Source organism: Diadema antillarum, unplaced genomic scaffold (assembly GCF_040938485.1).
Source record: "Diadema antillarum isolate AM-2024a unplaced genomic scaffold, OU_Dant_1.0 seq00001626_RagTag, whole genome shotgun sequence".
Taxonomy (NCBI): Eukaryota; Metazoa; Echinodermata; class Echinoidea; order Diadematoida; family Diadematidae; genus Diadema; species Diadema antillarum.
In genome coordinates this window covers 83,100-144,047 of record NW_027272335.1, presented here as the reverse complement: position 1 = coordinate 144,047, position 60,948 = coordinate 83,100, and the positions used below count along the sequence as shown (strand labels likewise).

The 60,948-nt window shown below is 37.5% G+C and overlaps 1 protein-coding gene across 1 annotated transcript; it reads right to left on the bottom strand.

The window, feature by feature from the left end:
- Positions 1 to 1,375: 1,375 nt before the first annotated feature.
- Positions 1,376 to 53,843, bottom strand: LOC139711210 (squamous cell carcinoma antigen recognized by T-cells 3-like). Its single transcript, XM_071623129.1, has 22 exons — positions 53,718 to 53,843; positions 48,985 to 49,111; positions 43,293 to 43,397; positions 42,270 to 42,454; positions 40,904 to 41,009; positions 40,176 to 40,309; positions 37,552 to 37,707; positions 36,871 to 37,009; positions 32,785 to 32,892; positions 31,246 to 31,311; positions 30,445 to 30,503; positions 28,149 to 28,258; positions 26,198 to 26,387; positions 25,182 to 25,325; positions 23,170 to 23,365; positions 21,171 to 21,355; positions 17,983 to 18,066; positions 16,998 to 17,108; positions 15,531 to 15,620; positions 4,101 to 4,184; positions 3,790 to 3,935; positions 1,376 to 1,662 (listed from the first exon to the last, which is right to left on the bottom strand). The coding sequence occupies exons 1-22, from the start codon at positions 53,802 to 53,804 to the stop codon at positions 1,458 to 1,460; spliced, it is 2,817 nt and encodes a 938-aa protein (XP_071479230.1). The 5' UTR covers positions 53,805 to 53,843; the 3' UTR covers positions 1,376 to 1,457.
- Positions 53,844 to 60,948: the final 7,105 nt, after the last annotated feature.

The following is a 60,948-nucleotide window of genomic DNA, read 5'->3' as shown; positions in this document are numbered from 1 at the left end:
ATTTGTTGTGACAACTTGTGGTCTGAAGAGGTAACAGTGATTACAAAAACTAAATGTGTTTTCAGAAAAAAAGACATAATAGCATACTTAACATGCAAATTTAAAAATGTTCACATGGTAACCATTTGACATACACAATGTTTCTATATATAAGTCATGTTTCTTTGTGGTTTCATTGTCATTGAAGTGTACCTGTGGTTCAGTATCATTACACACAAAAACAACCATCTATCTTTCTATCTATCTATCTATCTATCTATCTATCTATCTATCTATCTTTCTTTCTATCTATCTGTCTGTCTGTCGGTCTGTCTGTCTATCTGTCTATCTTTCTATGTGTATCTATCTCTCTTTCAACTACATTTGTACTTCAATGTATGACATTTAACAAAAATCTTCTATACAGTTTTATGCTGCTCATTGGTCAGCAATAAATTACTTAACTCAAAACTTTCTTTTTTCCCATTTTTTAGCTACAAACAAAAGCTAAAATTCCAGAAATACAAATAAAGCTCATAGACTGTAGTCACATCAAAACTTTTAGACTGCCTGTAATTCATAACATGTAATACAAGCAAGCTGCTAAGTGAAGGGGCCGTGGAGGAACAGTTTATCCTGAACAAATTGTCAAGAAGACAGTCAGACTTGTGTTTGCTGCTGAGGACATGTGTGCATGTTTATGTGTGTATTACTCTGTCTGTCTTTTTTTTTTTTTTTTTTTTTTTTTTTACTACTACTTAGGGAAATTCGTTGTTTTTTTTTTTTGTATTTATATTTTTTTTCCATGAGGGGACTGCATTCTACAAGCTCTGCTTTTAAGTTAAGCAGTCCCCTCCATTTCCAGCAATATTGTTTAATATGCATTTACCACAGTGACGTAATAGTTATTTGTATCTCTGTTGATAATTTACCTGTATCTCTTTTACAATGTTATTCTGTTCATCGCATTGTGGTACTGATTTCCTGAATGTCTGTGTATACGAGCATTTCATTGTATTTCTAATTATTTGTTTTTTGGAAGTGAAATAAATCAACTTGAACTTGAACTTGACATGATGACCATCCTTAGGCCGTCCTCTTGGCTGTCCCCTTGGCAGTCCTTTTGACAGGAACTTTGGCAGTCCCTTTGACAGGAACTTTGGCAGTCCATTGTTCCTGGGCAGACCTTATGTCCGGTATTTTTCATTACAAACATATCATACAATCCTGCCTATTCACCCTTACACTCATGCAAGCTGAATGAACTAAAACACAGCTTTAAAAGACTTAGTTAGGTATTGAATGATACAAGAATGTGTCATAATTAACAAGAAACTTGTCATAAAAATGACAAGAAGAAACAGCAAAGTTCTTTTAAATACAAACTGTACAATGTCTGCTCTGATCTTCACTCTACATTCTGCAGAGTGTTATGCAGACAGAAAAGTAGACACTGACACACAAGTGGATTACTACGGTCACTTCAAGAACAAGTTGGAAAAGTCAGCATTGGTGAGTTTGGTAGGACGGGCTTCATCTTTACTTCCCTTGTCTCCATTCTGGTTTGTTTCTTTGACACTTCCTTGATGTGTAGGCTTAGGTTTTGGAGTGGTGTGACGCTGGAGAGATCTGGGCACGAGTGACACTTGTGTTCTTCCTTTTCCTCTTGGGCCAATAACACCTCTGGAGGAGTAATCAGCATACATTTTAGGTAAAATACATACTGGATGTGTGGCTACATTGTGTGGCATATCACATTCTCGGCATTAACATGTTACACAGTACTGACAAGACTTAAAAAGAGGTGGAATGATGGTATTAGATATGATCAGAACTCCACTTTTTTCTGTTGTATGATCTGTATTGATGTCTTCACATAAAATACAACAATCACACTGGCATTTAGGTATTATCTAGAGCAGTACAATGTACATATTTTTTCCTTCATACATGTTTCCCGCTTACAACATGTCAGTCTTGACATATACTACTACTACTACTACTACTACTACTACTACTACTACTACTACTACAGTAACTACTACTACTACTACTACTACTACTACTACTACTACTACTACTACTACTATTACTACTACTACTACTACTACTACTACTACTACTACTACTACTGTAACTACTACTACTACTACTACTACTACTACTACTACTGTAACTACTACTACTACTACTACTACTACTACTACTACTGTAACTACTACTACTACTACTACTACTACTACTACTACTACTACTACTACTACTATTACTACTATTACTACATGTCTTATATACCCAGGGTACTAGCCTCTTCAGTGTTGCCACTGCTCTATCAGAGGGCCCTGCTATTATTATTACCCTAGTGTTGCCAGGTAGCCATTTATACACCTGGGTTGAGAGAGACATGGTGGGTAAAAACATCTTGTCCAAGGACGTAAGAGCTGGGCATCTATGACCACTTATATCACATGCAGTTGACTAGTAATTGGAAAGTCAAGAACTAAAACTGAATATGACAACTAAGCCAAGGATAATCATACTTTCTCTTGCTAGGGAAACTCCCAGTCTGAATCTTTTTGGCATCAGGCCTACATACTATACCATAACAAGCATTTAAAAAAAAATGTTGTACATATATTGAGGAAGTGTGACAAGATGTTAGAGTAGTTCATTCCTCACAGAAAGGGAGAATTATGACTGGATTGGCACTTTATGAAATCTAGGCTGGGATTAGAAGCTGAGAGTTAAAGATAATAAAAAGTTTTGGTACCTCAAAAGCTTCCCTGAATTTCCTTGTCTTGGTTTGTGTTTCAGGTTAAAGTACGTTGTCTGTGAGAATTACTCGCCCCAAAGTGCTCTCATGTCTTAGTAATCATGCAATAATGGTTTCGTACCAGAGCCGACGCTGACCAGCGTCGATAAATATTGTACGAAACCACTGAATGCGACCAGCAGCGTGCAGCCCATTGTACGCATAGCTAACTGCGACCAGCAGCCCCATACGCATAGCGTAATGGGGCTTCGCATTGTAGCATTCAGGATCATGACAGAATTAGTATCGCGGGTAAATGTCAACTTCAAATCCAAAAATTTCTTCGATTTGAAGACTTACCAATTAACTTGAAGTATTGAAAACAGGCTTCGAACAACGTTTGTTTCTGCCAATAGTCCCTTTCTGTTCGAATTGATGACTGAATGTGACTCGGTCGAGAGGACCTTGGGAGAGCTACATACACTGGATACCATGGCCAGCGCATGCGCACACAAACATCTTATCCGTTCATGGATTTGAAATTTGTGTGCACAGATGTGTTCGCATGCACTGGCTGTAGTATTCAGTGTACTGTATGTAGCTCTCCTAAGGTCCTGTCGACCAAGTCACATTCAGTCATCAATTCGAACAGAAAGGGACTATAGGCAGAACCAAACGTTGCCCGAAGCCTGTTTTCAATACTTCAAGTTAATTGGTAAGTCTTCAAATTGAAGAATTTATGGGATTTCAAGTTGACATTTACCCTGCGATACTAAATCTGTCATGATCCTGAATGCTACAATGCGAAGCTCGATTACGCTATGCGTATGGGGCTGCTGATCGCAGTTAATTGCATGATTACTAAGACATGAGAGCACTTTGGGGCGAGTAAGTCTCACAGTGTTAGTTATATGAAAGGTACTTTAACCTGAAACACAAACTAAGACAAGGAAATTCAAGGACACTTTTGAGGTACCAAAACTTTTTATTATCTTTAACTCAAGTCAAGGTGTGTAGACTGTAATGTATGAACTGTTGAGTCTTTGCAGTTGACTTACTTTGCACCAAGAGGTTTATCCTCCATCTTAGTCTGAGTGTCCTTCTGTGGAGTCTTGCGGACTGGTGGGTTACTGATTGCCACACTCATGGTGTGTTCTCCTATCCTTGTATTATCTTCTGCCATAACTGCCTTTGAAGCACATGCCTATTACAAAGGAATAACAACTTTGCTTTACTATTGTGATGAAACATGTACACAAAGCAGGATTCACATGGGTTTCCTTAAAAGTTGGACAGTTAAACAGCAGCAATATTAATACAACCTTTACAACACTCTCTAACAGCAAATTTTGCAATGGTGTGTTCTCACCTCATCCTCGTATTCCACGTAGGCAAGCCCTTTGGGGGTTCCACTCCGGAAAGTCACTAGCCTCACGCCTTTTAGCTTGCCATACTATGCAGAAAAATTAAAAGGCCAATTCATGTCATGGTTAAAGGTATTTATTTTCTCAAAAAGAAAATGACCATGTGACAATTTGACAATTCAAATATGATTTTGGATTAGCAGCAGTGAGAAAAATAGAAACATTTGACACAGATCCTGAAACATTACAGGATAAACTTTCTCCTACACCTGCAACAAACGCAAAGACCAACAAGGAAAAGTAGAAATTACGCGGTGCGTAATATATGTCCCCGCCGGAAGTAGCATTTTGCAGCAAAATGTACAATACAGGTCAAAAATCAAGGTCAAAGGTCAAAATTCTGTGTACAAGTTTTGAAGCCCTCACCTAGTGCCATCACATAAAGCAAACGGAATCGAAATCGGGTTAGAAATGGCGGAGTAGCATTTTGTAGCCATGCAATGTACAATATAGGTCAAAAATCAAGGTCAAAGGTCAAAGAAGTCAAAGGTCAAAATTCTGTGTAGAAGTTTTGAAGCCCTCACCTAGTGCCATCACATAAAGCAAACGGAATCGAAATCGGGTTAGAAATGGCGAAGGAGTAGCATTTTGTAGCAAAATGTACAATACAGGTCAAAAATCAAGGTCAAAGGTCAAAGAAGTCAAAGGTCAAAGGTCAAAGAAGTCAAAGGTCAAAATTCTGTGTACAAGTTTTGAAGCCCTCACCTAGTGCCATCACATAAAGCAAACGGAATTGAAATCGGGTTAGAAATGGCGAAGGAGTAGCATTTTGTAGCCATGCAACGTACAATATAGGTCAAAAATCAAGGTCAAAGGTCAAAGAAGTCACAGGTCAAAATTCTGTGAAGAAGTTTTGAAGCCCTCACCTAGTGCCATCACATAAAGCAAACAGAATCGAAATCGGGTTAGAAATGGCGAAGGAGTAGCATTTTGTAGCTAATGTACAATATAGGTCAAAAATCAAGGTCAGGGGTCAAAGAAGTCAACGGTCAAAATTCTGTGTAGAAGTTTTGAAGCCCTCACCTAGTGCCATCACATAATGCAAACGGAATCGAAATCGGGTTAGAAATGGTGAAGGAGTAGCATTTTGTAGCAAAATGTACCTTACAGGTCAAAAAATCAAGGTCAAAGGTCAAAGAAGTCAGAGGTCAAAATTCTGTGTAAAATTATTGAAGCCCTCAACTAGTGCCATCACATAAAGCAAACGGAATCGAAATCGGGTTAGAAATGGCGAAGGAGTAGCATTTTGTAGCAAAATGTACAATATAGGTCAAAGGTCAAGGTCAAAGGTCACAACTGAAATTCTGTGTAGAAGTTTCAAAGCTCCCATGTAGTGCTCTCATATAAAGCAAACAGAATCAAAATCGGCTCATAAATGACAGAGAAGTAGCAAATTGAACATTTTGATCACACACGGACGCACACACGGACACACGGACACACAGACGGACACACGGACGGACACACGGACACACACACATACGGAGCCCGTTTCATAGTCCCCTGCTCGAACTCGTTCGGCGGGGACAATTACACAAATCCTGAAACACTACAGGATAAACTTTCTCCTATACCTGTGACAAACGCAAAGACCAACTAGAAATGTCGCTACAGCGACTGGTTATACCCCCGCCAAACAACATTTCATAAGCTTTGGTCAAAAAACTGAGGAAGTAGTTAAATCCGCAAGATCTTTCCTTGATCTTCTGCCATTAATATGCCGTTACCATGGCAATGTACTTTCGGGTACTGTCGAAAAATGCGTCTTGCACATCTACAACCAAAGGCACACATCTGTACCAAGTTTCATGGAAATTGGGCAAAAACTGAGGAAGTAGTTTGCAACACAAAATTTTCCATCATTTTGGCTCATAATATGTGAGCTGTTACCATGGCAACATACTTTTTGTCACTGTCAAGAAATGTGTCATGCTGACTTATATCCTAAGACAAACATTCAATATGAATTCCATGGGAATTGGAAGAACACTGATGAAGCAGTTTTGCCATGAAGCATTTTGCCCTATATTTTACCAATAACATGCCGTTACCATGGCAACGCACTTTTTGCCACTGCGGAAATATGTGTCTTGCACATTAACATATTCAGATGAACATCTGTACCTAATTTCATAAAAATTGATCAAAAACTGTGGGAGGAGTTCGCGACGCAAGATTTTTACCCATTTTTGCCCATAATATGCCGTTACCATGGCAACGTACTTTTGGGTACTGTCAAAAAATACGTCTTGCACATCTACAACCCAAGGCACACATCTGTGCCAAGTTTTATGGGAATCGGTTGAAAACTGAGGAAGTAGTTCGCGACGCAAGATTTGCAACGGACTGACCGCCCGACTGCCCGACCGACCGCCCGACCGCCCGCCCGCCCGCCCGACCGCCCGACCATCCGCTGATTCCTATATACCCCCTTCAAACTTCGTTTGGCGGGGGTATAATTACACAAATCCTGAAACACTACAGGATAAACTTTCTCCTACACCTGTAACAAAGGCAAAGACCAATTTTACTCCACTGATACACAGACACAGACACACACTCACACAGACACAGACACACACATTAGTGCATAATTTAGAGGTGATACACTCATCTATCACCTAAGTAAAAGTGTAGTCATGAAAAGGACTTCTGCGGAAGAAGGAAAGTGGGAGAGAAGACAAAGAAAAAACTTAATCCTGAATGGGGAGAGAAAAGAACTGAGAAATTTGTCAATGTAACACTGTAAAGTGATAAAAGTGATTCTGAAAAAGGAAGGTTGGGATGTAGGGAAAGTAGGAAATAGAAAGAGGAAGAAAAGAGGTAAGTCAAGGAGAAATCAGACTACAGGATAAGAGAAAGAATTGGAGAGTTGTGAAAGAGACTGAGCAAAAGCTCTAGAGATTTAGCATGAAGAATATTAAGTAGGATATTATGTGGGGACATTCAAAGTAACACAGGGAAATTCTGGGCAATTAACAAAATGGTACAATGTACGAGCTGATGTATAAATCGTCGCTGGGGTGACAAGACCTTGTATCTACAAGACGCCAAATGTTCAGGAGAGCAAAAAAACAAAAAGACAAAACCAAAAACAAACAAACAAACAAACAAACAAACAAGCATAGTGGCCAAAGCACTATAGTGAATGGGAAAGCCTCTCCTTTGACATGTCGTGGTGGCTTCACTTTTTGAGTAAAACAGTTGGGATTTGGCCAAGACATCACTTCACCTATTATTATGTATTTGACCATTAATCCAAAAAAGTCGTTTTCCACAAAATTTCAGATACAAGGTCTTGTCAACCCAGCGACAATATATACCTATATTTTTTCTCCTTTACAAATGAGAAAAGTAAAATCTGGTCATTTTAAGCTGTCAAAATACAGTTAGTCTTGATATCTAGATTACTGTTGTGATACTGCATGTTAACACACAATGGGAGAGTATTCATTGCACATCATATGCAGTGCTGTTCCATAAAAGTCCATAATTATTTGACCGCCAAGTTAAAAAATCTAGATAAGTCAGATTAGGATTCTTTCCTCTACCTACACATAATGTCAAAATTTGGCGGCTTACAACAAAGTTGAAATTGAGATATTTGCGGTATTTTGAGGACCATTTTTGTTTTCCATTGATACTTCTGCACAGCATGCCTGAGTGACCAAAATGTTTGCATCTTCTTTTCTCCGTCATCTATGAAACTGCATCTCTTAAAGAGAAAATCCATCCCAAATAAAGTCCAAAAGAAATAGAGAACAAAAATTCCCTACAGAACAGTGCAGAACAACGAAAATAAGATTTAAAAAAAAAGGAATACATGTATATGACATTTTGAAATGACACATTTTTTTTTCTTAAAAACAGTTCTTGACGAGTTCTGATGAATATTCAAACGAGTGAGTAAATGATGTCATACCCTCACAATTTTCCATGTACAATCAGCACACAAAAAAGTAAACACTTTTTCAAGTTAATATTTCTCATAGAATATATGACTAAAAGTTAATGTATGTATCATATATCATATGAAAGGTAATTTAATTGCCTATTAAACCTACTAGGTTAATAAAAAGGGAAAATTTATGCATGAGTAAGATTTTTAAGATTTTATTGACTCTATCGATCCCCTCTCGGGGTATGAGAGTACAAACATATTTACAATATATGAATACAAAAATATAAGTGATAATGTACAAATGTACATGTACATGTGAAAATAACAGATATAAATAAATATGCTTACAAAACAAGGCGTAAAGGACGTTTAACTACTCTACCACTACGAGTACAAACATTCACATCTACTTTACTTTCTACAAAACTACTGTCTTTCTTCTTTGGTATTGAAGAGAACTGAAACAAAATAATTCTGACAAAAATGGCTAGTTTTTTCAAATGGCAAGCATTAGTTGAACTGAATAATTTGGCCATATGTAATGCACTTGGTCTACTGGCCATCACGCTACTTGGTAAATACAATAGTCTCTCTTTGTTGAAAAAGGGACAAACAAAAATATATTGAATGAACACCTTTGTTTTTCTCTTCAAAGGCACAAAAGTAAAAATTGCAAAAATGAACAACACGTCATTCATACGTAAGTGCTCTTCCATGTACCAATATGAACAAAACACAATTTTACTAATACAATAAAAAATGACTTAAGTTGCAGCAATATAAATCTATAAACTCAAAGATATCTTTGAAGCCTAAAAGATCAACAAAGGCTAGAATAATTGAGGAACCTGGAGAATTTTCTGTTAAATCAAAATCTAAATGAAATGAGAGAAGAGGCAATATAAACATAAATGGTAGGAATTTCAAATGATTTCTTAAATTAGGAAAATTGCAAATGATATTTGGGTCTTAGATTTGTCACATGAATTCTTAAATTACCAAATCAAAAGAATGAAACTTATACAGATATTCTGTTCATTTAATCATCTTTATGCACTTACTCCCCATGTCATTTGACGTTTGAGTTGACAGATAAGTTCTTCCCTCTTTAGTTTCCCACTTTGATTTTGTTTGAGGTTATAAAGAGATAAAGAGAATGAAAACACATTTTCTACTTCATTCATGTTTCTCATTGTGTTAAACTGGTCTTTTGTTACCTTTGTTTATCTTGGAGGGCATTTCCAATTGAAAGAAAAAATGTCAATTTTTGCACTTTTTACTTTTGTACCATGGAGGACAAAAATGAACGTGTTCACTCGTAAAACTTCGTAATTTTTAAATTCATAAATTTTTGTTTGTTTTGACCCACTAGGTTAATAGCCAATTAAATTATGTTTAATATGGCATATAATACATTGATTTTCATCAAAATCTTCTATGAAAAATATGAACTTGACAAAGTGTTTACTTTCTTTTTTTTACTGAGGGTATGTTATGCCAAATTCAGAATTCATTTCTCCTGTACTGCCTTTGCTAAATTCTTACAATGTCTTTAGTGAACACACATCTACCAAACATCCCTTGCCCTTTATGCAGTATATGGTATGCCGGCCAGACTTCAACCATAATTATTTAATTCTATTGAGCTGAAATATTTCAACAAAGCAAAAGTTGAATTGCTGAATACCAACTTTTGCAGGTCTTGTTTTTTTTTTTTTCATGAAATGCGCAAATTCCAACACATTCAATATAAAGAGACTGATCTGGAGCTATGTGAAAGCAAGGTGCACAGTATGAATTTCTTTTAAGGTAATTTGAATGTATTTTTAGAAAGCAGCCCACATTGTACCAGAGGGAACAGGCAAACGAAAATCTAATGCATAAAAATTATGAATTTCCTACCACTGCTGTACAAAATGCAGCATGAGAATGGCTGGGAATAGACCTCCTGATAAGCTATCCTGGAGGTTTCTATGATCAATTTACACCATTGCCTTGTGCATAGCTTTTATTGTGCTTGTTGTCATGACAACAGCACACTGGTGCACTACTCTCTGGAGTTAATTGCCATCAAATATTCATCATTTGGGAAGGCTTCCACCATGTGTACACACAGGGTTTGAAATAAATTCTAGCTTGCTGCCATGGCGCACAATTTTGTACACATACAGCATGCATAATTATGGCTTTATGTTTCATGGTGCAATACATCACATGTAGTGTACGCATACCCATGGTGTTCTGTACAGTGGCATTATTTACTATTTCTTTCAAAAGAGCAATTTGACAAGCTGAACGGCACAATAAATCATCTATTTCCTGCCCTACACTTTCACTTTCTGCAATATGCTGTGTGTGGCTTTCAAAGGCAACAAGTTAACAAGGCAAAAGTTAAATTTCATCATAGCAGGCAGAACTATGATATTATGTATAACTTCCCATCCCCCATTTTTCATACATTTGGTATATGGAATTCAATGCCCAAAATAACAGATTATCAATACAGCTGAATGAAACAAGTAGATCTCAAAATTGCAACATCAAGAAAAAGTTTGTGACATCATTATGACATCAATATTTTTTTTTAAAAATGAATAATTTTACTGAAAGTTTCTAGGCAATTGTGCCAAAAGTCAACTAAAACACACACTCTCTCACACACATACACAAACACACACAAAATGCACACCAATGCAAGTTTTCCCACTCAGCATAAAGCTTGCTTTGACATTTTGCAATGAGACTGCTTAAACACACACACACAAAAGACAAAAAAATTAAAAAGAGACTTTTATCGCATTATTTCATAGTAAATGTTAAGATCCCTCCCTAGAGAGGCAGCTAGCTGCAAGAGCCATCATTCACAGTGGTTGAAACCAACGATACTTTAAACATCACAATTTTTATTGCAGTATGATGGAAAGAAACATTCTTTAAGGTAGCACTATTTCCCAATGAGAACAGACTTTTAATGACACAGATACTAGCAGAGACTGGATGGGTAATAATAATTGATATGATTTATATAGCGCCAAATCCACTCTGCAGAGTGCTCTAGACGCGGAAGGAAGAGAAAGTGAAGGAGATAAAAGACATACAAATATCAAATACATGTAATGAGTAATCAAATTGAGGCTTTAAACAAGTGAGTTTTTAGACTGCTTTTAAAGGAGTCTGATGAAGAACAATTTTTTATGGCTGAAGGTAAGTTATTCCATAAGGTGGGAGCAGCATGGCCAAAGGCACGTGTGCCCCATATTGTAGTGAATCTTGGAAGTATAAGAGAACCGGAGTTGGATGAGCGTAGAGATCTAGCAGGGATGTAATTATGGAGTAAGTCAATGTTATACTGAGGAGCAGCACCTTTTTTAATAGAAAGTCTAACACAAGACATGAGGAATACTATGCACTGCAGGTACCCTATATCCCTCCCTTTTTAAGACATGAAAAACTCCTTCATTTCTATTTGACATTATTTTCCCACAATCACTAGTTCATGTCAATTCCAATGTCTATTTGACATTAAATACTTGAATGCAGAACAAATTGTCTAGTGGCTCCAGTCATGGTGCATGAATAGTGGAACAGCCTAAAACGTCTTGACTTTGAATCATGATTGCAGTAATATTGATGTTTGGGGCACTCCACTGATTTTAGGTTCAACTGTGTAAGTGAGCATTTCTACTACAATCTTATAATATTGACATAAATTAGGCAAGTTCTGTGGAGAATTAAATAATAAGAGAACACTTACAGCTATTCTCCTTTCACCATTGTTACACTGTAATACACACAACCTCTAAACAAAACAGAAATACAATTTGTACATGCCTCCACTCATATAATAAGATGCTGCAAATTATCAGGAAAGGAAATGAAAAGTAAAATATTTGTTGTCCAAATACTTTAAAGAGAATAAAATTGTGTGACATGTTTATCATAGATCACAACTTTGTATCAACTACAAGTATATTTCAAAGCCTCAATCAAAGACCAAAGCTGAAAATTACAATGCAGGTTAGTATAAAGTTTTGTATTCAGGGACCTGTAAATGCACACTATTCTGTTATAAAATAAAATATGGCAATTTAGCTTTTGATAAAAGTAGGCATGTTCATGGGCAAGGAGTATTACAAGCATAACTTGTGTGTGCCTGTGTGTGGCTCAGTATGAGAGACAGTGATATAATTAAATGTTTACACCAATTACATTATACCATGGATTGTTTGGGTGGAAAAAGAGGAGTTTTTTAAAGAAAAGAAAGATCAATGACGCTACATTTGCTCTTGCCACAATTGCTCCGCTTTTATATTCTCCAAGGACTTAGGATTAAGGATAGGGCTGTTATAGGGGTTTAGCTTTACGATTATAGTTAGGGTTACCTGTAGGTATGTTTGTGTGTGAGTTTTTTTTTTATTGTTGTTTGGATTAGCAAGCAGATATTTCATGAGAAAAATGTCGCAGTCTGAGCAAATGTCATGGAACCACAAAGATCAGAGAAAATTAGGGAAGTACGAAGACAGCGAAGCAAGAAATAAGTAAAAAGTAGAAGACAGCTAGACAGACAACAAGAGACTTCTCTCTAGATGCTTCATCTCTTCCACTACCATTCTTTTTAGGTCTCCTCAATGTGCCATGTCTTCACTGTTTACCTCTCAGTTTCTAGCATTTTTCAATAATTTCCTATCATCTATTCCTTTTGCCTTTCTTCTACCTAGTAGTATACAATCCTCAGCAGGGTGCATAACCTGGTGAATTGTGATGTGGTCTATCCCAAACACTCACAATTGGACCCCATTGACGACAGGCTAGTGCTGCTGAATACGGGCTTTCCAACCATCTTATCAGATGGAAAATGAGAACAAAAAACAAACAGGTTTACCTACAATTCTTCAGGGACTTTTTCCAGAAAGAATACTTCCTTCATTGCCTCCATCCTCTCTCTCTTATTTCTCTTATCTTTTTATTACCATTTTCACCTTCTTACTCTTTCTTCTTCTCTCCCAAAAGAGACCTTTTCTGGTCTACACAGATGGTGAACCATAAGCTCTACACCTTTGCATTCATTCCACCATGCAAACTACCTCCTTCGAGAAACAGCATAAATGTTGGTAAGTGAATAGATTTACAAACTAAACACAGCTAGCTGCGTTCGCCTTTTACTTTAAACACAAAGAGTCTTGATACATACAATGTAGCAGACTGTGGAGGGGGAAGAAGGGCTACTGCCTCGGTGCCTCCATACTCCAAACTTGTTCAACCCCCCCCCGGAAAAAAAAAAATCATACATATGCCCAAGCAATACGGTGTTGTAAGGTCAAACAAATAATACACGAAAAACCTCAACTAATAAAAGTAACATTCCATTTAGATAAGGAGAAGAAGAATAAAAAAGTTCCTGAAGAACATCAAGTTGTAAAAAAGAATCACAATCTGATACTCCTTCACTTTCTGCTAGTTATGAGTGTATGTTGCAATCACTGTTTGGTCACTAGAAAGCACTAGAAAACAATTATCAAATGCAGAGAGTGGGTTCAAACTTTAACTTTGTATTTCCATTCAATATTACCCACAAGGTGTCAATGAGAGCGCAATTGGTAGTAAAAGCACAATGTAAGAAGAAAATAATATGAAACAAAAACAAAACTAGATATATCGCTACGGCGACTGATATGCCTCCGCCATAATGCATGGTTCTCCTAATAGGTCTATACTACAATGTCTTGACAATGTGTGATGACAGTTTCACACAATTGGCAAAATATTAAAATGACAGGTTTAACACAAATGTGCTGAATGTTCACTTCCTAGAACTAGGTTCAATTGGATGAATTATTAAAATGTCAGAGTGCAGGTATTTGGGGAACTGATGATTTTTACTTGACTTTTGACCCTTTTATAAGTTTATGCATTGAGTAATTTTCAAGGTATTGAGAAAAAGTATAATTTCAGTATTAAATGGGAAAATAGCATTATCTAAACCTGGCCTTTGACCTTTGACCTCACAGTTCCAAAGAGAATCACTGTTAGGTTGAACATGCGTAAAGTAGTGATATTTTGAGGAGTTGACCTTGACCTTTGACCCCCTGACCTTTGAACCATGACCCCCAACTTCCCTAGATAATCACTGCCCATTGGAACAAGCATATATACAAAGTTCCATGAAGATAACTTGAACCATTTGCGAGATATGGAGAAAAACATGAATTTTCAACTTTTTTTCACAAAATAACCTGTGACCTTTGACCTTTGACCCCATGACCCTAAAATCCAAATAAAGTATTATCCCCCCAGGATATACCCTCATACTAAGTTTGATGTAAAACCTCCACACAGTTCTTGAGATATCGACAAAAACAAAACGGGACGGACGTACGTACGGACGCACGGACGGTAGGACGACCCGAAAACATAATGCCTCCGGCCACTTAGTTGGCGGAGGCATAAAAAACCAACAAGAAAGAAAAAGCAAGAGAAGAGGTTGCAATGATTTCAGTGTTAGGACATACAGCCCCACAACATCGTCAGAATTATGAGACCATAAAGTGTTTGCTTTACTATGCTTCATTTGTGATAATGCACTATGTGCTCTCAAGGAGAAACTGAGCAGACTTAAAATTTCATTAACTACAAAACAAATAAACAAACAAACAAAACACAACATAAAAAAACCAAGAAACACTCCACTATTATCACAATCTCACTCTACAAACACACTTCAAGCTTCAAACAATAATATGTCATACTACTGTACATGATTTCCTCATATTGAATGAGTCATAACTTTGCTCATACAGGTTATGCACAAACTTGGACTGATCCTTTACTTCTCTCCCTCACTGTATACGCTGTTCTTTTCATGTGCAGATATTTTCGCGAATGACGTGGTTATTGATATATTTGTGAGATGTTGTTTCCGCGAATCGATGCTGACGCTTATGTTAATGCTCTATTAACAAAGCGCATTGAGACATTTTCGTGTGTTGTCAAATTCGCGATCCAACTGTGATTCTTAAAATTCACGAGAATAACAGCTTAGACAGTATTCTAATCCTCCTTTTTATTTACACTATATATCTTCTTAAGTCTATGAGTGCAATGTTTGCATGCATGGCTAATTAACGGCTTGCCAACTTGTACAATCGCGCAAAATCCAATTGATAAATTTCATACTCCACAGTACAGTGAAAGGGTCATAGGAATCTAGCTTTGTCATATGGTTTACATCACAGCACAGCTAGCAATTTTCTCTGCAACTTCGCTGTCCTGCATTTCTAGTAGAAACACACTACAAAGTTACATGGCTTTAAAAGACAGGATGCTTTCCACAAGGTACTAGTACTCATGCATTTTGGTATTTCGGTAAAATATGGCACACAGGGGGTTTATACACTGTATACATTGTAACTTTCCCCACACTGTATTTTTCCCCCACGGCAAACTATGTAAAATAAAAGACTGAGAGTGTGATTACCTGAGAGAATCTTTTTTCCAGTTCTTCCTCGGAAAGAGATCTTGGCAAGCCAGACAAGAAGAGTTTATTTTTCTCCATTTTGTTCTCGTACTGAAATGGGAAATAATCATTTCAATTACTAATAAAACATTGGACACTTAGGTGTTTTTTGAGTGTGTGTGTGTGTGTGTGTGTCTAATTTCACCAGAGTGCTCTAGTCTCCTAACATGCTTCTGAGAGCCATTCTAATTCCCCACTAGAGAAAAGAAGTCAAATGCATCAGTCTGTCTCAAGTACATTTGCTGTAATCACACAAGTGATTTTTTTTTTCCAAACAAGACTTTTGTACCTAAACGTTACATTTTTTATACACTTTGCATAAAACTGACTTTATCAAGGCTTTGAGTATCATAAACTAAAAGAGCAATTTGACAGTCATTTCAAGAGTTTTCTTTGTCGTACAGTTCTCATACCCAGAACATAATTCAGGTGCTACTTTCCACTGCTTAACCATTTATGAAATGTTCTTGCAATCACATGTTGTCATCATCTAGGAGATCCCTGTGTAATAATTAAATATGATTTACTAGAGTTTTGTGTGTGAGAATGATTCAATAAGCCCCCTGCCACTGCTCATCAGCACTGTTGGGGAGTGGGGCCTTTCTTAAACCTACCATGTAAGATGCTAACATTGACCAGGCTTGCTGAAGTGCGGAAAAGTAGCATTGTACGGTTACACAGATTACACTTTAATCTAAAAGAAGACAGCATGCAAATGTATTGATCATTTGTTTAAGGTAATTACTATCTTGAACAATGCCTTTAATTTCATATTTGAGACCACCCAGTTGAAAAATTGAGTGTATAATTGCCGTTTCCTTGAACAAGTTTAATTTGCATTTAGCATTTTGGCTTTGCTCCATATGTCATTGTACTACATATTTCTCCAAACCAATTACAGTTCGACCTCGATTATCCGGCCATGTCGGGACTGGCGCTTATCTGGATAAGCGAATTGGCTGGATACGGGAGACACAATGTTAATGTATATAGCTGCCGTCCAAGCTGCCGTCCCAGTGAACTTGCAGCTAGGCAGGTAGCGTACCCTGCAACGGTGGTGTAATCTATGCTAGCCTGCGCAAAATTGTAGTCCCTTCTTCACAAAATAAAGTATATCTTTATGTGAAAATCATACATGCTTCACCCCATTAGATATTGAGAAACCTATCATGCATATCTTATGAAATTAGTGAAATAGATCCATGAAAAGATGTTAAAGTCACTGTTTTTTTCTCAATTTTTGGATGAATAAAAAAGTCCTTCACTGCGTGAACGCGTCCGGATAATAGAGATTTCTGGATAAAAGGAGGCCAGATAATCGAGGTCAAACTGTACTAAAATCCCAGTGGAGGTTAGACCAAAGTCTAGGCCTCCTTAGAGCTACAAGAATACAAAATAATGATTTTATACATATGACTAAACTGTTACCTTGAATTTATTGTCTCCAGGCACCTTTGCTGTATCTCTGGAGGGATCAACATACATTGGTCTGTTCCCAAGTAACTCCCTGTCCATCTTGAGAGCTTTCTGGGCACCTTCCTACAAGGAATAGTAAAATTAATCAGTCTCTGAAGAGAAATACATGACCAACAGGAGTCTAGATTTGATCAACATTCACTTAAAAAAACAAAACAAAAAACAATTACAACAATATTTGTCACAAAAACCTGAATGGTGCACACAAAACACCTGCCAAAATATGACATCTGACCAAACAAGAGGTGGGGGCAGCATAAACAAAACCACTACAGGTCAAGATTTGAACAACAATCAATGCAATACATTCATTACTGAGATGAAGGTGAGAGAAAGTGATTGTGATTATAAATATCTGTCATGCAATGGATAATTATCTACCATATCAATAGTTACAAGATGATATCAAAAGCCCTTTGACACTGAGATAAGTCCCATTGGAACAGCTTTACACATGTACAGAGTACAGTAACACGTTAAACATATGGTTCGAGTTTGGTTATAATTTGGCAATTGCATTGAATCGTTTGGGACAAAGCAATATATGTTTATCAAAGTGGATGGCCAAGGTATCATGGACACTAACACAGATTGAAGGAAATCACAGCCATACCATGTATGTTCACACAATGAACCAATTATACAGGTGTGTAGTGCAGTCGCAAATGTCACAGTACTGAAGAATTATGGACAAGGCAAGTGTAAGAGGGCAGACATTCATAGAGCAGAGAGAAGACATAAACTTGAATGTGTGACTTTATCTACATAATCTATACATAATGCTTTTGTAGGAAGGGCTCATCAGATCGACAGCATAACACTAAAGGGAGTCATCATCTGGTCTCAGACTGTGTATTTTGCAAGAAGGGAAAGTTTCCATGTTTATTCTGAAATGCACACTGAAGTGCCTTGTCTTCTCCTGTCTTGGATTGATTACCTTTTCCTGGAACTCTATGTAGCAATAACCTTTGAACTTCTTCTGATAGTTGGTCACCATTCGTATCTCTGTGATTGAGCCACACTGCAAGTCAACAGAGAATCAGCATTATAGGTCTCAAGCTGAGCAGTCCTCATTGACACTGGTCACAAAATAGCAGCAAATATGCAGATACATGTTTTCTTTCACTTTTATGTAGCAGATGACACATCACAGGTTGTGTGTTCAAATATGGTTGAGGCTTTGAAATTTATCAAATACACACTGTAGAACACAATTACAGGCATAATATTTTTCCTAGTATTAATATAGGAACGATAATAAAATCTGGGCATGATTTCACCGACTGGTATCATCTGGGTACTTAAAGCTAATATAAAGTTTTGGTACCTCAAAAGTTTCCCTGAATTTCCTTGTCTTAGTTTGTGTTTCAGGTTAAAGTACCTTTCATATACCTAACACTGTGAGACTTACTCGCCCCAAAGTGCTCTCATGTCTTAGTATACTTGTATATTGTAATCATGCAATTAACTGCAACCAGCAGCCCCATACGCATAGTGACCAGCAGCCCCATACGCATAGCGTAATGGGGCTTCGCATTGTAGCATTCAGGATCATGACAGATTTAGTATCGTGGGTAAATATCAACTGAAAATCCAAAAATTTCTTCAATTTGAAGACTTACCAATTAAGTTGAAGTATTGAAAACAGGCTTTCGGCAACGTTTGGTTCTGCCAATAGTCCCTTCCTGTTTGAATTGATGACTGAATGTGACTTGGTCGAGAGGACCTTGGGAGAGCTACATACACTGAATACTACGGCCAGCGCATGCGCACAAATTTCAAATCCATGAACGGATAAGATGTTTGTGTGCGCATGCGCTGGCCGTCAATTCAGTGTAGCTCTCCCAAGGTCCTCTTGACCGAGTCACATTCAGTCATCAATTCGAACAGAAAGGGACTATTGGCAAAACCAAACATTGCCCGAAGCCTGTTTTCAATACTTCAACTTAACTGGTAAGTCTTCAAATTGAAGAAATGTTTGGATTTTAAGCTGATATTTACCCGCAATACTAAATCTGTCATGATGCTAAATGCTACAATGCGAAGCCCCATTTAGCTATGCGTATGGGGCTGCTGGTCGCAGTTAGCTATGCGTATGGGGCTGCAAGCTGCCGGTTGCAGTTATCATGCAATAATGGTTTCGTACTATACGTGTACTACCTCGCCGCCATACGGCGGCGGCTCTGGTACGAAACCATTATTGCATGATTACTAAGACATGAGAGCACTTTGGGGCGAGCAAGTCTCACAGTGTTAGTTATATGAAAGGTACTTTAACATGAAACACAAACTAAGACAAGGAAATTCAGGGAAACTTTTGAGGTACCAAAACTTTATATTATCTTTTAAATGACTCTTCTTCATCAATGTCAACATGTCGTTCCCAACCATGAATCGTCTTGGTACAAGTCGATTTGAAGTCAGTGCTCCCAACCATTCAGGACTCGCATCCTTTCAATGTATTTCTTGCTGTCTTTCAGCAATTTCATGTCTTGAACAAGATATTATAGAAATGCAACAATTATACAAAGAAAAAAAAAACATACTAACTGAAAGAATACATATTATCAATAGTTTTTTTTTTTTAAATTTCACCAAAGCAAAGAAGATGATTAAAAAACAAACACATACATCAACAGTAGAATACAATTACAAATATATCAGTCAAACAGTATAAAAAGAAATGCTATGGTAGGCAGCAGCCGCAAAGAAAATGTCCCTTATTTTCGGCTGACCGAAAAATATTTATTAAATTTGTTACCAATGCGTTCGAAGCAAGAACTAGAAATGTCGCTATGGCGACTGGTATGCCTCCGCCATAATGCAAGGTTCTCCGAATAGGTCTATAGCAAAATGTCTTGACAATGTTTGATGACAGTTTCACAAAATGGGCAAAATATCAAAATGACAGGTTTGTCACAACTGCACTGAATGTTCACTTTCCTTGAACTAGGTTTATTTGGATGAATGGCTATACTGTCTAAGAGTGCAGGTATTTGGGGATTTGAGGATCTGCACCCAACTTTTGACCCTTTAATAAGTTTAAAGAATAAGTGAAATTTAGCACTTTCACTTGACTTTTGACCTTTTGACCTTTGGGCAAGAAACTTCCAAGAGAATCTGTATTGGGTAATACATGCACTCACTAAGTTTCAAGAGAAAATCCTGCAGGCATTGCATAAGAGGGAAATAATGACATTTTGATGAGTTGACCTTGACCTTTGACCCCTGACCTTTGACCCATGACCCCAACCCTACATGATCACTGCCAGTCAGTACATGCATATATACTATTGTTCCATGAATATACCTTGAAATATTTGTGAGATATGGAGAAAAAAGTGAAATTTTAACATTTTCACTTGACATTTGACCCTTGACATCCTGACCCAAAACTCTCTCTAGGAAATCTATATTTGATAATTCGTGTATACAGCAAGTTTCAAGAAAATACCTCCAAGCATTGAATAGATATTGGGGAAATAGTGAAATTTTGAGCATTTGACCATGACCTTTTGACCTTAAGCATGTGCGCTCAAAAGTTGATAGGCACAACTTCGCCCACTCATATATATACATGCCAAGTTTCATTAGGACACCTCTCACGTTTTTTTAGATACGCTGTCCACAAAACTGATTATGGACGGAAGGACGGACGAGGACGGATAGAAGGACAGGCGGAAGGACGGACGAACGGATGGGCGGACGGACGGACGGACAAACAACCCGAAAAGATAATGCCTCCGGCGACGCTTCATGGCGGAGGCATGAAAACATAAGAACAGGACAAGACAAAGACAAATAAATCAAAACATACAATGGCAAATATCAAAATACATGATCTCTCGTAACATGAGACATCATGTTTTGTTTTGTTTTTACATAAAAAGACCCCTGTGATGCAAACCTATTTGAGCTTCATGATAATATCATCAGATCGTAAGCAATTTCTTTGCAGTATCAGTAAAATGAATGTTACTTGTGCTGATCAAATTATACCCTTTCCAAGTTTTAAAGTCTCAAGGAATAATTCCAGACTTGATATTGAGTGGGAAAACGATGAAATACAGGTAAAGGAAACATAAAATGACCACAATTTTCTCTCATGACTTGTCAAAAACATACCTCTGAGAATTTTTCCCGAATGGTCTCTTCAGTCAAATTGTAGTCCAGGTTTTTGACAAAGACAGTTTGAGGATCTTTGCTATGCACATGGTCAGTCTTGTTAGTTTTAGTTTGCTTTTTCTGCTCCTCCATCTCGTGTGTTGTATTGGTTTGAGACATACTCTGATCTCCTTCACTGCTTTCAGCTGTCATAATGGAAACAAAACATGTCACAACCTTTTCAGCGAGATGTCACAAGCTAGTCACATCATATCATAGGAAAAAAAGTTGTCAATCTTCACACATGCTGTGATGCTAATCATACATTACTCTTTTCTAAATCAAGAGTCACATCTCATTTCGACGCTTTCATAAATTTTGCATGGAATATAGCACCGCAAATATAACTCTTTGCACACATATAAAATTCACACTGAACAATAAAACTAAGAATAAACTGGAAATATCACTATGGTCACTGGTACCCTATGCCTCCATCATATCACATTATATATTCTCCAATAGGTCTGTTGTACATTGTACATCTTGACAGTGTGAGACAATGGTTTCACATGATTGTTAAAAAACTGAAATAACATGTTTGAAAGTTTGATGGCACAAGCACAATAATTCTGCAACACAAGAAGACCTCATGACAAGGCTTCTTGGCTTTTTTCTTTGAAGTCTTGCGCAACTTTTGAGACCAACTTTGGAATGTCTGTGTGTACTGTTATGAATCACGTCCATTTTTATAGCAGCATGTCACCCCAAATGTGCACAATTTTGTGATTCTGTGTACATCTCCTATGGAAAACAACTGGTACTCTGTCCTGCAACTCATAAACACCTCACTATTTTTATGATTCATCACTTTGATTGATTGATTTTATGATAATTATGGTAGATACATGGTCCATGACAATTTTGATCGAAAAAAAGAAGAAAAAAACAAAAATAAAAAATGAATCTAAAAAACAATTTGAACAAATTGTAATGACTTTAGGCAGCTTTTATGATGTACAATTGTTGAATATGTTTAACCGAAAAAAAAAAAAAAAATAGACCCTCAATGCTTTGAATTAGTGTTTTAACAGGCTAAAATTAGACGTTTGACTTAATTCGGGGGGGGGGGGGGGGGGGGGGAAGTGGGCTGGGCGGATTCAGCGTCCCTCCCCCCCCCCCCCAAAAAAAAAAAAAAAAAAAACAAAACAAAACAAAACACAAAAAAACAAAAAAACACACAAAAAAAAACACACACAAAAAAAACTTTTTCCTAGAGAATTGTTACCTTACACTACGTTTCATGAAAATACATTGTACCTTCAGGCATTGCAGAGATATGGGGGAAAAAACTTAAATTTTAAGAAATTGACGTTGATCTTCGATCTTGAGTGTGTGTGAGCGCCCAAAAGTTAATAGGCAAAACTTTGTCCACTCATACATACATTTGGAAACATCAAATGTCAGTATTTAGTGCTAAGTGTTATTTATTATGACTATTATTATTGTTATTATTATTCTTAAATTAAGCTGCCCACAAAATTGTCTATGGACCGACAGACAGACAACCCACAAATATAATGCCTCCGCTGACGCTTTCTGGATTTCACCAATATCTTTAGATAATGCGTTATGTTTCGATATTCTGTAGAGAAAACGTGCAAAAAAATAATCACAGCAGTAGTCCGTATTTATCATGTTAGCATATCTCATACCTGCCAACATTTCAAGATGAAATATCTTCCTCGTGGATTGCAAAAATCTTATTTTATATGCAAACTGAAGTTAAAAATCTTACTTTCAGTCAAATCTTCAGAAAATACACATGGAAGGTATATCTAATTTTTTTTAAAAAAATCTTATTTCTCTGACAGAAAATCTTATTTTGCTATATTAAATGTAAAAAATCTTACTGAATCTGATAAAATCTTATTAGTTGGCAAGTATGATATCTTCTCTGCCATCCTTTTAATCAATTGTAATCAGACCAGTCTGAAAAACCCTGAGACATGTAACTCACCTTGTATGGCAGTGTCTGATGACGCTATACGAGGTACAGGAACGTGGGGTACTTTAAACACGGATGATGATGATGATGGAGATGTTATTGTTGATACAGTAGATGATTGGGATGATGAGGGTGGAGTCAAAGAAGATGAAGACGGTTTGGTAGATGTGCCCACATTGCCTCTGATCACCGTTTCTGAACTTGTCCTCTGTTTGGCAAGACAGAAGGCAAAAAGTATGTTTGAGACTCACACTACTATCTCAAGTAATTGTGTTCATTTTGTTTATTCTTAAAACAATCTACATTAAAATGCACATTTGACACCTATTCCTGCAAGTAACTGAACATGGAACTCCATTCTGTGTTCAAGTTGACTCTGGCAAATAAAGGGAAATCAACTAAAAAAGTCAAAGTTTCACTGTAATTAACCAAAAAAAAAAAAAAACAACACACAAACAAACACAAACAACCCCCCAAAAACACAACATCATCATATTCTAGAGTTTTGTGGGGATTGACTTTGGTTGCAAGCACATTTAGTAGGTAAATAAGTCTTGGTTACAGACTGTCTCTCATATCTCTCACTGGCTTGTTCTAAAAAGTATTTCAAAAGTAATCTTTTGGGTAATGACGCCTCCCCCTCCACAGTCATCTCTGCAAGCTCTCTTATATCCTCTGAAGAACAATTCGATGTGCAGGAAGAAAAGTCTTCTCACTGGTTCATGAGACATCCAGTGAAGATTTGAGTGAAGGTAAATGGGAGATATGGTATCATTGCCATGAGACTGGTATCACTGCTGTACAAACTACAGGGAACTTTCAAACTTCAAATGTGACCTGCTACAACAAAAGGATCCTAAAGTCGCTGACGGGTGAGCCGAGAAAATCGAGTTTGAAGTCAGATCACCAAAATCTGTCAAAACGTTTGGATTTCTGTTTTTAACATAAGTTTGTAGTCTAATGTATCTTCTATCATCTGCCGAAATTTCGAAGCTAAATGATCAAAGGAAAGGCCTGAAAATAGCATTTTTCTGGGCCATGCTTGGCTCGCCCGTCAGCGACTTTAGGATACTTTTGTTGTAGAGGGTCACAAATTAGTCTTTGATGTGATTGCAGTGAAACCTTTACAAAGGGAAATCTGGATTTTTTTGAATGGTGCTAACAAGTGCTACACTGACTTCTCTTAGGATAACACTCCACACTGTGTGTGGACAGGAGTGATAACATTAATGGACAATAATCAACACATTCTTTTTTTTTTCTGAATGGCTTTCTGGAATGTGTAGGCCTAAGATTCCACTTGTAAATGGCGTATGGCAAAGGGTGGGTCAGGTGTGTATGAATAAATCTTTGCTCACTGTCAGTAGTAATCAGAGGAGTAAAGAGACTATTACTGTCTGTCACATCTGTATGATATCATGACAGAGTATTAGAGCAGCATGCACACTACTGAGTGAACAAATAAAATGGGGAAAAATGATATTTTCAAATGGCAGTACAAATGATTAATTCTGCTTCTGTGTGTTGCAAGAAAGACATTGGCCACTTTGTTTACATAACTTACAACAAAAGCAGCTTGTCTACTACAGCAACAATAAGTGGAAATGTCCAACAAAAATCTATCCAGCTCTAACTGAGGGCAACTATTGTGTTAAATGTAAAAGCTCATCCTCAAGCCAGTCTTTCACATAAGGCTGCATTCCTTCATGGTACATTGTGTGACTTTCATTACTATGTTTTTCTTGCCTTAGCACTACAGTGCACTCCCGTTTTATATCAAATAAGGTTAGATACCTATAATGAAAATTTGTTACAATCAAGTAAAAATTCAGGTCCCCAAATTATCATCTACTGGTATACACATGTATATCTTCAAACACCTTGTTTAGCTATAACAAAACTTTGATGTAATGTACAAAGAAACTGCTGGTCAAGACAACTTTGTCATAATGGGAATCTCCTGTATATCTATGAATGTTTTTTGAAGCCTGTCAATGTCTGTAATGTAAACTAGCCAGTCTTGCCTGTTTCTTTGCAATCTGTTTGCTAGATCCTGCCTCATCATAAAGCCTCTTGCCTCCACCTTTCCTTTCACTTCTTGGTCTGTTTCTAGCATCAGGTCTCCTCTCCTCCACCTGCCGACTCCATGCTGCCTCATCTTCAGCAGCCTGCATCAGAAAAGTCATTGTTTAATTGTGACAATAACATACAACAGTGAGACTTTTTCGTTGATAATCATACATGACATGCAAGACATTGAATGTTAAAGAATGATACAGTTCTAGTTGAGATGGGGTATTTCAAACTTTATTTCTATTTTTACTTTTTTTGTTGTTGAGATAATGAGAAACCTCATACGAAATATGAAAGAACATAATAATTCTGAGAGAAATTCAAAGTTTATTTAAAGAAAATTGGTTTTGAAACGACTAAGACAGCCAAAACAAAGCAATCCTAATAAAAACTGGAACCCATCTTTTATCAGGATCGCTTTGTTCTACTTTGTTTTTGGATATCTCAGCCATTTCAAAACTGATATTCATCAAGTAACAAACTTTGAATTCCTCTTAGAATTGTATGTTCTTTAACATTTTAGATGGTGCTTTCTTAGTATCTTGCAAAAAGTTAAAATCAAAATTCTCATCTCAACCAATAGTATACAATCCCTGTACCTTCAACCATTTGAGCACTCCGCAATATCACTTTACATACCCGCTTCATCACTTTGCCGCACTTGGCAATATTAGTGAACATACCCGCTTCATCTCTCTCTCCCAGCTCCCTCTCCCTCTTAGTTCCCTCTTACTTTTAGCTCACACCAGTTACCTCACACCCTCTTTATCCTCAGATAGCTCTCTCCTGGGCCCTCACCAACTGCTCCCTCTCACTCTCTTCCTCTAGCTCCCTCTTATGACTAATGCTTGCTAGCAACCTCCCACCCTCTCCCACTGTCTTGTCCTGCTTCATCCCTTCCCAGTTCACCTTCAAGTGTTTGAAAGTTTACCCTGCGTACCCTTCACAAGCCCAAAGGTTCACTCACCCGTTTCCTCTGTTCTGTAACCCTCTTCATCTGAGTCTCCACTCTCTTGACAGCTGAACACCAGGTATCCAAAGTTCCTTCTTCACGTTCAAAGTTGAGAAAAGCCTCAAAGACAGTCTCTGGCCAATCATTTACTGAGTGGATGGCTCGATGGAACACCTTTCTCACATGTTTGCTGTCCCCGTAACACCTGAGTTTGGAAGTTACAAAGAAATTGTTTACTTTTTTAATATTGACAATATGTATCAGCCCTAAAAGGGCAGGGGCACAGAATCTCCTCTATCATTATGCTAAAAAGTGAAAATATGTTGATTTTTAAGAATGTGTTCTTTATAACAGTATTTACCTCATCAAAAGAGTACCTAAATTCAAACTGTAGATATGGAAAAAGATCTTGCTTAATTCTGCATATTTTGGAGCTTTTTGGGTCCCACCTTTGGGCACCCATGGTGGCCAAATAAACAACTGCAGCATCTTCCAATACATGGATCACTGTCAAGTTTGGGGGAAAAAAAAAACATATTTCAAAGAAAAAGATGAAAAGGTTGATTACACATTTATCCCTTGGAACCAGTCTAGGGCAATAACCCCCTGGGCAATTACCCCTGACCCTTCCCCAGGCCCTAATCCTAATTCTAATCCTGAACCTAATCCTCACCCTCACCCAAACTCCTAACCCTAAACCTAACCCTAATCTTTACTCCAACCTCATTACCACTAACCAGAAATGAAGAAATTCAAAATTCACCTGGTTTTGGGCCTTCTTGTGGCACTGACACACATAATGATAATAATAATAATAATAATAATAATAATAATAATAATAAAAATAATAATAATAACAATAACAGCAAGTTCTTATATTGCGTATCTCAGATTTGAACAGAATTTCAATGCCCTTTACAAACAAACTACAACATAATACAAAACATACATGTACCAAGAAAAACTGCAATACCAAGTACTTCACAGTGTATTACTTTGGAATGATTATTTTACATACAATATGTACATAAGAGGTCAAGGTTGCCGATACATCTGACATAGTTACATTGATGAGTTAAAATTTAAAAAACATATTTACTGAATTTAACAAACACATGCTATTTTGTACAAATACATTTTGAGTTTTTGTTTTAAACTGTCATTTGGCATCTTACTTCTCAGTGGGTTTGGTAAAGAATTCCAGATTGTTGTTGCAGCATAAGAAAAAGGCCTTTCCCAATTAAGACTGTACGGATGGAAGGTATGACAAGTAAGTTTTGAGCAGAGGATTGGAGATATCTAGAAGGCTTGAATGGGTTTATTAATTCTGTGATGTAGTGTGGGGCTGTTCCATGTAGTGCTTTGGAAGTGATGAGGAGGATCTTGTTTTGCATGCGATACCTTATAGGAAGCCAGTGCAGATCTTGAAGGACTGGGGTTATGTGTTCACATTTCTTTAATAGCAAGAGTAACAAGGAGGGCAGTGGAATTTTGACTTTGTGAAGCTTGGAGAGACCTGCTTGTCTGGGAGAGCCTAACCAGCCAATGATTAAAGTACAAAACTACTCATTCTGTCATCTGAGTCTACAAAGGTGGGGTAAATTGGCAAATACGTAAACCTCATATAAGTTCACATACATATGCAAGATAGGAAAAAATTTGTTAAAATGTTAACTTCTCAAAACAGTAAAATAAATCATATGCAAAGGTAGTATGAGTTAAAATGTTAACTTCTCAAAACAGTAAAATAACTGATATGTAAGATTAGAAAAAAAATCTGTTAAAATGTCAACTTTTCAAAACAGTAAAATAAGTAACATGCAAGATTGGAAAAAAATCAGTTAAAATGTCGACTTTTCAAAACAGTAAAATAAGTCATATTGACACAGTGTACTGATACCAATCATCTGTAGGAAGATCAATTCTATTGTCTGCTTGTTAATGAAATTATTTCATATAGTCTCACCTCTCCAAGTTAACATACAGCAGCCACACCCGAGCCTGACTCCCATGACCCACTGACATGATGTCATTCCACAGCTCACGCATTCTTTCCACATTCTTGCAGTACTTGGCCTTATTGGGTTCAATACAACAAGAAATTTGATAAACAGACATCATGTAGACAATTATGACATGAACAATGAAAGGAAACACATACAACCAAACATCCCTCATTTAACAATACATCCCATAATTCCTCACCATTTTTTATCAGGGACCTTTACATTTGCAACCTGGAAATTAAAGACTACGATTGCATTGGCCGTTCTCCCCCCTGCATCATGTTAGAAAGTAGCTTTAGATTACATGAGGATGGAACCTATAAAAAGTAAAATGGTGCCACCATATGTGACCCTGCACCTCAAAATAAACAAAAAGTCGCCAGACATGAATTTTTAGTTAAGACCATATTCTGAAAGAGCAGACTTTAAGCTTTAAAATGATGTATAACTCAAATCAAATGGACTCTCCTAACCTATCTAAATATTGGAAAGAAAGCACAAACTCAGGAAAAGTGTGAACTGAGAAAAGAGGCTCTGAAGTACAGTGTCTATTCAAGCGCTTAATCTTTACCAAACCGTACTGGCTGTGCGGCGAATGGGACAAAAAACAGGTAGTAAACCACCAGAGTAACAACAATGAAGGGATTATCAGATTAAACTGAAATTAAGCATGCCTCATTAACACATTCTGTCCATAATTGATGCCAACTTTCAAAGCAGTAGCACTATCCTTTTTAAAAGTTATTAAAGTTGAAAGTGAAGAGTGTGGACAGGGTTTTTCAGAAATGAAAAAAAAAAAAAGATTCTAAAGACACACCTAATCACACTATTCTACCAAAAATGTTCGAGATAAACTGCTAAAAAAACACACTTTCCTGCCCGTTTTATGATACCAAATTTTAGCATAATGTAAAAAAAGACCCGCTCTTTCAGAAAATATGAAAAAGTCAAGTTCGGCTAGGTTGACCCATTTCATTTATTTTCAGTCCTCACGCAAAATCAGTGTGTGCGACTTTATGTTCGTTTTGAGGTGCACAGTCACATATGATCAGTGCATCAGGTAGCTCTCTGAGTCGTAAAATGAACAGATGCAAAAATAGCCCAGAACGCAAAGTGAAAATTCTGAGGACAGGAGTTTTTTTTCCCCTCTGTACATCCATGCCTCCCTATTGTATCATTTTGAGGATAACAGCTGTAATGCAACACCAAAGAATGTCCAGTCATCAAAATAAGCATGTCATCTGAAAAGTGTAGTTTCACTAAGAATATTAATTGATGCTAGCAGTTCTAAAGTCTTGAAGGAAAATTATGTTTCATCTTGAGTTCTATACATTACAGTTGTACTTTTTGCCATGTGTTTACAAGCCAGGAAAGTTACAGAGGGTAACTTTTGTAAAATGATACCATACTCTCAATGTGACTGTCATACACCTGTATATCACAGAATTTACATGCTTACCTGGGAAAATAAAGACTTATGGGGTGTAACAGAAAAAAAAAGGTCCCCCCCCCCCAAAAAAAAAAAAAAATAATAATAATAATTTAAAATAAAATGAAATAAGCAAGAAAAAAAAAACAGAGTAGAAGAAAAGCAGTGTCTAATGGAACAACACTCAAACAGCAGCACAGAAAATTAATGATAAAAAAGGAGAAACTCTATGATTACAACTAAACATATTCCACAGCAGCAGATGACTCCAACTGATGTCAATAGCTACAATGTAAAGACACTGTGCTCCCCCCTCCCCCCTTCCCCCCCCAAAAGGTTTCCTGTATAGCAAGCTAAAATCATGAATAACAATACTGCTAGTACAGTCAGCAGTGAATACTGAACAAATGGATGGACCATCATCAACAACTACAAACCTACATGCACTCACACACACAAACACACAATCACTATAAACTAAGCATGGTAGAGTTGAGTGCAGTTAATTATTTCAGATCTGAATTCCCTAATGAGGCAGATTAGCTGGGTTTATTGGCTCGCAGTGGTGTCAAAACCTGACCTCTCATAGCAGGCAAATCGGCCTTCACATGTGTCTATCAGTATCCTTGTGCAATAAGCACCATTCTGAACAAAATGCTACTGACACACTTGACTTTTTTTCAGCTTCTTGCGTACATCTGTGATTTTTACCTCATCCCTCACACATTTAATACGATTGAGGCTGCTTCAATCTACATTGTAGATAATGAAAAAGCTGAACTTGTCTTTTCAAAATATAAGATAGATGAAATGAAGACTGGACTCACCTCAACAAAAGCTAAATACTGTTGTAAACTGGAGGAGGGGTCACCTTCCATGCCAAAATCTGTCATTAGCAGGAAATTCAGTATGGATGTTATCTTTTGCCCTAAAGTGTGTTCCATTACAGATATGGTACACTATAAAAAGGCTTTTACTGGGGTTTTCACAGAAATAGCATTACTTCCACAAAGTAAATTACTTTTTTAGCACCTTGATTAATTAGATGTTTCATATCTGCCAACAGCTGTGTATATTTGAAATTCATAATATTCACCCTCTAATCATCTTTACACTTCTACCTCATAATGGCAAATTGGGCAAAATGATCTTAAATAATTAATATAATTTTTTTTCCTAGAACTGAATATGCTACCGTAACAACTTAATAGTAAACTTGTCAAAAACAAATAAATATATAGGAACGACAAAAATAAAAAATGCTTGAAATTCACTGAAAACTTAATTTTTGCAACATACCAAGACTGGCTACATGATGATTTCTTACTTAGTAAACAAGAACTTTGTTTCAGTTTGCAACTAATTGGAAAAAAAAAACCCAAACAAACAAAAAACAAACAAACAAACAAACGCCTTGGTGGAAGAATTTTATGAATCTGAAGAACTTTGTTTGCTAAAATATTGATATAATATAAATTTAACATAAATAAGCATGGATTTGAATGATAACTAAATGATCACAATGACAAGTATAAATCTTCTACATCACTAGTTTGTTCCTTAAGATCAATCTTGCAAGAATTAAGACAATGAAATGATGCAAAGATTGGAAGCCCGAAGGCACTCACATTGGGCTTGATAGACTATGGCTCTTCCGACAGTGTCTCTTAATGTCTCAAGCTCTTCTTCATGATCTGTGCAAAAACAGAAAAATATTCAATAACAAATTTAGCATTATTATACTCCAAGTTTAGCGTTATTATACTCATGACAAAACTTAGAATGCCAGTTCAAACAATAGCATTCAATACCCTGGAAATCAAATTTGTGTGCAACTAGAAACAGCCATAATTCACCTGTGATAGCCCCTGAAAGTATAAATACTTCGATAAATCATATCACATCTCTATAACAGTTTGGCACTTTCACACATTAAACTTCTGCTCCATAAAGCATAGTTACTAATGTGTGCATGTTCTATCTATTTGTGTACATTTTACGAATAATAGCGAGATTCCATGTCGACTGGTTAGCTAATCATGTGCAGGCATTGCAATTCACTATCGTTCAAGACGTATATTTTGGAAAAAAAATATACACAAATAGTGTGATCGTTTGATTGAAAGAATTGGGTGATCAACTATTGTATTTCAATTCATTTTTATTTTTTATACACTCTTTCAAATTTACAATTAAATCGCAAATAAATAAAAATCAAAGAGATAAAAAATTCTACTATTTTGCAGAGAGCATGTCTCGAGTAAATTCTACAAATACAGTAAAGAACATAATACAATGTAGTCAGGGTATTGGTACACTTTAACAGTACCATAGTGAAGTTATGTCATAACTAAAGAAAGAACAGCTTGAACTAGAACTATCACTTAATGTCATTAATACTAAAATGCTCAAAAGGTGAGGGAATTCCCATTATCATATGATTTTTATTCAAAATATGCTAGTATTACGGCAACACATTTTTCAACAACGACGAGAGATACATTTTGCAGATCTACATACCATTGTGGTCACATGTGCCAAATTTCAAGCTAAATGTTCAAAAACTGAGGGAGTGAGCTGAATCCACAATATTTTTGTATGCTTTTAAGTGCAAAAATGCTATCATGGCATTGCATTATTCAACAATGATAAAAGATTAAGCTGCCACATCTACGTAATATAGTGGTCACATGTGCCAAATTTCAAGCCAAATGCTCAAAGACTGCAAGAGGTAGTTAACTGAATCCACAGTATTTTTGTCCTATTTTTCATTAAAAAAATGCTGTTACCATGGCAACACATTTTCATATAAACTTCATTTAACATGGCTTTCAACATCAAACTTTTTGCACAGGCTTACCATGTACTATAAACACATCAAATTACATTAAAACATTACACATTTTCATCAATATCATGGGTATGGCAATCACTCATATTAAATGAACTACAATGCATTCTCAATATGTGACCCATTACGTCAGCGATCCTTCATTTTATGTCCTACATTTATGTTCAACATTATCTCATTTTACTCTATTTATAACAGTCAACTTGAACATGTTATGAATGAAATGTCAGCTTCATACCACAACTGCCTCAATGAATGAAGTCAATGCCTCAATATATGAGAATCGTTAATGGAAAGATTCTTCAATTGACCCTACCAGCTTCCCAGTCAATCCTGCGTCTTAGGTAGTCTGTGTAAGTCTGCCATAGCTGCAAGTAGTCTGATGCTGCTGAGAAGCCCGCTACAAGGGCCTTCTCAAACACACCTGGTATACAAAGTGACAAGTGTATATATTCATGTTTTGTTCACTAGTCTCCTGTTGGTAAACAAGGTTCACATACAAATCTGTCATGTCGTACTTTAAACTATCCTACAGCATTGAAATAATTCAAATTAGCTTGCTCATGAACTCACACACTAAATCCATTCATTCCTTCCTCTTTGTTCAATGCTGTCTGTTCTAATGACTTCAATCTGTTAGATCTCCTGAGGAGCAGGTTTTACCTTGTCATCACTTTTTCAGGAGCTGTGGTTTCATGAAGAGGGTGCAATGTTTACTAGCACAAACTACTCACAGGCTACCTGCTATCAAAAAACTCTAAAAAACAACAACAACCAAAACAAAATATATATACACACACACACACACACAAAACAGAAATGTTGATATGGTGACTGGCATGCCTCCGCCAAAAAGCATAGTCCTCCCAAAAGGTCTATAGTACATCATGACAATGTGTGATGACAGTTTCAAATAACTGGCAATACAGTATATTGAAATGACATGTTTGTCACAAATATGTTGAATGTTCACTTTCCCTGAACTAAGGTTAATTGGATGAATGCCTATATTTTCTAAGAGAGCAATATGTATTTGTGGATTTGAGGACTTTTACTTGACTTTTGACCCTTTTATAAATTTATGCATTGATTAATTGTTAAGGTATGGGGAAAATGTATAATTTCTGCTTTAACCCTATTCCAACTGGGGGGTGGGGTCAAATTGACCCCCCCTCGACATTTTGCGCCACGATTCCGCAACGCGCAAAGATTTTGCCGCGTCGTTTTAGGACTTTTTTCATTGAAGTCTCCCCCATATTTTGAGACCAAATTTGCGACGTCCAGGTACACTGTTCTGAAGTTACGTAATGTTTTGCATATATGCATGTCAACCCCAAAACGGCTCAAATTCATGACATCGTGTGCAAATCCAATGCAAATGGTGTTTTTTTGTTAAATTGATATAAATTAGATTATTTCAACTTTAAACCATTGAAATTAATCAATTCTAATGTAGAGAAGCTTGAAAAAGTGCCTGCAACAAATTTTGGCAAAAAAAAATAGAAAACAAAATGTCGAAAAAACAATAAAATACATAAGAAATCAACGAAACAATACAAATCAAAAGAAATTGATTTTGATTTCGCTATTTTTTTTACACGAAATTTGTTTGATGTGTCTGGAGGAACTCTGACACAAAAATTTAGGGATCGTTCAGTCATTTTAATGGAATTATAGATGAAAATATGATTTCATGCATAAATTTGCATAATTAATTTACTAAAAATAGAAAGCCAACATTTTTCTTGTGTATGATCATGTCGTCTGTTGAGAATGAGAAGGGCTTTAAGTCTTCTCGAACACTATGGGTTTTGTGGTCACTTAACGCCCTTATCATTCTCAACCGACGATGTAATCTTGTAGTTAACATCCGGCTCTATCTTCAGGCAAAATTTTACGGCGATCGCGTGATCGGCGGCCGAGATCTGAAGGGGGGGGGGGGGTCAAATTGACCCCCCCCCCCCCCCCCCCAGTAAAAACTTGGTCTCAAATAGCCCAGTTGAAATAGGGTTAAATAGAAAATTGTTAACATTTTACCCTGGCCTTTGACCCTTGACCCTAAAACTCCGAAGAGAATCACTGTTAGGCAGAACATGCATCGTTGTACTAATATTCACAATGATACCTTAAGCCACTTCAAAGATATGGAGAGAAAAGTGAAATTCAGCACTTTCACTTGATCATAGCCCTTTTTGGCAGAAACTACTTCCCAGAGAATCTCTATTGGGTAATACATATATAGACTAAGTTATAAAAAAAACAAAACAAAACAAAACCCTTCAGACATTGCCAAAATATGTGGAAAAAAAGGTAAAATTTTGATGACTTGACCCTGACCTTTGACCCCATGACCTTTGACCCCATGACCCCCAAATTCCCTAGATAATCACTGCCAGTCATTAAATGCATATGTAGTATGTTCCATGAAGATACCTTGAACGATTTCTGAGATATGGAGAAAAAAGTGAAATTTTAACTTTTTCACTTGACCTTTGACCCCTTGACCCTTAACCTCATGACCCGAAATTGTAACTAGAGAATCTTTATTGGATAGTACATGCATACATTAAGTTTCAAAGATTATCTTCAGCTTTTGTACAGATATGGGGGAAATAGTGAAATTTTGAGCATATGACCTTGACCTTTGACCTTGAGCATGTGCACCAAAAAGTTGGTAGGCATAACTTCATCCACTTATGCATGTTCACACCAAGTCTCATTAGGATACCTCAAACGGTTTGTTAGTTACACTGTCCACAAAATTCATTACGGACTGACGGATGGATGGAAGGACGGACGGAAGGAGTGATGGACAACCCGAAAACATAATGCCTCCGGCACCACTTCATGAAGGCATAAAAAACAAACAACCAAACAAACATAAAAAAAACCCAAGCTGTTGAATTCAACACCCTGTAGTAAAGACTTGCAACCTGGAAATAGAATACAACATGCTGTCTTTACCCATTTGTATGCAAATATTACTGATTATTACCTATACGAGGTAGTTTTGTGAGGCAATTGCAGTTATTATTTTGCAGGGTTAAAGGTCAGAAGTTATTTTGCAGGGTCAAAGGTCAGCAGTCAATATTAGTTTCGCCACGTCACTGCGTGTCGGTTACACACACCGTACCGTACACAAAACAATGTGTGCAAACAGTGCAATCTTCCGGTTTTCGCCATTCAGAGAAAGAGTGAAATCTCTCTCCCCATTCCGATCGACCACGAAAAGAAAACATCCCAGGATGTCGCTGGGTGTCGGTTACACGCACCGCAGAAGAACGCTGATAAATCAACTCATACAAGGTCGACCACTTACAGCAGCACTATGTGTCAAACAATGACTAGTCCATTTGTGCTCAATAATCACACAGTGACCATCAGTTTTACAACTCTCCAAATTTAAATAGAAGTAAAAATAAAGTGTAAAAGCGTTCAGATGGTTGAAGTTCGCCTGTTACAACTACATATGTATCTTTGAAGTTGGAGTTGAATGATATACATTGATGAACAATTTTTCAATTATTCGACATGTTGATGATCTACAGGTAGTCAAATGTGGCTTGATCTATATCATAGTGTATAGCCGTATTCACATATTTTCTTAATTTACCTAGGGGGTAGGTAATGATTACGATATTGACTGGCCTTGAGGGAGATACCAGATAAATATTGCTCGCACTGAAAGAATATTGCCCTCGTCTTCGACTCGGGCAATATTCTCAGTTTGGGCAATATTTTCTGGTATCTCCCTCGAGGCCAGTCAATATTATATAAATATTGTTGTTCATGTTGTAAATACTGTATTTAACAAACACAACCAGAGGGAAACTGATCTGCAATGAATTTAATTTATTAGTGGAAAAATGAGAAAAGAAAATGGAATTATATCGCGATTTGAACCCGTGACCTCCGGATTGCTAGCCCGGTGTTCTACCGACTGAGCTATAGAAAGCCCTTGTCCCAGAAACCCTAAATTCTCAGCCCTCAGGTGGTCAGAAGCTATGGCAGTGTGTTTGTGTGTGACACATACCCACACACTAAATCCTGACATAAACCCGAAGGATAATTAAATTTGGGGATAAATACGGGGGATCACTGAAGTGATACAGCTTTTTCTGAGTAGTAACAAATGCAAACAGAGAGAAACTGACCAGAAATGAATATAATTTATTAATGGAAAAATGAGCAAAGAATATCTAGGTACAAAGGGTGGCTAGACAGGTAACCTGTACAAAAGATATTTCACTGAAAACTTGACTTTCACTTCTTTGTCAAATATGCTGATAATGACTGCCCTTGTAATCTTTTATATCACTTTGAAATTACTCTTTCCAAAGGATGAGTTCACAGCATCATACAATTGTGCCATGTCATGAGTCAGTCAGTAATCAGAACTTACTCTGGATTATGCTGAAAGGCTCTTCATGTCTTTCCAGTGCTCTCAGGTATCTCTGCCATAAGATTGGGGACCATGGGCAATTCCGCACTGCTCTCTCATACACTGGTAGAATGACTGACTTGATCTTAAGATTGTCATCCTATCCACCACAAAAACACAAAGAAGTGATAGCTCATAATATTTCAATGTAAGTGGATGGAAAGGAATTTATTACAGTCTTTGGGCATCTCACAGAATTGGCTCACATTAATCAAGGACTGCAGGCTTTGCTCCACATAGTCAAAGTGCCTTGATCTCATGGTGTCCAAAATTAAGGGAGCCAAAACTTACATTAAAATTACTTTGAATTCAACTTCCTGACATATGAACTAAATATGAGTTTCATGTTGTTTGTTGTTTGTAATCCCATATACTGCCTGAAATCATTCTCACTATTATATGATTTGTCGACTGAGATCCTACTGCACATCTTTGATACAAACACACAGACAGACACACAGACAGACAGACAGACACAGACAAAGACACACACATACATCGTACATAGGAGGGTTCACACATCCATCATCCACCCATTTCCATTTATTTTTCCTGACTCTTACTATGGGATTCATTGGTGATATTGTTGTCTTTAGTTTCTACTTGCTTGCAGTATAAATGAAAAGCTGAAAGCTGACTCACCAAGTAAGTGACATAGTCCTTCCATAGGGACATGTTGAGACAGTTGGCCTCCAAGGCTCTCTCATAGATAATCTGAATCCTGGCTGGGTTACCTGTCTCATGCTCATGCTCAATGTATGTTAGATATTCCACCAGCTTGGGAGCTTCAGCAGTCATCTGGTTAATTCCATTTATAAAGACATCATCATCTTTTTTGACAAGTCATTTTCACACTTAAATAGTTACAACAAACAACATAATTACAATTGGCATTGGATGAATCAAATAGGTACAATTATGGTATTATAGACAGCATCATTGGAAGTCATGAAGTAATTTCTGATTCATTTCTCCATTTCTCATGATAACTATCCATATGTGTATCAATGAAAAGAGATAATGATTGCATTTTTGTCTTTGTTGCTAGATTTTCAAGGGAAGATGCACATTCTGTCAAGAGAATAAGATCAAAGAAAACAAGCTATAGTCACCTGGCTATGATACAACATGGTCTTACACTTCAGTGTATCTAAAAATAAGATCAGTTCCAGACTTTTCAACAAAGTACATCAGAGATAGTGTCCTGTTCTAGGTTGTATAGAAAGCCTGACTCTGATGTGATCTACAGAAACCTGTCCTGTGCCTAGTTGACTGAGACTCTAATACATGGAAGGAGAATATAATTGTCTGAGCTTTTACCAAGCTTCACACTTTGCATAATCATATAAAATAATTTTATGATAACATTCTACATTCACAGATGCATCTTGCATATGACACAAATCCAAATCTCATAATACAATCAATGGGGATGAACATCACTCATGTATTGGTGAATAGTAATGTGACACTGTGGGCATGATACTGTAAATAATTAAAGAGCACTACAAAAACATATGACTTGGAAGGCCCCAAAATTCATCTCCTACCATTTGGAATTTGCCTGCAAAATATCAGAAAGCTCTACAACCAAACTTATCTTGCTGACACAATTTGCTGGGATAATGAGTGGCTTTGTGACATTTTGAGAGCAAAAGTAAACGTGAAAGTCTGTAAACTGAATTCTATTCCTGAAGCTCCCTTTCTGCTGATTACTGTATAAGCATTTATTTTCGTGTAAAGATATTTTGGCGAATTAGGAGGTCACAGACATTTTGGCAAGATGTTGTTTTCATGAATTAACATGGATGCTATCTTATATGCATTGTCACCCTACCAAATGGTGACATTTTCAGATGTTGTTAAATTCGTGATCTAACTGTGATTAGCAAAATAACAAATATTACACTCTCAAGAAAATAGAAGCTTATACAGTTGTAGGTATGTAGAAGGCTGCCTTTACATGATGATCAAATCCTGTCCAAACAGTGGTAATGATTGCATGCAAAACATGCTGCAGGAAATTCATTCTCACACGAAGTGGATACCGCCATGGAACAATGTATCATACGTGATGTCATCATATATGAAACATCACATAGCAACCATGATCAGGTAAGCTCTGAAATTGCAGTACTTCCTGCAAATATTTTTGGCTAATATCTAGCATTTCCATCACTGCGCAACTGAAAAAAAAATGCTATTACACCATTTTGTCATTACTTATCCATTTGTGGACATTTTAGAGCAGAAATCAACAATGCTGCAACTTATGCTTTCATTTGAACATCAATAATGATTGCATTTTTAACCAAATTTTATAAAAAAGATATCATGCTGTCACCATGATTTGATATCATAAAATAATTGAAATTTCCAGTGCATTTCCGCTTTTACCTTCACAACTGGTTAACATTTATGCACTTTCATATCAGTTACTTAAAGAAAAATTTGCATCAAATATGTGAATTTAGCGAATACAGTTACATTAGAAAACACAACAATGAAATTTGAGGGAATTCAAACAGTCCATTCAAAACTTATGAAATATGAAAATGTTTGTTAAATCCATGTTGTGTCATCACTGGGTAAGTAGGTAACAGCAAACTATCATATCACAGTCTGGGAACGATATAAAGCAAATGTAAAGAGCATTCCAAGAAATGACATTACTAAAGTGCACATTCCTTCAACTTGTCACTGACATACTTTAGAGTAATATACTTCACTTTGGATTCTGAAGGAGATGATTTGTGACTTCATTCAACAAAATGAAAATAATCATGTGGAATTTATCATTCCATTACTATGACATCAGATATATTTATTTTCTTCCTATCAAGCAATAAAGGCATATGTTTTTAACCAAAACAAAATCATGACTTCTGAACAGATTGCCAAATTTCCCTTAAACTTCACTAATCATAGATTGACAAGTCTACTAATTTTTCTGCATTCATTGAAATTATACATTCTATGCATATTTGGGGCAAATTCCCTTTGAATGCAACTCTTATTTGCCTCATCTGTAATTTTTGGTGTATATATGGCAGATCTTTCATAAATTTGGTCTTCTTTTACAAGCAATGTGAAGATAAAGAGAGGACAGTGTGGCTTGGATGGGCTTCATGTTTTATTTTGTTGTTGTTGTTGTTTTTTAATGTTACGCAGTCTCAGTGTCCAGTAAGTGTGACAAGAGTGCATGTCATGTATTACAGATCGGGGTGACAAAATGTTGGTGGAGTGACTGTACTAAATAAACATACCAATTTCTCTTCAAATGTCTTGTAGTCATCCAGCATGTCCAATGCCTTCTGGTAGGACTCTTTGACACTGGTTGGTATCTCTTCCCCAATGTCAGACATCCACTGGTCATACTCACAGAATGTCTGTTCCATGTCTGAAGCCATGAATACAAAAATGCAGAGCCAAGTATAAACATCAATAAAAAGTGAGGCTGCAAACTAGACGCAACTATGTACATCAGTTAATTTATAACCTACACTTGTATTAAATAGAGCAATGCCTCTAGAACTGTTGGCAAGATATAATAGAAAAGTCGCTGGTGACAGTATGTCTCTGCCATACTGCAATATTCTCCCATTAGGGCTGTATATCTTGGCAGGGTAAGTCCAAGACATTTTCTCATGATTGGTAAAAAGTTGAAATGACATGTTTGAAAGATTGATGGTACAACTTGAAATGTGTTGAGTGCTTATAATACATTCCTTACACCAGATTTCCTCTGGATGGCTATATTGTTTCTGAGAGCAAGTATTTGGGACTTTGAGCATGTTCAATTGACCTTTGATCACATGGTCTACAACTTTCTGCAAATAATCACTGACTGGTAATCAACATTCATACCAATACTTAAGAGATATTTTCAAAATAATAATAATTTTGAAGCGATTACTGACGGTAGGACAGACAACCCCAAAACATAATGCCTCCAGCGACATTTCATAAGGGAGGCATGAAAACAATTAATTACCTAGCAAAGGAATTGCCAGCTGTCTCTTGAAGATGTTTGATATCCTTTTCATCTGTTCCTTCACTTCTTTCTGCTTCTCTTCTGCAGGAATTGAACCAGCTTCAGGCTGTCAAATGACAGTCATTCAGAATGGGCAGGAGAGAAAGAGAAAAAAAAATGATCTGAAATAAAGACAGTCATCACATAATTTCTGAAACAGATGCTACAGCATATTAACTATTGTTACATCAAATGTGTACAGATACAGTGAAGCTCATACAAGTAGTAGGAGAGTAGATCATATCACCGGACGCTTTTTTTTTTTTTTGTGGCTTTGAATTCTGTACTCACAGGATGAAATTCGGCTATATATAACACTACTTATTCACAGACTCCTGGAAATTAACAATTCAGCCAACTTATGTCGATTATTCGCTCCAGTTTTTAGAAAATATGCTTCGAACATACCCCTCTAAAAAAAGTTGTCTTTTTGCGCGGTGCAAAATCGCATTGTATTACCGGACATGATTTTCGCAATGAAACAATCAACGTCTTTTGCACCTAGTCCTTGCACCAGAATCACAATTTAAGTATCACTATAAATTTGAGGTTAAATGTGAATTTCTTCGTGTTTTAAAATTTTTATGTCGCATTTTTTTGCGATTTTGGTCCACACAAAGTTCTGTGAGGCTAATCTACGAAGTCTCGCGCATACAGAATGTCATTAGTATTAAAAAATGTGCGTGTCCGGTAATACCATACCTGTCTATACATTAAGGAAGGGATGAAAATCTGCTGACACACTGGTAAGTGATTGCTGACTTTTACTAACTGCATTTACAGCATTTATGGTATCTTCAATCACCTCTTATGTTGATGAACACAAGTGAACAGTTATAAGATGATGCAAAATGCTGTATGCGTGCATTGTGGAATCTTGCAGTTTAATCATCTCTAAACTTTTTTCTGTTGCCTTTGCGATGATAAAATCCTTATAAATAAACTGTGAGGCCAGTTTAGCCACCAGTCCTCTGAGTAATCTAATGTTCTGTGGTGCCCGTACACATAGGCTACATCAAAATCTTTCCTAGCATCCCTGCCCAATTTGGAGCCTGTTGCTACAAATTGTATGTTTAAATTCAGCTCTCCTGCACTTATATCCAGCTCTTTAGTCACTTTTGAGTACTGACTTGTATATGAATATTTTCATTATTCTAACAACATTCTTAATGTTGAAATTTCAATTTCAAGACAAGAGAATAATTATGCTCTCCAACTTCTAGGCATATCTCTACAAGAAAAAAAAAAAAGACCACCATGAACCGATTTCACACTTCATAGAAGAGAGGTTTGTAACTCTTCAATTTCAAAAGAACAATTTCTTTACCTGCATCATTGAGAGAAGAGCATTCTCAAACTCCCTGTACACCTCCCAGATACAGCTGCCTTTGGCAACATGTAGTCCAGCAGCCATGATGGCTGCCTCAAACACATTCCTGGCCTGCTTTACTCCTCCTGAGGTGCCAATACCCCCAACAGAGAACTGACAGTATTCCAGCCATACATCTACCGCTGTCATAAAGGGAAGACCAAAAGTTGCATATATGTCACTCAAAATATTTTAATTTATTTTACTTTGGTGTTTCAATCAATGGATACAGTACACACATATTATTATATTGTGACCTATATTGTATGCCCACGAACAATGCAGCATCATTTAATCCTGGTATTGTATAAACCCCTGGAAGATTGTGATCTTTGCAAGTTTCCAAATTCTTAAGATTAACTTCTCACATGTTCAAATGGACTCTGGCTGTGATGGACCACATGAACTATTGGTTATCTCGATTTCTGAATATAAATCATCATTATTCCAATACCCTATCTTGTCATAAAAGTAGAGATGCTTGATTCCTAGTCATATTGCATGTTTGCAGCTTAATGTGGTATCAGAATCAAGATTCGTGAAGATTTTCCATTATATGGATGATAGATAAATACAATAAAACAAATGAAATAAACTCGTACTGAGAGCTGTTGACATGTGATTATGACTCAATATATGTAATGTGAACTACATACAGTGTACAGTGTACACTGAAGCAAGGCTTTTAATGCGATATGATTAAACTAGGTGTATTGATGACTTTATTGAAAACCATGTGGCATACGAAGATAGTCTTTGACTGCCCTTTCAATCAAAGCAGCTACTGTGGCATACCAAGATAGTCTTTGACTGCCCTTTCAATCAAGGATCAAGATACGTCTTTGACTACCATTTCAATCAAAGCAGCTACTGTGGCATACCAAGATAGTCTTCGACTGCCCTTTCAATCGAGGTAGTTACTGTGGCATACTGAGATAGTCTTTGACTGCCCTTTCAATCACAGTAGCTCCTGTGGCATACCAAGATAGTCTTTGACTGCCCTTTCAAAGAGGTCCATGATTCTCTCTCGTTCATCTCCCTCTCCAAGAAGCTTCAGTTCATCTTGAATCCACTGCATCCACAATTCTGAAATTGAAATATATATCAAAATTTCTTTTTGATCACATTGTATAAAAGAAACATTATATTTCATGAATATGTGACCCGCTACAACAAAAGGATCCGAAAGTCGGGGGAGACATTTTTCTGCAAATGGAACGACATAATTCCTTTACTCTTCTACTTTAATTTCATATATAACACAACTCATTAAAGAACTCAGTTGCGGAGATATCGATGATTTTATTAGCGCATGTCAAGTGGTTGAGGAAATCAGAGTTTAGAAAAAAACGCCTTCAAAGTTTTCCTACTGACGCTCTCATGATCAAGGGGAGGCGAGACAGTTTTCACCGCTTGACAATAGAAGGCATGCTCCAAGCGACTGCCGCAATGTTCATTCAAGCTTAGCGCCAGCAGTCTACGCACGACCAATCAGTAACCAGGATGCCACGTACTGACCAATAAGATCACTCCCTCGTTGCTAGGGGCAGAGTCTAGCTGCGGCGCTAAATCCAAATCTTCGGACATGTTTCTGTTACGTTGAAAGTCGGAAAATAATGGCCCAGAAAAACGCTGATTTCTTGCCTTTCCTTTGAACATTTAGCTTTGAAAGTTTGGTAGATGATAGACAAAACATTAGACTACAAAATTATGCCAAAAACAGAAATCTGACTATTTTGACCAATTTTGATGATGTGACTTCAAACTCAGTTTTCTCAGCTCAGCTGTCAGCGACTTTAGGATCCTTTTGTTGTAGCGGGTCACATATCATAAATAAATTGTCACTCTTGCACAGGTAAACAGGTCTCTAGTGTAGAGTTAGAATTTATTTATTCTGGTCAACCTCTCTCTGCAAGCCCAAATTATCACGTATGAACTTTGCTGTAACCATGTGAAATATCATACAGTACATTGTATGAACAGGTGGACTTTGACATACCTGAAGTTATACACCAGTTCATATTGAGGACAGAATTATACTCTGTCAAAGTGATGAAATACATGTATCTCATCTCCACAAACTGAGTAAATCTTGGTACATTTATAGCAGCAGATGCCTGTCTTGAATAATTTATCATTAAAGGAATGGTATAGTTTTGGTTGAAATAGGGGACTTATCAGATACTAACTACTGAGAGATAATTTGAAATTGCGTAAGTATGAAATAACAAAGAGCACACAATTCTAAGAGGAATTCAATGTTTCTTTGATGAAAATTATTTTTTTTTGAAATGGCTGAGTATCCAAACTAAACCAAAGTGGACCTAATGAAAGGTGGGTCTCACATTTTACTGGGACATCTTTCTTATATTGGATATATTAGCCATTTCCAAACTGATTTTCATCAAATAAACTTTGTATTCCCCCTTAGAATTGTATGCTCTTTCAAATTTCATATGAAGTTTCATAAGAAGTTTCTCATTATCTCACAAAAAAAACCTGAAGCTGATGATGATAAATGGCTATGACATCAAACTTTGATACTCTCATTATCAATGGATCACAGCAATACTACCTGGCTTAGGTCAAGCCAAGGGCAAGTCCAAGATAACACGCGCGTTACGTATAGGACATTCAGAGACTTTTATGACCTGAAAAATAGACGTAGTGTTAATGGTCTTTGATCATATTGAAATACATCATGGTGATTGATATCTAGGAGAAGTATAAGCATGTAAAAAATTGAGAAAAATGACCTTCAAAATTATGTTCTAGAAGAGAAAATATCATCAACCTCAAAACTCTCTGAAAGTATTTCATTCTACAACTTGTAACTCACTGTGATGAAAGTCACAACACTCAAGATTATCACAGGTAAGTTTCATGTCATTAGGCAAAAAGCTCTAATTACAGGTTCTAATTAAAGACAGACATGATGTGTTACGTATGGGACAGTTTGTTCCCCATTCATTTAGTGTGTGAAGAACCGTGTTTATGGGTATTTTGCATTAATCATTGAAGTAAAATCAGTTGAAACTATTCAAATACTGGTCCAGATTGTCAAGGAAACAATATTCCCCAAATATTCACCATCATAATCATAATCAATCATATTTTTATATTTTCATGACCAACCTGAGTATGCATGCCCTTTGTCCCCCATTCGTTTATAGTGTGTGGAGAACCATGTTTATGGGTATTTTGCAAAATAATTCTGCAAAATACCCATAAACAAAATCTTGCATAATTATTGAAATGGAATCAGTTGAAATTACTATCAAAATACTGATCCAGATTGACAAGGGAACAATATTCCCCAATTATTACCATCATAATCATATTTAATCATATTCTATATTTTCATGACCATGCAACCTGAGTATGTATGCCCTATTTTTATCAGGATAGTTACTACTGAAAAATTGAATAGTTTAAAGTGTTTACCTCCATTGATGAAGGGCAGTTTGCCATTTAATTTCAACTAGAAATGTCGCTATGGCGACTGATGCCTCCACCATAATGCATGATTCTCCCAATAGGCGTATAGTACAATGTCTTCACAATGTGTGATCCATGACACTTTCACATAACTGGCAAAATATTGATATGACATGTTTGTCAGAAATGACTTGAATGTTCACTTTCCTTGGGCTGGGTTTGCTATAATTGTCGAAGAGTGCAGGTACACATACAATTGGGGAATTGAGAATTTTTACTTGAATTCTGACGGACCCTTTTATAAGTTTATGCATTGAGTAATTTCCAATGTATGAAGAAAGAGTGTAATTACAGTACAAAATAGATTCTTTTATTTATTTATTTTTTTTTTTTTTGGGGGGGGGGGCGGGCATTGAAACCTGGCCTTTGACCCTTAACCTTTGACCTTTAACCTTTGACATTCTGGCTGGAAATTTCCTGGAGAATCTCCATTAGGTAATGCATGTATATATTACGTTTGAAAACTAATAATGCAAGCATTTCATATACTAGTGTATGAGGGAAATAGTAAAATATTGAGGAGTTGACCTTGACCTTTGACCCCATGACTATTGACCTATGACCCCTTAAATCTCTAGATTTATAATCTCTGCCAGTCAGTACATGCGTATGTACCAAGTTCCATGAAGATACATTGAACCATTTGTGAGAAAAGTGATATTACAACATTTTCACCTAACCTTTGACCTTTTGACCTTTGACCTTATGACATGAAACTCTCTCTGGAGAATCTTTATGCAGTAGTATATGTCTACACCAAGTTTCAAGAAAATACTTTATGGGCATTGCGTAGATATTGGGGAAATAGCAACATTTTTAGCATTTGACCTTGACCTTTTGACCTTTGACCTCTTGCCAATGTCACTAAAATCTACTCAACTAATTGTCCCATCATACATCATCCTTGGACCAAGTTTGGTGAAAGCTGCTTCATCCAGTTTTGAGTTATCATGTAAACAGATAAATTTCAGGATTTGACCTTGATCTTTGACCTTTGACCTCAGTCCGATTTCACTAAAAAACTAATCAAGTAATTGTCCCATCATACATCATCCTCCGACAAAGTTTTGTGAAATTTGCTCTATCCAGTCTTGAGTTATCGCGTAAACGGATCCAATTTCATGATTTGACCTTGACCTTTGACCTTTGACCTATGGCAGATTTCACCCAAAATCTAATCAACTAATTGCCCCATCATACTTTATACTTGGACCAAGTTTGGTAGAATTCAAGTCAATATTACTCAAGTTATCGCGTAAACGAAAGCGGACGGACGTACGGACGTACATGGACGTACGGACAACCCGAAAACATAATGCCTCCGGCACCACTTCGTGGCGGAGGCATAATAAAAAACAACTTGACACAAGAAATATTAATTTTGATAAATAAGCAATACATGCTGGGGGGATGGATTAAGGTTGGAGTAAACTCCAACTGTATTGGACTGAAGAGTCTACTAGAGAGGGATCGAGGTGACTTCGTCTAAGCAGGGGTACTCGAGTTTGACGAAACTAGGACCCAGGGGCGGAGGCTGTAGCATATCATCTCACCCGAAGAATCAACCAGCTTAAGCGATAACGTTTAATCAGTGTATCTCTTAATTGGCAACCATTTCGTCAATGTTTGTTACTCACCATTTTTATTTCAATGTTTGATATGTTTCAAAATTCAGTACAATAAATCATGCAATTATTGAACTGAAGAAGCATTTGTTTCGCCTACTTTGTAGACTCTCAGAAGAGAAAGTCTTTCATCCAATTACAGGGCGGTGCGGCAGCAGCGCCCTGTGACAGTAAGTTTCAAGATAACTTGAGCCACTTCTGAGATATGGAGGAAAAAGTTAGTTCAGCACTTTCCCTTGATCTTTGACCTTTTGACCTTTGAGGCAACAACAAAAAAAAAAGAAAAAAAGAAAAAAAGAAGAAAGTTTCCAGAGAACCTCTATTAGGTTACACATAGTATGCATACACCAAGTGTAAAAAAAAAATAAATAATCCTGCTGGCATTGCATGAATATGAGGGAAATAGTAAACTTTTGAAGTGACCTTTGACCCCTGACCTTTGACCCCATGAACCCTAAATTCTCTAGATAATCACTGCCATTCAGTACATACTATGTTCCATGAAGATACCTTGAACAATTTCCAAGGTACGGAGAAAAAAAGCGAAGTTTTAATATTTTACTTGACCTTACGACCCTTGACCTCTGACCTCATGACCCTAAACTTTCACCAGAGAATTGAATCTTAATTGGGTAATAAATAGGCTACTAAGTTTCAAGAAAATATCTTCAGGCATTACGTAGATATGGTGGAAATAGTGAAAGTTTACATATTTGACCTTGACCTTTTGACCTTTAACCTTGAGCATGTGCACCCAAAAGTTGAAAGGCACAAGTTCACCCCCTAATACACATACATGCCAAGTTTCATTAGGATACCTCAAAAGGTTTTTTAGTTACGCTGTCCACAAAATTCATTACGAACGAACGGAAGGACGGACGGACGGACGGACGGACGGACGCTACGATGGACAGAAGGACGGACGGACAACCTGAAAACATAATGCCTCCGGCACCACTTCGTGGCGGAGGCATAAAAAGGAGGAAATACACAACATTTATGACATGGAAGTGTCAAATACGTTGGAACAGATACAAACGAAAAACTATAGACTCTACATGCTTGCTTTTAGTGTTTAATGGGCCAAAATAAGATCTTGGGTTTTATTTGCATAATCAATTAATCGAAATTAGAAATTGATAATTTCAACAAATCTTAACCTACTGATGATGAGTCCAAGTATACTTGGGCAGGTTTTATGTATACTATGGGAAATGCGTGTTAAGTAAATTCAAACCATCCTCAATGGGTTAAGACACAATCTTAGAGATTACCACGTTGGTGTTGCACCTGAAATTTCATCCTGATCATGCCAATGATGGCCGAGGTCTGGGGGGAATCCCCCTTCCCATCTGGATATAGAATAGCCAAAAAGCATGATTAGGGTTAAAAAAAAATAACAGATACATACTGAAGGCAATGACCAGGCCCATTTTGCTGCAGAGTATTTCAACTTTTATTCCAGCAACTGCATTTATCTCAACTTTACAATACTATGTTAAGTACAAATTGTGTTCATCTTATGTCTTATGAAGCTGTATGCTACTTACCACCCGTGAGGGGGAAAAGTTCACTCATATTCTGCCTTGCCTGACGTAGCTTCTCTAGCTCTCCTGTCTGACGCAGCAATGTTATCAGCTTCAGATGAGCATCATACTGGTATGGATTTGTGTTCACCTGAAATGAAGATTTTCCAACATTTGAAACAGGCACAATGTATTGCTAAATGCTCTGTTAAAGGAATCGTATAGTTTTGGTTGAGACCTAATTTCAGGTTTCTACTATTTCTTTTTTGGAGAGATAATGAGAAACCTCTTATGAAATATGAAAGAGCATGTAATTCCATGAGGAATTCAATGTTTCTTTAATGAAAATTGGTTTTGAAATGACCGAGATATCCAAAACAGAGCGATTCCAATAAAGTGTGGGACCCACCTTTTATTACGATCGCTTTGTTTTACTTTGTTTTTGGATGTTTCATTCCAAACCCGATTTTCATCCAATAAACTTTGAATTCCCCTTAAAATGGTATGCTCTGTACTCTTAAGTATTTTCTTGGTATCTCGCAAAAAAGTTAAAAGCGCAATTCTAATCTCCACCAATACTGTACCATCCCTTAAATGGGAAGTGCACCAGAAAATCTGTGTGTCTGAATTATGCCTCTGCGTGTTGGGGTCGTTATTGCGGCTAATCTAACCTTAGGCCCTACTTACTGATTAAAAAGTGTTCTGAAGCCATGAGATGAAAGGAAACAGTTTGGGAAAGACTTCCATAAGTGCACCTGCTCAGTGTTCGACATGTACCCCCCGCTAAGAATGCGTGATAACAGCTCTAGGTTGACATTATAACAGAGGGTGATAATTTTGATGGGGGTTGAGTAAAAAATGGGGCGTGGTATTTTTTGGGGAGGTCATTACTAAAAAAAAAAAAAAAAAATGCTTTCTCTCCTCTCACACATCTCCATCCTTCTCTCTCTTCCCTCTCCCTCTCTTTCTTCTTCTTTCTGTCTCTCCTTTTGACGATCGCCATCTCCAGGGAACTTCCTGTAATGCACCTGTAATGATAAACATGACATAATAGATGGAGAAAACATTTTGCCCAATCTTACTGACGGGTCTGGGACTCAAACTCACTATCATGAGTATCTGAGTCCAGTGCGCTCATATCTTGCTGCACGATGAGTTGCGAGGCAGAGGTAATTCATGGCAAATATACAATGCATCAACTGTACTATGCTCGCCGTAGATGGGGCTACTTACACACTTTCTTCCGAGTCGTCTGCCTTGCATTGTTTGCATAATACAGTAGGTGCAGTCTCGGCAATTGAAGTTTCACCCCAGTACAGAATGATCTCAGACTTCTTCTAGTTTTGACTGTTTTTCAGGCAATTGAAGTGCTATGTGCATAAAATGAGAGCAATAGAAGGTTTATGGGTGGATAAGAGTCTATGTCACTGGGAATCGCATAACCCAGGGGTCCGCCACACCCTAGGACACCGGAGTCCGCGTCACCCTAAGACACCAGGGTTCGCATCACCCTAAGACACCGGGGTCCGTGTCACCTTAGGACATCGTGCTCAATGTTACCCTAACCCTAACCCTGACCCTAACCCTAGGACACCGGGTCCGCGTCACCCTAGGACACCAGGGTCCGCGTAACCCTAGGACACCGGGGTCTACGTCACCTTAGGACTGCGGGATCAACATTTCCCGAACACTAACCCTATACCCTAACCCTAATCATTAGCTGTAATGTTAACATATCACCATTAAAATAAAATTTGTACATCCTGACCGTAAACGTGTACATGGTCACCGCCGAGTTGTCTAATATTTGTGGTGAGTCAATATAAGGGCCCCTGGGTTGAGTTACCTTCAACCCAGCGGCATACGTAGACCTACGTGCAAATGCGTACACACAGCAGTCAGTACACAAGGTGTCCATCCATCGCATCAGTCTTTGAATAGTAAGTTACATTTCGCTAGCAATTAGAATCCGGTTTAAAGGGTGTGTACAGTTCTGGTTGAGGTGAGGACTTAGCTTTCAACGTTTAGCGAGATATTCAGAAACCACTCTATGAGATGTCAAAGAGCATGCAATTTTAAGGGGTATCAAAAGTTTATTTGATGAAAATCAGTTTTGAAATGGCTGTATCTCCAAAAAAAGGTGAAAAAAAAGCAATCCTAATAAAAGGCGTGGCCTGTCGCCTTTTATTATTATATATCACTTTTTGGGATATCTCTGCCATTTGAAAACCAATTATCATCAAATAACGTTGAATCCTTCTTAAAATTTTATGCTCTTTCATATTTCATAAGAGGTTTCTCATTATCTAACTTTTATAGGAATGATAGGCCTACAGCCTGTAAACCTGAATCCCCACCTAAATCACTAAAATCAGTACTGTACAGCCCTTTAACATCAGAATTCATCTTTTTTTTACAACTACTGTCCACCAGGAGCTTAATTCGGAAGGAAATGACATGGCATTATTGCAGCATGTTAGTCCCACCTACGTGAAATAAAGTTGGTGAGTAAATTTTCACTATTAATACATTTTTATAGGTTTTTATTAATTTCTGCTACTATTTCTACCTATATAGATAGATATGAATGTGTTTTATGACTAAATACCTTTTCTTCTTAATTTTCTTTTTAGATTTTAGCAGGGGATAGGCCTAACACGTTAGTACATATGGAAGTCTAGCCACAGTTTGCTCCGCCGAGAGTAGTAATACGTCGGCGTCCAGCACCGAGTATAGACAGCAGCAGGGGCGGGCTCGGGGGGAGGTATTGCTGTTAGCTCGGTACGGTGTTGCCCCGTTGGGGTCGCTGTAACCCCGGCGCGGGGCGCTGTAACCACTAACCCGACTCGGTACGGGTTGGGGTTGACCGACAAGTATGTCGAATTCCCCGAAAAACTTCTCATTTATAACAATGACATTTGCTGGGTCAGTTTTTCGCTTCTTAGACAGACACCATTGATACTTACGCTATTGCGACGGTTACGGTTTCAACCGTTTTGGTTAACGCAACTTCGACCAAGTTCCCCCCCCCCACCCCGCATAAAAATGGTTATTATTATTTTTTCCAGCTTGGTATTCGAATCAATCTAGAAAAAATATGTACAGGATTAATCAGTAAACATTTTGACTCACCTATTCCACTGTTTCTGTTTACTGGTTGTTTCCTCCACTTCTTTGCAGCGCTCCCAAATTTATCGCTGCCTTTGTTTGAGAAATGACTGCATGAACGTCTATGGCAAGCCAAATGCTCATTCACAATATTACAAGTTAAATTTAGTGCTCGAACAACTTACTAGTACTTTAGTCGGAAAGAGTTCCTTATGTACCCCCCCCCACTACCTAACTACCCACTAACCTTTTAATTTAGTTTATTATAATCCCCCCACTAATTTGCACAAAATAAATAAATTGCAATTTTTTTTTACTAATAATAAACTACATAAAGGTTAGTGGGTAGTGGGGTTAGTGGGTAGTTAGGTAGTGGGGGGGGGGGGGGGGGACATAAGGAACTCTTTCCCTTTAGTCAATAAACGTAAGTGTACCGATATAGTGATTGTATGGAGCATTTGGCTTGCCATAGACGTTCGTGCGGTCAGTTTTCAAACGAAGGCGGCGATGAATTGGGGAGCGCTGCAAAGAAGTGGAGGAAACAACCAGAAAACAGGAGGAAACAGTGGAATAGGTGAGTCAAAATGTTTACTGATTAATCCTGTACATATTTTTTCTAGATTGGTTTGAATACCAGGCTGGAAAAAATAATGATAACCTTAACCATTTTTATGCGGGGGGAACTGGGTCGAAGTTGCGTTAACCAAAATGGTTGAAACCGTCGCAATAGCGTATGTCTTGTATCAATGGTGTCTATTAGAAGTGAAAAACTGACCCAGCAAATGTCATTATTATAAATGAGAAGTTTCTCGTGGAATTAGACATAGGCCTATGGTAGTTTTTCGGTCAAGGGTTGGGGTCGCTGGTACTCAGAAACTCCAACTCTCCCGTTTTTGACGGGAGATCTCCTGCCGAAAACCCATTTTTGCAAAATCTCCTGTTCTTCCGCTTGAGATTTAGTTTCTCCCGCCCTGGCTCTGTGTCTCCCGTTGGAAAGGATTTCTTACTTTAATATTGCTATCATACATGTTATGTTGAAAAAATAAACCTTGGATAGCACCAGAGAGCATCTAGAAGTAGAACCCTAACATTGTTAGGATTAGTGTAGGAACTTCGCGCTTCACACACATCAACTTGGAGTCTCCCGTTTGCTAGGGGTTTCGGGCGGGAGAATCTCCAGATCAGAAGGTGCTTGGGGTTGGAGTCTCTGGGTACTGGGGTGGTATGGTCTCTGGTACTGGAGTGGTATGGTCGCTGGTGCATGAGCCATGGCCATGGCCATGGTGCATGGTTAGGAGGGTGAGGGGGCAGGGGCGGGGGAGGGGCATGGCACGATCTACTGCTACACTGGATATTCATCATGGAATTGTCATCATTTGAACTATAAAAAAAACACCCCCAAAAATAACAAACTAACTACACAGCTCTGCCCTGTCATGCATGTGTCGCTGTAAATTTAAACAGAAGCTTGGTAGAAGTAGAGACTAACACTGTTTAAACTATTTATAGGGGTAGAAGTCGCACGCACGGTGTCTGGTCGGGCTAACATCACCATAGTCTATTCGTGGGACTAATACACAAGCTACACAGCTGAAATCCACAACAAACGTTTACTATCACCACTGTACACTTTCCCCTGTTCCAGTTACCTCTTCTAGGAGATGTGATATTTCAATCTCTTCTGATTCATCTCCACTACTGTCGCTGGAGTCTTCTTCCGGAGAGTCTTCTCCCATTTCTTCACCACCGTCTGTCTTGTCAGGTTGTCTCGCATTTGCAAATTCCGCCATCTTGCAGCTCAAACAACACACGCCCTCTATAAACTAAGAGTAGGTGAGGCAAGAATCATGGCCATACTGAGTGTTTATCAAAGAGTATCACAGTTGTGTTGAGAGTTTATGTACTAGTATCTGTAAAACGAGTAATATTCGCGTGCATTTTAATTTCGCGAATTTCGCGAGCGCCAAGATTCGCGAAATTAAAATGCAAGTGAAATTTCTTGTCTACACTATATGCATTGAACGCCAGTGGCAATTCGCGAAAATTTCATGCCACTGGATCTGGATCTGGATGAATACGCTGAAAAAACTCTGGATCGATAGAGTATCACTCAGCACTGTGGTGTGATGTGCAGCTAATCACAACGGAGGTGACGCTGGAGCACTTCTTTGAATGTGTCAAATTTATGAATCTGCTTTATGTTACTCGGCAGATTATTCCAATCCTTCGCTGTTCTATGGAAGAAGGAGTTGGCGAGAGCAGTTGAGGAACCGTATAAAGTAGAGTAATTATCCGGATGATAACTTCGGGTTGTCATACCTCTCGGTGCTTGAGCAGGACTGATATAATCCTCGAGATTTAGATCAATATTGCCGTGCTTTATTTTATGAAATGTTGATAGCCTTAAAAGCTTGCGTCGTTCTGGGAGTGGATGAAGTTTGAGATCCTTTATCATTCCGGAGACAGAAGATTGCCACTTGGCTGCTCTATTTTGCGTACTGCTTGAATCTTGGAGATGTTACATTGAGTGAAGGGGTCCCATACTGTACAGCAATACTCCAAGTGGGGACGCACTAGGCTCTTGTATGCTTGTAATTTAACATTTCTCGGTGCATTATGTAGATTACGACGGAGAAAGCCAATCATGCTGCTTACATGCTCTGGCTGTAGTAATATATCAATATGTCTATTCCATTTTAAATTGTCTGATAAGACAACTCCTAGGTATTTGTGACTGGACACTGTTTCTATCTGGTGACCGGATGTACGTGTGATGAATGGGTCGAGACTTCCTTGTGAAGCGCATAACGTTGCATTTGTCCAGCTTGTATTTCATTTGTCATCTTTTCCCCCAAGCCTCTAAGGTACGTAGATCTTGTTGAAGTATGACACAATCTTTATGTGTCTTAATGGGACGGTAAACTACACAATCGTCTGCGAATAGGCAGACGTTGGATGAAACTTGATCAGGGAGATTATTAATATATGATAAGAAAAGCAATGGGCCCAGAACAGTGCCTTGGGGCACTCCTGAAGAAACATGAACGGGTCTTGAGGATGACCCTTGGACTACGACTGTTTGTTCCCTTTCTGTGAGAAATTGTGAAATCCATGAAAGTAATGAGCCCTGGATTCCAAGATACTTGAGGCGATGAAGGAGCCTCTGATGTGGTACAGTATCAAACGCTTTTGCAAAGTCTAACACAACAGCGTCAACTTGCTTAATGGTTTCGACAGAGGAGAAAATATGATGAATTGTTGTAATCAGTTGGGACTCACACGACCGTCTGGATCTGAATCCATGTTGTGTGTTACTGAGGATATTGTTATCCTCCAGATGGCTCATAATGTGGCGATAAATGATATGTTCTAAGACTTTGCAGCAGGTGGATGTAAGGGATACCGGCCTGTAGTTGGCTGGGTCGGATCTACTACCATTCTTATACAGAGCATTTATATTAGCTTGTCTCCAATCTCGGGGTAGCGTGCCAGTCCGAAGACTTTGCGTAAATATGACTTGCAATATAGGTGCTACTTGTGCAGCACATAACTTGAGAAATTTGGGAGAAATGCCGTCTGGGCCAGAAGCTTTATTCACATCTAAGTTCTTAAGAAGTTTCATAATACCTTCTGTAGAAATAATCAAATCTGATATTGTTGGGATTTGTCTCTGTCCCATATGAGGAATATTAATCAAATCTTCTTTAGTGAAAACTGATTGATATTGATCACTTAAGACTTCAGCTTTTTCACGAGCTGTATCGGCTAGTTTTCCTTGGAATATAAAGCCGATATACCATTTGTGTCACGCCTCTTTTGCTTAATAAAAGACCAAAATTTCTTGGGGTTAGAAGTGAGTGAGTCAAAAACTGTTGTTCCTAAAAAATGTTGTTCAGCTTTTCGAAGTTCTTTTTGGACTTGCTTACGAAGCTGCCTATAACGGCACCAGTTCCGATGGGATCCATCTGTTTTGGCACTATAAAACGCCCTATTTTTCTTTCTAATCAATCGCTTGAGGTTTCCGTTTATCCTAGGAAGATTAAATCGAGTACTCTTATACCTTGAAGGAACATTTGAATCAACACTGCTATAAATAGCTTCCTTAAATGCGTTCCAGTTCTCCTCCACTGTCTTATGTGCATAATTGGCCTGGAAAACTTGAAAGAAATTTTCCATATCCTTTCGGAGATTAAATGTATCTGCTTTATCCCATAAATAAATCTTTCTACGTTTTGCTTTATGGAGAACTGGGCGTAAAGAAATTTCTGCTATCATATTAAAATGATCAGATATTCCTGCTTTTGTTACAATTGGTGCAAAACAGCCAGGGTTTGTTACGAGAAGTAGGTCCAGGATATTTCTAACATTGCCTGATCTCGTCTTCTGGTTGTGATTGGGTTCGTAAGCCAATTGAGTGAGTGAGAAATCGTGGATTAAATCGAGAAGCTCTGTGGTCAGTTCCTGGGGGTACACGCAGTGGTGTTCAGGCTTTCTACACAGATTGGACCAATCAATGTCTGGGACTATAAAGTCACCTCCTACCCATACTATAGGGTTTTTACTGAAATCAATCCTAGACAAGGATTCCCTGAGTTTCTTGATGGGATCTGAACCCCATACTCGGTGGGCGATAAAAACACCCAATGTGGATTTGTTTGGAGTTCACCATCTGCAGTGAAATCCATATCAGTTCACAATCTACATCCAAAGAAATTAAATGAGTGGAGATGAGATCATTCCTTACTGCTATAAATACTCCACCTGCTTTTCCCTCTCTCTGTCTTTCCTATACACTGTACAGTGTATAATTCTCCGGAAAACACTCACTATTCTTTATGCTTGGGTTTAACCAAGACTCAGTGCCAACAATGATATGGGGGTCTGAAGAGTGAACAAATTCAGCAAAGGCTGCTCTTTTACCAACTTTGACAACTGAGTATTAATAATCGCAATTTATTCTGATCAGCTGTTTGCCTATATAGGAGGGTGCATGGCTTGGCCCTGAGAAGGACCTTTTTTGTTTCTTACTGGGTTTACTAGGTGTGGATGAAGATACAGGTTCTCCTACAGAGCTATTCTTTCTGGAAGATGGTGAATCTGATAAATGGCTATAATCAGAATCAGAGTTGTTGTTTGATAGCTCTGGGCTGGACAATATTGCAAAACTATTATCATGAATAAAACTATTAGTTCCAGAGGTCCAAAACAGACTGGAGCTAAAAGAGGGCATGCCACATGTACAACAGCACCATGAAAGCTGGGAGTGTTCTGAGAGAATTTGGTACATGCCAGGGGACATAGGTATGCAGTCTCTATGGAGCCACTGCTCACAATGGTCACACTGAATGCCTTCTTGATTCCACCTGACTGCTTTGCCACAAATACCACATGGCCATTTACACTTTGGGCCTGGGTTGGGATGTATGTCCCCTGAGGAGGACAAAATGACTAGCATCTGAGACATCAATGACATCTTGCATAGAATGAAAAGAGAGTTGGACTTTTGAAGGTGGAAAATGTGAATGCGCACAATTGCAAAAGAGGGAGTAGTGATGTGAAAACCTTTTATCTTAAACCTGTTCTTCACTGGGTTGTGATCAAAACGTACTATCTTGGACAAATCATGTGACTGTAAAGACTGACAGAATCTCTCGTCTATGTAAAGGACGACAGAAAAGCCACATTCACGAGTGTGTGTGGACATGTTATTGCTAAAATCATGAGATGTGTAGGGGTTGGGTACCGAGCCAGCAAGGTAATCAAAGGGTAAAAAACTGACAAAAACCAGCAACAGGTTTGAGGAGTGACTCTTCTGGTTATGACTGATGTCAGTACTGAGGTTCAGAGCTGGACTATGGCCAGCAAAATTTTTGTAGTCCTAGGTTTGTTGTAAAGAGGAGAAAAATAACTGCTACAAGAACCCATAGGTTCTTGGATTTGCTGCAGGTATTGATGTCATACATTGTCATTGTCGAGAAAGAGCGTCTGAAGTTCTTTAATAGGCAGACAAAGTTCAGTGAACCGCTGAATATCTCCTGGTAGAAACGTCAGATAATCTGAGCCGATATAATAAGTCTGCGAATTCTGAGTCTAACTGTTGATGCTCGCTTTAACATCTAAGAAAAGCAGACAAATGTCGACAATCAGTCAGAGACTTTAAATCTGATATCGATAACAATATCAATTGTTCGAATAATTCTAATTTCAATAAGGGAGGAATGAATGAGTGTGTGCTTCCCTTCTTGCTGTGAAACTTCTCGGTGCTCAAAATTGCTCTGGATATACTCCTTCTCCTTTTGGAGAATTGGAGCTGTCGGCTCCAATTCGCAAAATCAAATTTCATGCCGCGAATATGATTGTGTACTTTGATCATTTAATTTCGTGGTCGTATACAAGACATTAAGAATTTGGTCGCAAAAACTAATAAGTCCATTTTTGCCAAATGGAGATATTTGCGATTAAAGGTCAAGAAAAATAAAGAGAATAATAAGAATATTTTTGTTTCTTTTGACCATAACTTCAAAAATGTACCTTTATAATTATGTAGTGACTAATTTTAAAAGGTATTATTTTGTACTTAATGACAGATACATCAAAATCGTCAAAAATGGACTTATCGGTTTTTGCGAACAAACTCTTCACATGTAGGGACGTTGTTGCTGTGTGCAAAACTGTGCATGAGAAAGAGAGGGAGAGAGGGAGAGAGCGATATCTTTGTCATCTCTCCATTCGACCCAGGCCTAAAATCGGGTATCACAACTCACCATAAAAGTGTTTGGCGCCTTACCTTCCACTCCAGTCGATATCAAGTACTTGGTAGGCCCTACAACGTTGCATTGATCGATGTGCTTGATTTTACCAAGTATTCATTTGATTATTGAGGAAATAATCACAAAATGAATCAAATGTTTTATCATAACGTGAATTTGGGTCATCGATTCCAAGCAGCAGAATTTAATGCTAGCTCCAAGAGACGAAAAGCTCAAATAAGGAGTCACATTGCACCTCAAGAAAGAATTTGTTCATCAGTGTTAACATAGTGTGAAATGCTAATATCACGAATTCTGTAATTAAAGACATTGTATTATACCAGAAGGGCCCACATTCTCAAAACTTTGCTTTTTCAGTGGGTCCCTTCATACTGTTCGCTCTTTACTTGATGTTACTTCACTTTGATTAACTTCAGATCTTGTGACAATCACTGTATACTAAGCTATAGGTTACACATTATACTCTTTTCATTCACATTGTTTTGCTTACCTTATTTTCTGTTACCAAAGAAAGAAAATATATTCTTGACGAACGATGAAACAAACATGAATTGAATTATTATACAATGTACCCTAGAATGAAATTCTCTTCTCGTGTGTGTAGTTTTACTTTTATGTGTTGCGGAAGACGGCAGAAATAAACCCTACAATGAAACACACAGAAAAAAATGGAATACGACAGAGTAAAAATAACGTGTTTTTTTTTTTTTTTTTTAATCGAGTGATGTTCAAGTTACATTTTGAGGGAGTGCTTTGGATATAGGATCACTTCTCTTTCGCGAACATGATTCTGAAAGACACTGAATGGATACAACATTATGGTCTTATGATAGACAATTTTTTTTGGTACTTTCAGTGAAAAATTATTACACATCATTTTGTGTAAGAGTTAAGACCGGTTATATCACATCACTATTTTGTCGAAGGATATATTTCAGGCCACGAAGAAAGGACAGTGCAACCTCTTGTTGTAGTTGATTTTCATAAAGATTAAATTCAGACGAAGAATGTTTAAGACTTTATAAGAATTTCTTCAATATCGGATTTTGAATTAGAATGCTGTGGAGTTTCAAAATTTTACACGTTTTCATAAAGCAATGACATTCGTCGCAAATGCGTTCAAATAACTTTAGGACCCGTGGTAATGGAATGTTCTCAACTCACAACTCTTCCATGCCTTTATGCACGAAATAATGATACCAAAACTATTTTTTTTTTGTGGGTCACTGTTTCGAAAACAGCAGCAATTTTTTCCTTAAAATTCATTTAGCAGGCTGCTGACACACATCAAAATGAGTTAGGTTTGGTTAAGAAAAAATTAGAAATGTTAAAAAAAACCATGTAAAACGTTGAAAAAAATCACTTCAGAGCTGATGAAAAATGAGGGTACATGTTGCCAAGGTATTCTTCCCATTAGCGGCATTTTCTGTTGTTTTAACTTTTAAATTGATTTGATATTTGTTTTTTTCCTCAGTCATAATTAAGTGTGTTGTGATTTTGTTGATTTTATGGGTGACGATTTTTATGCCTCCGCCACGAAGTGGTGAGGGAGGCATTTTGTTTTCGGGTTGTCCGTCCGTCCGCATTCGTTTACGCCATAACTTGAGTAACATTGATTGGAATTTTACCAAACTTGGTCCAAGTATAAACTATGATGGGGCAATCACTTGATTACATTTTGGGTGAAATCGATTAAAGGCCAAAGGTCAAGGTCAAATCGTGAAATTGTATCCCAGGGCTGCCAACTCTCACTCATTGAGAGTGAGACTCACTCATTTTGGTCCTTTCTCACTCTAAAACTTTTTTTCATTTGCATGCATTTCTATTGATCTCACTCATTTTGACTCCTAAATTATAGCATTGGCCTAAGGAAGTCTTACTCTTAACTAGTTTCCAATGTTGGCAGCCCTGGTATCCGTTTACGCGATAGCTCAGACTGGATCAAGCAAATTTTGCCAAACTTTGTCCGAGGATGATGTATGATTGGACAATTACTTGAATAGTTTTTAAGTGAAATCGGACAGAGGTCAAAGGTAAAATATCAAGGTCAAATCCTAAAATTTGTCTGTTTAAATGATAACGTAAAACTGGATGAAGCAACTTTCACCAA

Excerpts from the sequence above, each read along its gene's own strand:
- LOC139711210 (XM_071623129.1), bottom strand. The coding sequence starts at position 53,804 with ATGGGAGAAGACTCTCCGGAAGAAGACTCCAGCGACAGTAGTGGAGAT. Across the intron at positions 30,504-31,245 it reads CATAGTCTATCAAGCCCAAT|ATTTTGGCATGGAAGGTGAC; the intron begins GTGAGTGCCTTC and ends TGCTAATGACAG. Across the intron at positions 25,326-26,197 it reads TTACAGAACAGAGGAAACGG|GCTGCTGAAGATGAGGCAGC; the intron begins GTGAGTGAACCT and ends TTTCTGATGCAG.